At 39.8% G+C, this 72,089-nt stretch overlaps 1 protein-coding gene across 1 annotated transcript; it reads left to right on the forward strand.

Moving 5' to 3' along the window:
- The first annotated feature begins 19,432 nt into the window (after positions 1 to 19,432).
- On the forward strand, positions 19,433 to 48,825 carry LOC110925270 (anthranilate N-benzoyltransferase protein 1). The gene is made up of 3 exons (XM_035986369.1): positions 19,433 to 19,855; positions 47,267 to 47,818; positions 48,192 to 48,825. Exons 1-3 carry the CDS (start codon positions 19,433 to 19,435, stop codon positions 48,597 to 48,599), a joined length of 1,383 nt encoding a protein of 460 aa, XP_035842262.1. The 3' UTR covers positions 48,600 to 48,825.
- The last annotated feature ends 23,264 nt before the right edge of the window (positions 48,826 to 72,089 follow it).

Raw genomic sequence — 72,089 nt, forward strand, 5'->3', positions numbered from 1 at the left:
GTTTGTTAAGACATGTAACACTTTTAATCAATAAAACAACATTTCAGTTTTCCATGTGTTATGAAACAATGATTCTGTTACAACACTCCCCGACGTTTCCGCCACGTTTTGTTGTTTTACGTGGTCGGGATGTGACATCATATCAGCTTCCGACAAGACACAGATACCGTTAAGCTTAGATTTCATTTTCAGCATTAAACAATTTGCTTAGATTGTCGATATACTGATCCTCTTAAATTTTCACACAATTTTCAATCTGTTCAGGATACGGATTAAGTGTTTTAAGATCATGACTTTTATGCGTGTACCACCTCAGAATATACTCACGTATCTAGATCACTATATTCAGTCTTACATGTGAGTGCACACTAATGATATCTGTAATTGGGTGAATGCGAGACCGTGAGAGCTCAGGCTAGAACTTCCGTTCGTACAGAGATGACGGCTCGACTTTCGGTGGGTTCCCTTTAGGGAATCATTTTTACAACAGCACATGATTAGCATTTTGCAATGTTTCATCATTTTTTATGTTGAGGGGAGGCTTTACGAATAAAGCTGTGCAGAGTATTATACGAGGATTAGGCTATTGCTTCCGCAAAATCAGAAGTCCTGGTATAATACCCCAGATATCATCATGTACAAAGACCTAGTATGTCAGAAATAGGATCTTTCAAACGAGATTTCAGGGGTTACCTATATATCCTGGAGATGTTCCCCACGTAAAAGCAAGTTGTTATTTTTGTTTATATCCCAAACAAATCTACTAAATGTGTAAAAACCTATCGACACATCATTTGCAAGATTGCTTAACACATTTTAACTTTACAATTCTTTAGCTTACTACATCTGTCTAGTTGATGTACTATCATTTCCCCTTTTTACACAAACTCTTTTTCAGTTTTTCAATGTTTTTGGATTTTTTAGATTTTCTAATGTTTTTGTATTTCTCTGCAACCCTAAAAACAAAAACATATTTTTGTGTTTTTGGTTTTATCAAAAGCAGAAAATAAACTGTGCAAAAACTTTGACAACATGACGCGGATCATATCAGATCGCCGTCCTCTTCGGCTTCACATTTAACAACCCTCCTAGAAAGCAAATTTTTCAACCCATTTAATTTCAAAAGATAGTTAAATCTCTTTTTGTCAAACGGTTTGGTGTAAAAATCAGCCCTCTGTTCATCGGTGTGTATATGATCAATGCGAATCAATTTCTTCTCGTGACAATCACAGATGAAATGATGTCGTATTTCAATATGCTTTGTTTTAGAATGGTGAACCGGGTTTTTCGTTATGTTTATCGCTGCCTCATTGTCCACGAATATAGGCGTGTCCAAGAACTGCAAACCAAAGTCTCGCATCTGCTGTTGGATCCAAAGGATATGAGAGCAACAGCTCGAGGCCGAAACGTATTCAGCCTCGCACGTAGAGAGCGCTACTGAGGATTGTTTCTTGCACTGCCAAGTGACTAGTCGAGTTCCGAAGAACTGACAGCCTGCAGTGGTGGACTTAGCATTTTGCTTGCAGCTACCAAAGTCCGAATCAGCATAACCTGTGAGAGAGAAGTCACCCGATCTAGGATACCACAAGCCGGTGCTTGGGCAGCCTTTCAAATACCGTAAAATGCGTTTCACGATTGTCAGGTGTGACTGTTTTAGGCTTGACTAATAACGGGCGCGTAAACACGTCTGTTGGTGCATCCGTCTGTCGCCTAAGTCTTGTATCGAGTCTAACGTAGAATAGGCTAGAACAGGGCCCGGAATCCTAGATTTTGTATTTAGGAGTGATTCCGCTCCAAATGACATCTTGTACCCCTTACAATCCTGATTCCGCCCGTAATGTATGTAGCTGATTTTGCCTGAAATGTCTAGGTTCTGATTCCGCCCGAGAGTGCTTAAGTTTCTGATTTAGCTCGAGTCTATCATTGTGATTCCGCTCGTAATGATCTTGCGTGTTGGAGCGGAATCAGACCATCTATATATAGGGGTGTCATTTGGAGCGAAATCATAGTTCTAGGTGTGTGTTGTCTTCCGGTGAGCCACGAAGTGCTGCCGAAGTGTTGTCAGGACTTGTAATCAGTTTATTGATCAATAAAACAACAGTTAAAAGTGAATACGGCTGAGATTGCACCAAAACATTAGTTTCCGCCTCTTGTTTTGGATAAGAAATCTTCTGATCGACTCGTTCGGGTCAGAAAGCGATCCTACAAGTGGTATCAGAGCTCAGGAGGAAGAGTTCTTGCCATTTCAGATGTGTTTTCTGATTTTCTACTCCTTCTTCTTCAAATTTGAAAATTTTTCACGGTAAAACAAGCTAAAATTTTCACAGAACACGTGTAATCATGATTTGATAAACCCTTGAAAGTTTCAGAATTAAAATCAAAGTAAAATTTGAAATTTTTGAGGTTCCGCTCTAAATTGATCGTACACATGATGATGTCAGCAACACTTTGGTGTTAATTCCGCTCCAAAGTTCAACCTGTTTCCGCTCAGAATCTGGATTCCGATCCAAAGGTTCAACTTGATTCTGCTCGAAATAGGGATTTCGCTCCAGTTGACCATCAGATCTAATTCCGCTCGAAAACCAAACAGCGTGATTCCGCTTCAAAATTCAACTAGATTGTTGATTCCGCTCGAATCAACTAGATTGTTGATTCCACTCGAACTGTAATTGTAGATTTCGCTCCAAACCTGATTTCGCCTAAACTTGAAATTTGTGAACTTTTGGACCATTGAACAATGGACAACGAATTTTATAACGCCTTTGCTGGACCAATGAACATCACTCAGAGTGCATTGCTTGAGAATGAAACGGGGACTTCACAAAAACCGCCTAAGCTCTTGGATATTGATGATTACAATGCATGGTCCGAACGTTTTGGCAATTGGGTTGAAGCTTATCACCTGGATGCATGAGATCACACTGGAGAACCATATGTAAGGCCCATAAAAAATGGTGTCCAGACAACAATTAGAGAAATGAGTGTTGATGAGAAAAAGAAGTATAGCGATGAAAAATTGATGGTGAGTCTGCTTCAGCAAGCAATCAAAGACGACATTTTGATCTTGCTTCAACATGATGGAAGTGCTTATCGATCTGGATTGAATTGAAAGCAAAATTTGTAGGAAGTGATGATATGCATAAAAACAAGATGTCTCTCATGAAGAAAGAATTTGATCTTTTTCGGGGTTTGAAATCTGAAAACACCAAGCAAATTATTGAGAGATATTGTAACTTGGTGAGAAATATGTCGAAACTTGGTATTAAAAAGGATACTGATTAATTAATTGAAAAACTTGCAGATGCGCTACCACATGAAATCTGGGGAACTTTTCTGAAGATGCTAAGAAACAACAGAAAAGAATATAAAAAGCTAACACTGGGAGAGTTCATCAAACATCTGGAAGCTCAAGAGATGGAGCAGCGAAAGATTGCCAGGATGAAGAACTATGATGGAGACAAGACATCAGTCTGTATTTTAAGAGTGGTGTTAGTGAAAAGACAAATCTTTCTCCAAAGGTTGAAACAGCTTATAATGCTAAAGGTTCTTCTCAAAAACAATCTCAGGGATCAAGCAGCACAACAGGATTCTCTTCATTTCCAACATATTATCCACAGTTCACTACAACAAAGAGTGGCAAAGTTCTTCAATGTAATATTGCCTTAAAGCTTGAGAATGATCAGAATTGAGGAAATTGCTAAAAGCAACATGTCTTTGTTGGTGACCGTGCTTGAATCCTATGGAGGTTTAGTTGCAAGGAGGATCGGAAATCCAATGCTCACAAAAGAGGATTACGATCAAATTGATGCCGAGGAAATGGAATTGATGGATATTAAATGGTGCATGGCTAGTGTGTTGAGACGGGCTGAAAAGTTCAAACAAATTACAGGCAGAGATGATTTTCACGAGGCACATGTTTCAACTTTAGGTTTTGATAAGTCTAAAGTTACTTGTTTTCGTTGCAGGGAAAAGGGGCATTTCAAGAGAGAGTGCACAAATCGTGAAGCGAGTGGAGCTCAAAATCCTTTCGGAAACAACGACTATCACAAGAAGGCGATTTATCATCAAGTCTCACCACGCCATATCAACAACAACAGACATCGCATCAGGCACAAACTGCACATGGCAGACATGTGATTGAAGATTCAAAGAGAGCATGTCTAGTTAATCAGGACAATGATGGTGGATTCAGTTGGGATAAGTATATTCCAATGGAAAGCAAAGTGTGTTTGGCAGATCCAGAAGATGAAAAGTTGGCTGAAGGTTTCAATTGGGATAATTTTTGCCCAGACAAAGAATTCATGGCCAAAGAGATGTCAAATGTAAAAGCTTTTACTGCTAATGCTTACGATCTGAAATGGGCAGAAAAATGCAGAAAAGTCAGAGAAGCTGAAGAAGAAAAATGGAGAAAAATTGAAGAAGAAGAAGAAGAAGAAGAAGAAAGACTAAAAGCTGAAGCTGAAGCTGAGAAAAAGAGAAGAGCTGAGATGTTTCAATTGAGCAGAACAGTCAAAGAAGTTCCGAAATTTGAAATCAAAGTTGATATTGAAGCAGTCAAAGTTCCTGAAAAGTGCTTAAATTGTGATTCTTTGATCAAGCAAAACAATGAATTGCTACACAATATTAACAGACTGAAAGAATCATATGATACCTTGAACAGGGAGATCAACAAGTACACTGAGTCGAACAGTGAACAAGCTGTAGCATTGAACACACTCAAAGGAGCTTACATGAGACAGCTTGATGATGTCAATTTCTACACAAAGAAGTGTGCTGAGTTGGAATTGAGATTGGCAAAACAAAAAAATGAAACTGAATGTGTTAACAGTTTATTACAAAGTTACTCATGTTCTACTTATGTTGTTGACAGGATTTATCCAATTGTGGAGGATTTGAAGACATTTGAAGAAGTAAAGACTTCGGAAGAAAAGAAACCCGTGACAAAAGACGAGGATGAAGTGAAAATTTCTGGTAAGAAACCAAGTGTGGTCTATAATAGATGTCCGCCCCCGATCGAAAATGAATATTCGCCTCGAAATCCAAATTCTGAAAGAGTCAAAAAGGCAATTAACTTACAATGGGAGTCTGGGCCATCAGATAACTTGCCAGAAAATATTGATGTCACGTACACATCGTCTGACACTGATCATGAGTCCAAATTGATAAAAAGTGTGGTCGATCAGGTGTTAGATAAAGATGACAGTGAGGAGTCAAAAATGGAGTCCAAACCCGAGTCAAAGTCTGAGTCCGATACGTCAAAACCATCATTCAAAAGGGACAAACGGGTTTATGATATGAAATTTTTGCTAACAAAATCTAATTTGAATGACGAACCGGTCAAAGTTGCATATACTTTGAAAGATTCTGACAAATTATATTCTGATGAGATTTTTCCAATAAGAAGTGTTAAACTTGAAATGATTAACAAGGTTTTCAAAATCACAGAAATTAATATTTCTGAAATAAAAGATTTAAATCTTTCTGGAAAACCTAACAATACACTTCAAGAGACCAACAAAGAATTAACAAGAAAATGGGTTACAATTGTGGTTATAGTTTCCAAAAGAAACCAAACCATAATTGTAATTTCAAAAAGAAAGGTCTTGGATTTAATCAAACGAAAAATTATAAAAATGAAAAAGTCTATAAACCAAAACTATTTCAGGAAAAACGACAGAGGCTGAGAAAGAGCAAGCATTCAGAAAGCAGTCGAATCAGGAATTCCTTGCAAAGAAGCAAGAAGAAGTGAAGAAGAATGTGTTCAGAAGAAGATAGAAACAAGAACCTGTTTTCAGTGCAAAACTACTGGGCACATTGCTAGAAACTGTCCTAAAACATTCAAACCAAAACAGGAAGTCTCTGGTAAACTTAAAGAGAAAATTGTTGAGAAAACTGAACTTACAACCAAAAATTTTACAGGCTTTGAAAATTCAACCTTTGAAGTGGGAGAATGTTCAAAGAATGCCTTAAAAAGAAAAGATAATTTGAAAAATCAAAAATGGGTTGTTAAGGGTTCAGGAAACAGTTCTGGTGATGAATCTGTCTCCACAAAGACAGAGGAGCCGCAGGTGTTGTGAAAAAAGAAAAGAAAGTTCTGATAGTGGATGATGTGATTTTTCAACCACTGAGTGCTAAAAACTTCAAATCTAAAATCGGAAAAGTTGAAATTTCAAATCGATTCTTTCCTAAAAAGAAAGAATTAGATGTTGAAAAAGCCTTTAACCCTGCCGTGAAAAACATTTTTGGTAAAATGATTGAGGGGAGGGCTAAAGGGGTAAAAGAGTTTTATCAAGCTAAAAGGAAAAATACAACCCCTAATGAGACTGAAAAGGTTACACCCAAGGCTGGTCAGGCTTGGGTGGATATATTCTTTGTTGAATAGAAACCTGACTTGCCGGAGCTCCCAAGTTGGTAAACGCGGATCATGAATCGGCATCATTCTTGTAAATGTTTTTAAAATTTTAATTGAGAAGTGTGAATTGCCGGAACTCCCAGGTTGGTAAGTGTGGAGTAGGAATCGGCACCTTGAGAATTCAACCATCAGATGGTAATAGGTTGAAAATGTTTGATAGTTGATTTTACAAGTGGTTCAATCATCGATTCTACAAGTGGTTAATCAAGGTCATTAAGTTGAACTTGATTTAACTATCATTCAAAAGATTGGTAAACAATGTGATGAAATGAACCCATAACCTACAAGTGGTTGATAAACGAACTTATTTTCCGGAAAAAACATTCTGATTAAAACAAACTTAAGTGTTTTGAAATCTTAATGGGAAAATAGTTTGTTGTGAGGGAGAGTTCTGATTGTTTATGCCAAGTGGATGGAGAATTGAGGCGATTCTTATCAGTTGTCATGTTATTGTACAGTTGGTTTTCATAATTTCTTTAAATGTTTTTGAATTTTAGGGGGAGTAAGAAATTTTCAGAAAATCCAAAAAAGTTAGAAAATCTGAAAAAGTCAAAAACATGATAAAATGAAAAACGAGTTTTTGTTGCATAAAAGAGGAAATGATAGTACATCAGTGGACTATCACAACATGCTAAAGAAATGTAAAGTTAAAAATGTGATAAACAATCTCACCGTGAATGTGTCAGTAGGTTTTTACACATTTAGTAAATTGTGACGAGATAAAAATCTAAAAATTCAAACTTGCTTATTCTGTGGGTAACAACTTCTTGGATATATAGGTAACCCCTGAAATCTTGTTTGAAAGGTCCCTTATTCTGAGATACTAGGTCTTTATGCTCAGTGATATCTGGGGTATTATACCGGGACTTCTGCTGAATGGAAATTCTGGCCTAGTCCCCGTATAATGCTTTCTGCAAAATGCTTGAAATACAGCAAAAGCCCTCAGCAAACATGATTAAACAATAAAATTGATAATCATTGCTGTTGAAGAAAAGATCCTCTAAAGGGGACACACCAAAAGTCGAAGCTGTCATCTCTTTGCGTATACGGAAGTATCGACCTGAGCTCTCACGGCCCTCGCAATTTAACCCCTTTACAGATATCATCTGTGGTATACTCACCTATAAGACTGAATATTGGGATCTGGATACAGGAGTATATTCAAGTGGTGGGACACGCGAATAAGCTTAAGTAATTAAGACACTAATAGCGTATCTCGAAACAGTTGAACTTTGTGTGAAAATTTAAGTGGACAAACATACTGACAATCTAGGTGAATTGTTTAGAACTTAAAATGAAATCAAGCTTAACGATGTTGGTGATGTGTCTTAAAAACTGATATAATCTTCTTGCACGAACTCACAAAAAATAATGTCTGTAAATAGTTTCATTTCTGCATTTCATTTTATTCAAAAATCCAAAAAAAGAGTTTTAGTGTGTTTTAGCATAAGTTTTGAAAAATTCAAAAAGATTTTTGACAATTGGTGTAGAAAAGCTGATTTTCGAAAACTCCAAGTGCTAAACATAAAGAACAGGTTTGGGAGAGAGAGAGTGTATAAAGAAATGTTGTTTACAAATGTTCATTAAAGTTTAAATCATTGTAAATATTTCTTGCATATAGTTTCAAAATTGTAAAGTTTTAATCTTTGAGAAACTTATGTGTTGGGTAGAGATTGTGCAGATAACCTGAGCTGGAAGAGAGCCAGGTCACGATCTAGGAAATGATCATGAATGTGTGAATTCCAGACTACGATCCAAGCAGATTGAGAGGGGGAGTCTGAAGACAAAGATGAGGAAGCAGTTAGAGCCAGTGCTGATTCTGGAACTGCATTTGAGCTAAAGAGATTAAAGAGAGAAGATAGAGTTAGCTGATTCTAATGAATTATTTAAAGTTTCAACATTCGAGGGAGAGGAGTTTGTTGGTGATAAAGACTGATAAAGACTGAAGGTTCGACAATCGAAGAATCGACAGTGAAGACTCCGCCAACATCCGAGGGAGAGTTTGTTGGTGCATCCGTCTGTCGCCTACTTCTTGTATCGAGTCTAGCGTAGAATAGGCTAGAACAGGGCCCGGAATCCTAGATTTTGTATTTAGGAGTGATTCCGCTCCAAATGACATCTTGTCATTTGGAGCAAAACCCCTTATAATCCTGATTCCGCCCGTAATGTATGTAGCTGATTTCGCCTGAAATGTTTAGGTTCTGATTCCGCCCGAGAGTGCTTAAGTTTCTGATTTCGCTCGAGTCTATCATTGTGATTCCGCTCGTAATGATCTTGCGTGTTGGAGCGGAATCAGACCATCTATATATAGGGGTGTCATTTGGAGCGAAATCATAGTTCTAGGTGTGTGTTGTCTTCCGGTGAGCCACGAAGTGCTGCCGAAGTGTTGTCAGGACTTGTAATCAGTTTATTGATCAATAAAACAACAGTTAAAAGTGAATACGGCTGAGATTGCACCAAAACATTAGTTTCCGCCTCTTGTTTTGGATAAGAAATATTCTGATCGACTCGTTCGGGTCAGAAAGCGATCCTACAACGTCGGTTACATGATGTCTGGGCGGGAAGCAGTAAGATACATCAAAGATCTGATTATCGATCGGTAATACGTCTTGTCCACTTTCTCTCCACTCTCATCCGGACAGATCACGTGATTCTGAGCTAGGGGGTTGATGTTGGAGTAGATTCTGACATGTTAAACTTCTCCAGAACATCGTTCACGTATTTGGTTTGACGAATGAAGATTCCTTCGGGCATCTGCTCCACCTGTAGCCCTAGGAAGAACTTCATCTCCCCCATCGAACTCATTTCAAATTTCCTTTTCATCACTTTCTCAAACTCTTTTACACTAATTATCATTTGGCGATCCAAAGATGATATCGTCGACGTAAATCTGCACGATCAATAGATGCCCTGCAACCTCTTTTGTAAACAATGTACTGTTAATTGTCCCTCTGATGAACCCGTTGTCCAGCAGGTATTGGGAAAGCGTCTCGTACCAGGCTCTCGGGGCCTAGTGTAAACCGTAAAGCGCTTTATCTAGAAGATAGACTTTGTTTTTGTGTACTGGATCTGTGAACCCCGGCGGTTATCCAACGTACACTTCTTCCTTGATTTTGCCATATAGGAATGCAGACTTGACATCTAGTTGGTATACTTTGAATCCTTTCCAGGACGCGAATGCCAGGAAGATTCTTATCGCCTCGAGTAGCAACTGGTGCATACACTTCTTTGAAGTCAATGCCTTCCTGCTGACTGAAACCCTGTACTACCAATCGTGCTTTGTTCCTTACGATCACTCCTCTATCATCCCTCTTACATTTAAAAACCCACTTTGTCTTTATCAGCTTTTGATTCTCAGGGAGATCTACCAATTTCCATACTCCCAGCTTCTCAAATTGCTGCAGCTCTTCCTGCATAGCGTTCACCCAGCTTTCTTCCGTTAATGCTTCCTTATACGTTCGAGGTTCGACCTGCGAGATGAAACACTTTAGTGAAAATCCAACTTGCAAAGGAGCAACAGATGTATAAAAACAAGTAAGTGCTCTGTTGATCTGATCCCGTGTCTTTACTCCGCCCTGAAGATCACTGATTATCTGCTCTGAAGGATGATAAGACAAAGTTCTTGGCATTGCAGTGTCAGGCACGTTAACTTCCGATTGCAAGTTCGTGATGTCTTGATCACCGGTGTGATCCACAGCTTCTGTTGTTGCAACATTTGGTTCCTCGTCAAAAATTGGACCGTCTTCCGATTCTGAGTCGTCAGAAATATCAAATGTTGGAGCTGGTTCCTCTGGGGCTTCGTGTGTCGTTCCACTTGGACCTGCCTCGTGATCGTTTGTACCCATGTCGGGCTGAGAAACTACCAAAGGTCTTGGTACCTGATCTTGTGCCAAATATTGTTGCTGTTGGTATAATAGAACAAGTTCCTCTACACTCGGCTCGGTCGGCAGTTGGAAAGACTCCCAGAGTTTGTCATAATCGAAAAGCAATCTTTGTCCGGGAAGTTGTGGTGGAGTTGTAAATCTCTGACAATCTACATGCTGAACTTGAATTACCTTCCCCAGGCACGGAACAAACACCCTCTTCAGCGGGCTCGCGTAACCTACAAAGAAACCCTCATTAGATTTTGCACCAAATTTGCCATCAGGATCTATAAAAGTACACGGAGATCGATGAAGAAGTTCAAAACACGTTTTCTTGTATTTCTTCACTGTGAGAACTCTATTCAGTGTATAACACGCTGCTGCCACTGCTTCACTCCAGAAAAATATTGGCAACTTGGAATCGGCAAGCATTGTTCGAGCTGTTTCAATTAAGGTGCGATTCTTTCTTTCAGCTACACCATTTTGCTGTGGAGTGTATGGTGCACTAAATTCATGAAGAATCCCTTTTTCATTACAGAACTCGAGCATGCGATTATTCTTGAACTTCGTTCCATTATCACTTCTTATTCTTCTGATCGGTAGCTTATACAGCGTTTCCATCTTCTTGAATAAGATCATCAGTGATTCAAATGTTTGATCTTTCCTCTCCAGACACATCACCCAAGAAAATCTAGTGAAGTCATCAGTGACTACCAGACAGTATAAGTCTCCACTGATACTTTTCACATTAACCGGCCCAAAGAGATCCATGTGGAGTCTCTCGAGTGGTACTCTGATTGAATTCAGCAACTTCTGTGGGTGTGTCTTCTTTGTCTGTTTTCCCTTCTTGCACTCTACACAGTCATCATTCAAATGAAAATTTTTCAAATTTACACCTTTGACTAAATCATTGTGTACAAGAAAATTCATTTTCCTAACATGAATGTGGCCCATCTTTCGATGCCACATTTTTGTTTCCTTTTCTGTTGCCTTTGTTTTTTTCACAAAACATTGTTTTTTATGATCAGTTGTTGTTGCGACGCTCATATCGAGTACATATAAGTCATTTTCTCGAGGAGCTCGCATCAACACCATGTCCTCAGGAGTTTTAAAACCAGGTTTTATGATTAGACATTCATTTTTAGTAAAGTGTACTGTAAAAGACTTGTCATATATTTGTGAGATGCTCAGCAAATTGTTTTCAAGTTCGATTATATAGTTCACTTTATCAAACGTTACGAATCCATTTGTTAGAGTCCCTTCACCAACTATCCTGCCACCCTGATTCCCAGCAAATCCCACATATCCTCTGTTGATAGATTTGACGTCATAAAGCAATGCTAGCATTCCGGTCATGTGCCTTGAAGCTCCGTTGTCCATGATCCACTTCGAGATTATTGACCTCGGAAGCCCCTGCACACATTGAAGAAATTCATTCAAACAATGAGGCCCATGATTTCTTTACAGTGGAAACACTACCAAACACAATATCAGATGTCACATCAACTTTCGGAATGTTAAAAATGACATTTGGAACATCAGTTTTGACTTTTGGTTTTAAATCTTCCTTCTTAATCGGTGGAAATTCCTCAAGAAGCTTATCAAGTTCAAATTCTAGTTTATCAACATCATTTTCAAAAACTTTTGATTCAGTTTTCAAAACATTCTCCATCTTTTTCTCTTCAACTGATGATTTTGGTTTTGCCACCCATGATTGATTTTCAAAAATTTTCATCTTTGGATAAACCTTTGAAGTCTTTCGGACTTTCGAAGATTCACCAATCTCAAAAGTTGATTTTGGTTTTTCTTCGGACTTCAGAGATTCACCTCTTTTCAAGATACGAACAGATGAAATCATTGGTTTTTTACCCTTGTCATCAGTTTGAGTTTTAGGTCTGGGTTTTTGCAAAACAGGTTTGTCAAACTTTTTCATGCATTGCTTGGCCATATGACCAATTTCATTGCAGCGGTAACAAATTCTTTTGTCATATTCAACAAAAGTTGATTTGTAGGTCTCTTCTCTCAACTTCTTCGCTGCATTGAAATCATCAATGGCTTTTTGACTGAAAATGTACTCCTTTTCAGCATCAACACTAGGACCAACAACAAAAACATCACTGATCTTTTCTTTTGGCTTCACATTCTTCTTAGCCATTTTCTTTTCAAATCCAACACCTTTGTTTTTGAAAATGTTTCCATTTCTCTTGTTATTACCACCATCGCCCACCCACTCTTTCTTTCCCGAGTTGTTTGGTTGTGATTTAACAAAAGACCTTTTAGGTTTTGAAAGAAACTCATTGTTGTTCACCTCAGAAATGTCAATCTCGACCAATTTAAACACCTTCTCAACATTCTCAATTTTGGCATTTTGAAGTGGATACTCAAAATCAGAATAAAGTTTGTCAGTTCCGGTCATTTTGTAAACCACAATGATCGGATCATCATTCACAACTGTACCTGATTTTGGTATAAACTTGTCTAAGAAGTTACCATCTTCTTCAGATTCAGAAATAGAGTTCTCAAAGTGAGTTTTCACAGTCTCAAACTCCGAGTTATCACTTTCTTCATCTAACACTTGGTCAACAACGGTTTTGATCACCTGTGACTCATTATCAGTGTCGGATGGAGAAAATGTAACATCAATACTCTCAGGCAACTCATTCTCAACGGTTCTCAATTTGAGGTTCAAAGCAGCTTCCACCCCATCTGGATACTTCTGATTGTAATGATTCCACATTGGGGGTGGAACACTGTTAAAGACAGGTGTTGCATCAGGTTGTTGCGGGACGATTTGATCAATCACATATGATGATGCAACATAACTCATCAACTTCTTATCAATTCTTTCATTTTCAATTTTCATTAACTCTAATTCCTTTTTCAATGAAGCAATTGTATCCAAGTGAATGTTAATTTCCATTTGTTTGTCCATAACTGTTGATTTTAGCAAACTTGTAGCTTTATCATTTTCAAAACTCTCTTTTTGAATTATTTTGATAGATCTAGCCAACGCGTCATATGCTTCTTTTACTTCACTTAGATCATATTTGACTTCATCAGTGTATTGCTTCAATTCCTGAAACTTTTTGTCTTTTTCAAGACATTCCATGCATGGTTTTGAACAGTTTTTGCATGAAGTTTCAGAAATTGAATCAATCTTTTCAACAATCTTTTCCTCTTGATCAATTTTAACATCCTGTTTACCAACACCATTAGACTCTGACTCAGACACTCCTTCTGATTTGATCTCCTCACTTTCTGATTGCCTGGCAGACTCCTTTTAACTTGACTCTGTTTTTACCGACACGTTTTCAACTGACTCAGTATCAACAGACTCCGATTCTACAGATTCTGTGTCTACCTCTTTCAGTTTGCCCATCAAAGCTTTGTCAGCAATTTCCTTCAGTGTCTCTTCATTCATTTCTTTAGACACGTCAATTATCTCTTCAACAGGAGCTTTCTCAACGTCGTACTGTGGACAGAATCCTGTGGTTGGCTCACTGAAAAAACCTACAAAAGATTCAAATGTATTAGGAGGCATTATTGATTTGAAAGAACTAGCAATAACCTCATGTTCAGATTGATAATAGTAGACTTCTGCAGCAACTTCTTCAAGATCAGCCAAACTCTCTTCAGACACGACTTCACTCACAACCTCAGTTTCAACACTGCTTTCTGGTTCTTCCACAATTTCTGCCATCATTGCCATTCCCTCACTACCAGGGATATACTTATCCCAGCTAAAACCTTCAGCAACTTTTTCATCATCCTGATTCACTAGAAGGGCTTTTTCAGGCTTGTTTTCGATCTGAGGTCTTTGAGTGAATGATTGTTGACTTGGCTTGTGATAGATGGCTTGTTTGTAGTAGTCGTTTGAGAACGGATTTTGATGGTTGTTGACCTCTTGGTTTGGACACTCTCGCTTGAAATGTCCCCTCTCTTTGCATTTGAAACGTGTGACTTTAGATTTGTCAAAACCGAGCTTTTGATCTAGTCCTGAAAGACTGTTCCGACCAGTTATTTCCATAAATCGTTGAGCTCTCCTCACCAAGCTCACCATTCCCCATTTGATATCAATCGATTCCAGCTCTTCTGGATCTATTTGATCGTAATCCTCCTTTGTCATGTCTGGATTACCGATCCTTCCAGCTACTAAACTCTCATATGACTCAAGAACAGAAGCTAACAGTGAAATGTGTTGCTTTGCAGCTACTTCTGTAAACTCTTGTCCATTTTTGATGTTTACAGCAATGTTACACTGTATCCCAGAAACATAACCCTGACTGTTTGAACTTGAGGAGCTTTGTGGAGTCACTTGTTCTGGAGCTTTGGGATTTGGCTCATAACTTGCAAATGGTGAATGATTATTGTTGCTTGATGTACTTGATGAAGCACTGGATGTTGAATCGGCACTGAAAGCAGTCTGGATCTTTGGGCTTAGATTCGTTGTTGCCGAGGGACTTCCTTTGTAATATAATGAAACGTCTTGTTGAACATTGGAAGCATTCATCTTTCTGATCTTCATCAGCTCAAGTTCATGTGCTTCGATCTTCTCAATGAATGAACTAAGGTTGAACCCAACATACTCTAAATTGTTTTTCAACACCAACAGATAAGTACCCCATTCATCGTATGGTAACGCATCTGCTAGTTTATCAACCCAGTCTTCATCCTTTTTCTCAATACCCAACCGCTTCATCTCAACAACTAGGTGACAATATCTCTCGATCAATTGTTTTGTTGTCTCACCCTTAATTCCTGTGAAGATATCAAACTCTTTCTTCAGCAAAGCAGTCTTGCTTTTTATCATTGCCACACTTCCCTGAAACTTTACTTTTAGTGAATTCCAGACTGACTGTGAATTATCCTCATGTTGCAGTAACACTAAGATATCCTCTTTGATTGTCTGTTGTAGAATACTCATCATCTTCTTTTCTGCCTTGAAATCATCTTGTTCAAGTGGAGTCAAACTACCAATTGATTTCTCAAGTCCGGAACCATTCTTTGGAGGAACATATTTTGATTCGATTTTCATCCAACACTCGAAATAGTTAGCTAGCACCCATGTCTTAAACCTTCCAGACCACCCAGCATACTCATCAATATTCATCAATTTTGGCGGTTTCTGCATCGTACCGAGTTCATTCTCCATGTTCACATTTTGTACGATCCTAGCTGGGGTTTGTACTGCTGTCATTCCCCCACCGGCAAACAAGTTGTAGAACTCTTGGTTATCCATTTTACGAAAACGGTTTACGAAAAAAAATTTCAAGTTTTGAAAATGTTACTTTCAAGCGAAATCACTTTCTACACGAACTAGACTTCAAACGGAATTACAGACAATATGGATTTTCACACGAAATCAAGTTTCGTGCGAAATCATATTCTCAAACGGAAACAACTTTTATGTGAAATCAATTTTCACGCGAAATCAAACTTTCAAACGAAATCAGGTGTAATTTCGTACGAAATCAACACAACACCTGTTTTCGTGCGAAATAGCCAAACGGAATGCTCTTTTCAAACGAAATTAGTAATTTCGTGCGAAATTACCTCAACTTTTCAAGCGAAATATATGTTCGTTTAAACGAAATCAACTGTTTGGCCCATTTTTGTCACTTTTAGTTCGAATTTTGATCTGATTCTCTCAAGGGTTTGTTAAAACTGTATTTTACACGTTATATCAAAAAATCAGTCCATTTTGTCCGTGAATTTGTCCAGAAGTCCAAAAAATGAGTAGAAAAAGGCACTGATTCAAGTGTATTGACTCATCACTGGCTCTGATACCACCTGTAGGATCGTTTTGCGATAAAATGAGTCGATCAGAATCAATACACAACTGTTTGAGAGCGGAAACAAACAAACAGCCTAGAATCAGTGAAAGAAATGAGTAGAAACAGAGTATATCACTTAAAACAAGCTTCTCATTGATAATTGACTTGAATACACAGTGGAAATCCGACAGCACTTCGTTACACTTCACCTAATTTCGTACCAAATGAGAAGCACACTGCTCATATATATAGGCCACTGATTTCGCACGAAATAGCATTATGCTATTTCGTACGAAATTACAAAACCTAATTTCGTGCGAAATAGCAACATGCTATTTTGTGCGAAATTACTTCAAAACATTATAAAATTACATTTTGACCCTGTAAACCCTACTACAAGCTACCGACATGACCTAGACTTTAGACGTAGGCTATAGACATTATGCACCAACACATCTCATCCCTCTTCTTCGAAAAGACTTCATATTCTTGCATCCTTTTGCGAAATCGGGATACACCCCCAGGAAACAAGGTAGCAAGGTTGCAAGTACCCATCATCATCTTCGAAATCATCAGTTCATCGATGAGCAAGAACCTCGAACGGTAGGAGGAGCAAAATGGGTAAGAACATCCTCATAAACGAAAGAATACTTCAAGCGGTGACCAACTGTGACCTTGCAATCTGGCACATAAACCTCTTTGAGATTAACATTGGTAGAACCTTCACCACCTTTCCTGAAACCCTTCAAGCTCACAACCTTCTTACCCGCTAATTTACTCCCCTTACCAATTACCAAGGACAAATCCTTGTCTTTTTTTCCTCAACCCCAACGTCCAAACATTTTAAGCCTCTATGACATCACTCAGTTGCACTGGCTCAGAGACCGATGGTGGATGGTCAGCTACCTTTAACATACATCAGGTTAAACATTGGGTAGAAGCTTTGGAAGCACCGGCCCTAGTAAAGCATTTGACGTTTGGGACATTCACGTGGGCTGAACCCTCGAACCTATGTTTAGTGTTCCTGGCAACAACATATTCACCGGGCGTGGCCTCAGCGTCCCCAAACACAACATCAGAGGTACCATCACTCTTGATAAAGCAAAACATCATACCCTGATCATCCCTCATGAGCACAGGGTCACGATCTGGCTTGTCCCACAAGGTGCTCACACCCATCAACACTAAAAGGTGTTCAGGAAAGGGACGAAGCCTCGAAGAACATTTCCTAATGGCTTTTAACAACCAACTATCTAGTTCAGACTCAAATGGCTCAAGCTTGTTTAACATAGCATCAGGGTGCCTCCAAACAAGCTTGAAGGGAACAATGGACTCAGAAATCCAGAAAAATCGGTCCTTCCAAGAACCAAAGGTAGTAACCATTGAGGAAATCAAATAAACATCAACTGGGGATGTCCCAAACGTGAATCGTCGTTCTTGGTCAACCGGAAGAAACATCGGAACAACAACGATGGGCCATACCCTATCACAAAACCTCAAAGTGTAAAGTTCCAGCAAGACCTTGAGGACGCAACTGACCAAGAGACACACGATAATACTCTAAAATATTCAGAACAAAGACCGAAAACGAATGACACAAGTTGGAAAACTCGAAATGACAGCAATAAAGAGCAATCGAACCAGCGGGACACTGATCGATCGATTTATCTAAAACCCGGAGCCACCGGATTAAAGCTTTAGATCGATCCCCCATTCTTTACAAAAAGCCTCAACTTCCTCTCTAGTGAGACAAGAATAACTCACATACAGATCTTTGCTAGCACCCAGACGCGATCGAAAGAAAAAAGAAAGTGAAGTCTAGGCAGATATTATTACACAAAAGGCAAAAAACTGCCATCCATCACATTAATTGTCATTTCAAAATTCAAATCCAAAAAACTTAGACGCCTGATAACTTTTCAAGCCTTGAAGCCTTTAAGCAATAAAAATCGTGTACAAAAGTCAGAAGAATTTGAGCTTACACCCCAAATACCTCTGACTTGGGGGGGCTGATGACGGGGGTAGCTCAAACCTTAATAAACTGATTAGAGACACAACAGCTTAAAAGGTTAAAAGGTTAAAGGTTCGGAAATGGTCCAACGGTCATGAACAGTAAAAAAGACAAGTCAGAGCCTTGTCACGTCACCCTTTGCGTGTGAAACCTCCTGCCCAGCCGCAACCAGACCATGTGGAAGAGCACACCCTTTTGTCCGTAGGTCCAAACCCTTCAACCCCTAAAAGGGTAAGTCCCTCACTGCAAGCCAGGTTCACTAGTAAAAGGTTTCTCCTTTGAGAAACCTCTTCCCCTATAAATTGCAACCCATGGCAAACATGCAACACACTCCAGAATCAGTAGGAATCATCCTAACTCTCTGATTCTTCCTCTCCATCTCGAGAACCAGCTTCATGCTTGCTTCTCTTCTTCTTCTCCCATGAGAACTAGCTTCATGCTTGCTTCTCTTCTTCACACTAAATAATTCATCTTCTCCAACGATTGCTTTCTAGGCTGATCCCTAATCAGTTCAGGATCTAAGGAGAATAACAACAATACTAGTGAACCTCTCTCCACGTCTTGAAAACGTGGGGGGACCCCACGACCTGCGTTAGGCTAATCGAAACATTGAACCCTTTTACCCGGAGATATCGCTACAGGCCTTGGTCTTGTATTTGTTGTAGCAACAACTATTGTGTAAATGAATTTTTATTATGAAAAAAGCATGCGAAAGGGTCCTATTCATGTTATCAGTTTAGGAAGTTTGAGTTGAGAATAAGTAATACTCCTAAATGAAATCTAATCATAGTAACAGCTATGTACCATCAGGTTATATCACTTGAGTTGAGAATAAGTAATACTCCTAAATGAAATCTAACCATAGTAACAGCTATGTACCATCAGGTTATATATATCACAGCGCATTTATTGTTGCTTATTAAAATGACTATGGTTAAAATGAAGACTGTTTTGGGAAAATTACTAAAATTAACATTTCGAGTAACATTAAAATAGTGCGCAATAGACATATCTAAAACCATCCGATCACGATTCGAAAAATTAGCATTGCGGGCTAGGGTGGCTAGAATTTAGCCGGCACAAAAAAAAAAAAAAAAAAAAAAAAAAAAAAAAAAAACCTTGAAAGGTATGCACGTGTCCATAAAAACAGTAAATTAAAATAATACACATGTAAAGCATATAGGCTAATTAGTATTAGCTGGCGGTTAAAAAGGTCTATTTAAAAAAAAAGGCTAAAAGTCGCTATTTTAGTAAAAAGGTTGGTAAAACGTTTATTCTAGTGATTTTCCCGATCTTGTCCTATAAATATCACTGATAAATTGCTAGCGTCGTGAGTTCAAAGCCTCGCTAGCTCTAAATCGCTCTTGCTGATATGGACATTGGGGGTGACAGTTTCTCGGTGAAGGTGATTCAAAAGGAAGTGGTTCATGCTGAAGAAGCATGGAATGAGCACTGGTTACCCTTTACAAACTTTGATTTGCTTCTGCCACCTTTGGAGGTTGGCTCAATCTTCTTTTACAAGAAACCCGCCCATGCGGCGAGTTTCTTCACCATTGTAAACACGCTTAAAGCTTCTCTATCCCGAGCTCTCGCACTCTACCCTCCCCTCGCAGGCGAGATAGCGTGGAATGGAGCTGCTGGAGAGAATCAAATTCACTGCAACAACCGAGGGGTTTACTTCATTGAAGCTGTTGCTGACGTGGTTCTCAAGGAACTGAATTTGTACAATCCTGATGAGTGCATAGAGGGTAAACTAATGCCCAAGAAACTACTACATGGGGTTCTTGCTATCCAGGTAATCAATAACTATTAACCCTGGATTCAAAAGTCTCAATAGATATTAACGTAGTACATGTATTTATTTTTTCATTTATCTGTTTTCGTGTGAACTAAAAGTTTAATTAAACTTAATGATGCATGCATGCATTAAAGGGGTGTTTGGCCTAGCTTTTTTATCTAAGCTTATAGTTTTTTTAGCTTATTTTTACAAAATAAACACTATTGGATGTTTGGTTGATCTTTTTAACCTTATGCTTATTAGCTTATATAAGCTAATTTCAAGAAGCTTATGGGTTGATGATTTTTTTAGCTTATTTGAATAAGATGGTTTTTACTCATTTGCCCTCAATGGTGGATTAACTCATTTGAATATGATACACATAATGGTATTATACCTCTTCTCATAATACACAATGAATTAATCTGATAAAGGAAAAAAGAATATCTAAGAAATCAGTTGAACTTAGATTATAAAGGAAAAAAAGAATATCTAAGAAATCAGTTGAACTTAGATTATAAAAGTAAGTTGGTGATAGTTACCAGAATTCGTGTGTGCATTGCGGCTTGATATGTCGAAAAGGATATTGAACATAAAAAAGAATGTTGGTATCGGTTCTAATAATAATGATACTGGTACTAGTGTTGTTCGGTCATTGTGGCAGCGGGTGTTCGATCTATATCGGTCCGGTTCCTTACGGTACCGGTATGATACAAGCATTCGGTATAGCAACCGAAAGAGATACATAGATCGAAAATTATAGAAACGAATATCAGTTCCGGTTTGGATAATATCGATACCGGTACCGATGTTATTCGGACGGAACCGGTTCGTTTTGTCATGACACCTGTAGAAATGTAAAAAAACATTAAAATGAGTACCGGTAGAGGTATGGATGTTTTTTGAACAATATTTGTTTGGTTCGTCACAATAAAGGACAAAAAAATAGTACCCGCTTGTTTTTTAATGTAACTTTTATTGAAACGTAAATAATATAAGCATGTCGTATCAATTATTATGATAAAGGAAAAGGGTAAGCAACGGCAGCAATGAGGCAGCTTAGATAACATGTACATTTATGCATGTTTCAGTTACTTGTATCTTACTTTTCCCAACTCGGTTTTAGCAAAACTTATGTCGAGAGGTGGATAAAAATAAGCACATCGTAATAGTGTACTCGGAATTATATAAAACAATGTATTTTAAAAGTCATAAGAGAAAAATTAATACAATATTTTAGGTACTTTTGGTAACATGAACGTTGTGTTTCAATTAGATGTACATTAGCACTCACAACTCGATTTAATAAAAAGGCTACATGGAGACATTGATAAAAATGAGTATAAATGCTCAGATTTTTATAAAATATAGTATCTTAAAAGTAATAATAGAAAAATAAAATATGTTTAAAATATAGTTATAATATAGTAAATTAATAAAAGTAAATTAACAGTATGCCCATACTGATTTTTTATAGATAGTGAATTCAAATGCATGTAACGGGAATATCTAAATTCACTAGTGAGAAATTAAATTTAGTGAAAAGTATGGTTCCTTATGCTACTAGTATGATACTAGATTTGGTATTGAAACAGAAAGAGATACACAGATCAAAAATAATAAAACGAAAATCAGTGTCGGTTTGGATAATATTGATACCGGTACAAATATTATTTGGATGGAACCGGTTTGTTTCGTCATGACACCAGTAGAAATGTAAAAAAAACATTAAAACGAGCATCGGTAGAGGTATGAATGTTTTTCCGGACAATATTTGTTTGGTTTGTCACAGTAAAGGACAAAAAAATAGTACCCGTTTGTTTTTTAATACAACTTTTATTGAAACGTAGATAATATAAGCATGTCGCATCAAATTGTTATGATAAAGAAAATGGATAAGCAACAACAATTTATATATAAGAAAATTAAGCAATAAGGCAGCTTGGATAACAAGTACATTTATGCATGCTTCAGTTACTTGTATCTTACTTTTCCCCACTCGGTTTTGAGCAAAACTTCTGTTGAGAGGTAGACAAAAATAAGCACATTGTAATAGAGTATCCGGAATTACATAAAATATCATATATTAAAAGTTATAAGAGAAAAACAAATACAATATTTTTGTTAGTTATGATAACATAAATATTGTGTTTCAATTAGTTGTACATTAACACTCGCAACTCGGTTTAAGAAAAAGGCTACATGGAGACGTAGATAAAAGTGAGTACGTCATATTGACATACTCAGATTTTTATAAAAAAAAATAAGTATTTTTACAAAAATTTTTCATCATCATCATACTTAATAAATCCCACCAATAGCGAACCTAAGTTAGGGTCTGAGGATGGTAAGATGCAAACAATCTTACCCTTACCTCGTAGGAATATAAAGTCTGCTTCAAGTGAGACCACCGGCTCGATAGTAGTTTTGCATCAAGCCTTGGACATAAGGCACATAACTGTAGGTCCCTCGGAGGTTGAGGTTAAACCTTATCCTTGTTATGTTTAACACTCTAGCAAGTGCGGAATCCAAGCTAGAATGCAAACCGATAGTTTAGATGAAAGCACAAGCAACAAAGAGAAAGAGTAGACACGCAATATATCAAAGTTTTCTCTTGTATTTCAGTGGACACGGTTACAGCCCTTGACCAAACTGAAAATGCTCTCTACAAGACTTGGTTCACTCACACACATGTAACTCACTGATGTCTACTGTGAAATGAACCATACATGGGATATATATACCCACAACAGATTACATGCTCGAAGGATAAGATAGTCTGGTCGAAGGATCATCTATCGACCAGAAATCTACCGAAGGATCCATACATACCTCGAAGGATGATATATCCTTCGAGGTCCATCTGTATCCATCGAAGGTTGTCTTTCGAGGTCATCGAAGGATATAAACCATCCTTCGATGACATCCTTCGAAGCAAAACAAACTTACATACTTAGTGTTGACTGTTTGGCCAAGTCAAACCAGGAGGATGGTTGACTTGGTCAAACTTACAATCAAACACATATACAAATCAACACAAGACGTAAACAAGACTAACAAAGACATCGTTTTATAACATTACAAAATACAGACAAAGTACAGATACAAATGCACCAACAAACTCCCCCTTGGCTGTAGCTTTGTCTCGATCTTCGTGTCTTTAAGTCTCGGACGTCCTTTCAACTGTCAAATGATGCGATGACCATGCACTTCCCGCATTAACCAGATTGAAGCAGTACAAGGCCATCTTCTGAAACTTCATTGCTTGTTCCCGATCCCGAACCAAGTAGTTGATCTCGTGATCCTTAAGAACAATAATATCCGACCTGGACATGTTAGTAATCCACATCGGATCTATTATTCGAAAGTTCTCTTGACTATCTCGGAATAAGATCACGGCTTCTCCAGTATCCGCATCATAGACCCAACAACGAAAGTTTCCTAGAAAGTCAGTCTTCATTTTCAACAAAGGTATCTTCTTCATCACTTTTGGAGGATCATAAACCAAACGATATCGAGCAGTGTTTGTCTCTGGATCAAGTGTAAATCTGATCTGCTCGTATCGAGGAAACTGCGGCTTGTATAACGGATCCTTCCAACCCCTTCTTCTTTCCAACCTGATCTTCTTTGCAAACAGATCCACCATCTTGTCTTCGACTCGATTGATAACATCTAGTTGAGCTAAAACTGCAACATCATAGTACGGAAGTGACAGAATGCTTAGAAGAGTCCTAAAATACTGAAGACCACTTTCTCGTTTCACGACCATGCAGTGAAGTTCCTTAACGAACATCCAACTAATGATACGACCCCGAGCCTGATTCTTTTCCAGACTCATGTAATTAACCAGATCCAACGGAGCGAGCGGAGGAGGATTCCTAGCTAGGAAATCCGCTCGCCATTCATTCACAGTCTTCTCACGGTTTTCTTGAGCTGTCGGAGAATCTGAAGAAAGATTGGCAAATTCTGCTGTCTTTTCTGCCACATACTCATCATCAAGAGCATTAACCTTCGCATTATCTTGCCCAACATAGACAGGACGTTCAGGATCCGAACCGATGAAGATTTCATCAATTGTAGAGAAATCAGTTTGGTCCTGAACCAACGGAGTAGCATCAATCATGCTCACATCAACTTCATCCAATTCTGTCAGAGCCAGTACCTGTTCATCTGACATTTCGGTAACATGTTCTCCCTCTTCTAACAGTTCACCTGTGACTGGATGATACTGAAGAACACCTGAGGATTCAGGGAGATCTGCAAACGTTTCTGGTTCCAGACTAACATGCTCATGCCCTGTAGAAGTTTCTAGCGTTTCTGTCTGCTCAGATGGGCCAGTGGTAGCTGTTGAAGGAGCAGTAGGAGCATCTTGAGATGTACCAGACCCACCTGCAGCCCCGGATGCAGTTGCACCGGAACCTGAGGCAGCTGGTTGATCCGGATTTGCTACATCATCATCCCTGTCATCCTCACGCCTTGAGGGTACAATGCCTAATGCATTGCATCTTTCATTCCACAGCGTACCCACTTTCTGATTAATCTTCTTGAAGTTTGCGTACACAGGCTTGAAGCCTTCTATTAATTGATCATCGCGATTTTTATAGCGCTCTGACAGCTCTTCATGCTTCTGCCTTAGTGCTTTTGCCTCATTCTCCAACACAGTACTATGCCTTTTCATTATCTCGACCTCCCTATCACGAGCCCTGTTGGCTTCTTTTAACCTTTCGATCTCTATAGCCTGTGCATTTATCTTAAGATTCTGGGCATCAACAATTGAGACTAACTTGTTGTGTGCCTCCACATCCCGTGTTCGTTGCACACGATACTCTTCAATCGTTCTTGTATGCCGACCGACTATAGAACCCAATTCACTGACTTGTTCAATCAGGAACTGAATCTTTTCAGCTTCAGATAAAACAGACAACGTCTCTACCAGAGTCGGTCGCGAAGGCTCAGGTCCTGAGGAGCCAGACTGACCAGCCTGACCAGAAGCACCTGTGGGACCAGTAATAACAAGAGGAGGTCGGACATGTGTACCTGAGGCGGGAGTTGCAGGCGGCTGTTGATCAACAGACACCGTGCGCGTCCCAGAAGACCTCTGAGGAGAAGACATCAGGTCCAGCGTCTCTGATGCAGTCAGTTGATCACTAACAGGAGGCAGCTGTTGCTCTGGAGCAGTTGAAAGCTGAATAGAAACAGGGATAGAGGAATCACCAGCCGTTTTCTTTGACGCACGAGTACCCTGTCTTTTTGCTTTCCTCTTTCTAATAAAACCTGGAGCAGCAGGGATATAATCCTCATCTTTGTCAGATTCTCCAGTTCTAACCGTCTTCTCTATTCGTTCAAAACGGAGATTCCCGCGATTATCATAGACCTTTCGCATCCCTGGAGGAGGAGGATTATCATCCTCAGAAGACGAACCATCGTCACAAGAACCTCCTTCATCTTCAGAAGATGAACTGCTTTCATCTATCAACTTCCTCGGCTTGTCCGCCTTTCCTTTGCCTTTGTCAGTCGCAACATTACCTGACTGACTAGCAGGACCACCAGCTCCACCTTCACTACCGCCTGTCTCACCAACTATAGTACCACCATCACCACCTGCACCAACACGAGCATCAGGATCGACAAACACTCCCTGAACTTCTTCTGCAGCAACATTCACATCGACTTCAACATGTGCTGCAGCACTGGAACTGCCAGCAGACTTTCTGCTCGATGCTTTAATACCATGCTTAGCCCCGAGCTGCGTATTAGCCAAAGCGATTAACCTTGGCTCTTCATCATCAGAATCACTCGCAGCTCGACGCCATTTGTTGTTCTGCGGTGCCTCATAGTTCGGAACATCGAGATGACCAATAAGCTTTCTAATTGGATCCGATTCCGTATAGGCGGACATGGACTTGAAGATCAGTAGAGTACGCTCATTCATCGGATTGACAGGTAGAACATCTGCTTCAGCTTTAGGAAGATCAGGAATCTGATCATCAATCATCATCTGCAGGAATCTAGGATATAGCCAGAACTTGGTAGATGTTCGTTGAGTAGCTGACGGGAGTGGCCTTCGAGCATTTTCCTTCAGATTGTCGAAAATATAACGAGATATGTTGAACGGCTTATTCAGAATCAAAGCCGTAAACAATCCCGTTAAATCAATCGGTGACAGATCATATCCAGATCTTTTGTTGCTCAGGCAGTGAATAAGGATATGCAACAAGAACTTGTATCGAAGCGGCATAAACTTCTTGTTGATCTGATTTGCAAGAACGTTGTCGCTGTACCGTAGCCTCATCAGTAATCCCCGCTGACATTGTAAATCAATAAAAGTAGAATCTTCTGGTTGATCGCCTAGTTGCAAGCGTGCTCTGATGGTGTTCTCTGTAATCACCACGGGTCTCCCAGCAACTGATCCATTAATCACTTCCTTGTTCTCCACTGTTTCAACCACAGCCGAATTCCAGAACTCCTTGATATGAGATTGATAAGCAGTATGCTGTGTAGTGATTGCATAGTTGATACGAGCGCGATGAAGATACTCCATAATTCCCGTGAATTCCGGACTGATTTTGCCCTCCGGTTGAAGATAAGCTGCCATGTTATGTCTAGGTTCAGACATAGATTCAACCTCAGATTTCTCCTTCTTTGTTGGCTTTGCCCGTTCCTTTCTCACTTTCGGTGCCATTTCTGTACATCAAAACATCGACACGTAATGAGAAAAGTCAAACAGTCAACAAGGATTTCACACTTTAGAAAAATTTCAATTTCTTGAAAAATTTCTAAGTGTTGAACCCTCGAAAGATGTCATTTAGCCATCGAAGGATTGAAACATGGCTCGAAGGATGACTGACTGTTCGAAGGATGTTACTTTCCTCGAAGGATGAAATTCCTTATCGAAGGATCATCTTTCGAAGAATCAAGAATTTGAAAGATGTCTTGATCATTCGAAAGGTCTGATCAATCGAAGGATGAATCCTTCGAGAAATCTAACATCTTTCGATTTCCAATTCGAAAGATATTTTACATCTCATCTTTCGAGGTTATGAGTCATCATCTTTCGTTTTGTTTTCCGGCAACACAGATCATCGGAAAATTTTCCGGTGGGGTTTTTAGTGATTTCCGGTGACAGTTTTTAAGTGGGTTTCAAGTGTGTTTTAGACCAGATAACAACAACACTAAAAACCATTTAAACATCAACATTTTATAATCAAACCGGACACTAATCTAACCACATTCACTGATTTAGACCAAAAACCAAACAATCTCTGTTTAACCCAACCCAAACCCTTTGACATCAAGAAACTACCATGTTTCATCCAAATAAAACTGATGATCAACAAACCTAACACTAATCATTTTACAACACATTGTATATAAAACCCATTTTATTCATGATTTTCATAAACTGAGAATAAGAACAATAAGGGTATTATAACAAGATCAAATGAAAATTTCATAATGTTGTTTGTTAAAGGATTCCGGATCATCCTACCAGAATGTTATATAAAAATCCTGATATTTTTAACTTCTTGAAAATTTTGGCAGAGTTTTGGGGTGATCAGAGGTTTTGAGAGATAAAGTTGAAACTGTTATGTTCAAATGAAGAAGATGACACCTTTATATAGTCTGACCTCGAAAGTCGAACCGTCTCGAAGGATACATGACCTTTCGAAAGATGTAAAGGTGTCTCGAAAGATCACCTTTGGGTCGAAGGATCCATATTTGGATCGAAAGATACCAGATATTTGAAAGATCTGGATCGAAGGATACCAGATATTTGTGAGGATCCTCGAAGGATATCTTTCGATCTTATCCATCTTTCAAAAGATCTAATTAGCTCGAAAGATCAAATTGGTCAAATCCTTCGTTGACCAATTCATCTTTCGACTGAGATGATTGACTTTCCTTGACTTTCATTGACCATCTGATCTTTCGAGGGCCATTGCTTCCTCGAAGGATCAGATTTCCACCAACACTTTGGATTTTTGGGAATTTCCAATTTAAACCCTTCAAATTTTTGAGGTTTTCAGAAATGACCATTTTGAAAAATTGTCCGTTATGAAGTTTTGCAAAGGTTAGTTTTATGAAGTATCTCGGCTTGCCAGGTATCGGATCGAGCACCAACATCAGTTAATCAAAAATAATATTAAATTGAAAATCTTTTTGGATTTTTGATAAAATAAAAGACAAAAATTTTAATATCCTTTGAATGTTATCAAACGACATCACCGCTAATGTCGTGCTGATATGCACCAAACGACAAAACTGTTTAAAAATAAGACAAAAAAATTAAAATAAGTATGTACAAACACAACAATATTTTTACGAGTTTCTGGCGAAGAGAATCATATCAGCTTGCGGTCTTTTGTCAAAACACATTTCCTTTTAAAATTCTTTTACAGACGCGGATAAGTATTCTACCACAATTACCGATATTGTTGTCCACTTAAACTCAGCGATCAAGTGTAATCATAATACAATGAGATACATTTAAGGTATGATTTATACTTACCGACCGGTGTTCATCCACTCACGACACATTCCCGTATCAAGGTATGCACGAGAGTTCATCTTACTGGGGAGTATACCATTTATCATCCGTTTTTAACGTATATAAAATGTGAACAAGTCACTTATTTGAGTTGAAAACAAGCCCTATGTGATAGAATCACTTATTGATGAGGAACTTGATTTTCGATGCATGAGGGCACAGGAGCAAGTCCGTGAACAGGTCAGTACTTCCGTACAGCAGAGAGACGAACTTGACTCCCGGATAAATGTGATATTTTATCACTTATTTTGTATGGACATGTGATTGTTTATCACTTATTGAGGTCGAATGCAGTATGAATTATGTACACGTATATATGGTATCATGGAAGAACTTAGACTTTGTCTTTTATAGAAACAACCATGATACCCAGATGATAAACAGCATAAACCCTGAATATCTCAGAACCTCGGCAATCTATCAAACGAAATTTCGGTACCAAGACCATATGCCAATGAGCGGTTCCCACGCGGTTTTCAGTTCGTTATGTTTATATCTCCTGCATACTTTAAAATGATCGTGAGTCTACCGGTACATCATTAGTAGAGCTACTTATCATTTTCTTTTCTTTTGATTTCTAGAAGCATGTTTCAACCGACCTCTGACGTAATATCACTTTCTCTTATATTACCAAGAAACTCATTTTTGTTTTTCTATTGTTTTTGTGTTTTTCTGAATTTTCTCCCCCTTAAATGCAGAAAGTAAATAAATTAAAGACATATTTTTGTATTTTTGTGGTTTTTCAATGTTTTTGTATTTTTCTTGAAACTTTCTCCCCCTAAAATTCAAAAATAAAATACAGTAAAAACATATTTTTAGATTTTTGGTTTTAGAAAAATATTTACAAAAACGATTTCCCGATGTCGGTTACTCTTGCTTCACCTTTATGCCGTTTACCAAAAGTAAATAATCAAATCTTGATTCATCAAATGCTTTGGTAAAAAGGTCGGCACGTTGGTGATCGGTATGAATGTGAACCACATCGATAAGTCTCTTTTCAAAGCAATCACGTATGAAGTGATATTTAATATCGATGTGCTTCGTTTTTGAGTGCTGTACAGGATTTCTAGTGATCTGTAAAGCAGCTTCATTATCAACATAAATAGGAGTAGTTAGGAATTCAAAACCGTAGTCCCGCATCTGTTGTTGGATCCATAGAACCTGGGAGCAGCAACTAGACGCAGCAATGTATTCCGCTTCACATGTAGATGTAGCCACACATGTCTGCTTCTTGCACTGCCAAGTGACTAGGCGATTGCCTAAGAACTGACATCCTGCTATAGTTGATTTGCCATCTTTCTTGCAGCCGCCGAAATCAGAATCATTGTAAGCCTTGAGATCAAAGTTATCATCCTTAGGGTACCATAACCCGGTGTCAGGGCAACCCTTCAGATAACGAAAAATCCTTTTGACAGCAGCATAGTGAGAGACCTTCGGATTCGCTTGGTACCTAGCGAGAAGACAAGTTGGATACATAATGTCGGGTCTTGATGCGGTGAGATACATTAAGGATCCAATCATAGCACGATAAAGTGAAGAATCCACAGCATCCCCTTTTTCATCCGGAGTAATCCCGTGATTCTGCGGAAGAGGAGTAGAAATTGGCTTCGAATCGGACATCTGGAACCGGCTCAAGATGTCTCCGACGTACTTGGTTTGATGGATAAAAATTCCAGATTCGGACTGATTAACTTGCAAACCCAAGAAGAACGTCATTTCACCCATCGCACTCATCTCGAATCGATCTTGCATCACCTTTTCAAATTCCTTGCATAACTTATCATCGGTAGAACCAAAGATAATGTCATCGACATACACTTGTACCAACAGAAGATCTTCACCTTTTTCCTTGATGAAGAGGGTACAATCGATCAAACCCCGTCTAAACCCATTGTTCAGCAGGTAGGTAGACAGTGTCTCATACCAGGCTCGAGGCGCTTGTTGAAGACCATATAACGCCTTGTTAAGCAGTAAAACTCTGTCAGGATGTAATGGATCTTCAAACCCCGGTGGTTGCTCGACATATACTTCCTCTTCGACTACTCCGTGAAGAAAAGCATTGTTAACATCCATCTGGTACACCTTGAATTTCTTGAAGGATGCGTAGGCTAGAAAGATTCTAATAGCCTCCAGATGTGCAACAGGTGCATACACTTCATTGTAGTCAATACCTTCGATCTGACTGAAGCCTTGAACAACTAACCTTGCTTTGTTTCGGACAACAATCCCACGGTCGTCCTTCTTGCACTTAAACACCCAACGAGTTCCGATCTTCTTGTAGTTGTCGGGCCTATCAACCAATTTCCATACGCCCAACTTCTCGAACTGTTGAAGTTCTTCTTGCATGGCTTCCACCCAGGAATCATCTTTCAATGCCTCCTTCCAAGATCTAGGTTCTTCTTGGCTAACATAGCAGGCGAAAGACCAATCATTTTGTTGTCCCGATTCTCGTATCTCAGCATACAAGCCAGCATTTTCGTTATTTCTGATTTGATTCCTTGTCCTTACACCACTGAGAACATCACCTATAATATTCTGCTGAGGATGAATGTTATGAATTCGGGTTTCAGAAACTGGAGGAATTTCAACATTTGACCTCAAGTTATTGATATTTAAATTCCCGATATCATTCTGAAGCTGTTGAGTTGTAGAAGATGATGCATTTTCTTCTTGGATAATTGGCGCAGACACTGGATCCGTTGCTTCTGAAGTACCTTGAACCGGACGCGGTGCTTCACCATCATTTGCATCAACATACTCCTCATCTTCCGATGACAAATTGTAATCGACAGCATCATTAAACACCTCATTTGAAACGAGATTGTTGACAGAAGAAGATGCTTGTGAGTCAACAATGATTGGACGAGCTAACTGAGAACCAGTCGCATTCTCGCTTTCAGACAACATTTGAGCAATTGCATTGTCATCATCAAATGTCGGCAGATTAAATGAGTCGAAAAGACCATCATAATCGAACATCCATGGATCTCCAGAAGGCTTCGGAGGATTAGAATATCTTTGAACTCTTACTTCACCCCATTCTTCAATCCTTTTGGTAGTCAGATTCCATACTCGCAGATTAGGAGTAGCATACCCAAGGAAGTAACCTTCGATAGCTTTGGCACCAAACTTCCCGTCAGGATCAATCATGGTACATGGTGCACCAAAAGGTTCTAGATATTCCAAGTCAGGAGTCTTCTTGTGTAGGAGTTCGAAGCACGTTTTGCCATGTCTTTTCACTATGAGAACCCTGTTTAACGTATAGCAGGCCGAGGCAACAGCTTCAGTCCAGAATCGAACTGGAAGCTGAGACTCAACCAACATGGTTCTTGCAGTCTCAATTAAGGTTCTGTTCTTTCTTTCAGCGACTCCGTTTTGTTGTGGCGTGTACCGAGAGCTGTATTCATGAAGGATTCCTTTTGCAGTACAAAATTCATCCATAACCCTGTTTTTGAACTCGGTTCCGTTGTCGCTTCGAATTCGCCTCACCTTTAGATTATAAAGATTTTCCAACAAGGTGATCAAATTCTTTAGAATTTCTGGAGTCTCACTCTTGTGAACCATGAAGTCAACCCATGAAAATCTTGAATAGTCATCAGTAACTACCAAGCAGAAAACCTCCCCGTGCACACTCTTGTGTTTGACTGGGCCGAAAAGGTCCATATGCAGACGTTCGAGTGGCATGTTTACAGTGTTAACCTTTTTCAATGGATGTGATTTCTTGATTTGCTTCCCTTTCTGACACGGCACACAGACATCTTGAAGTTGAAAATTCTTCACATTGACACCTCTCACCAAATTGTTTTTGACAAGGTGATTCATTTTTCTGAGGTGAATATGACCCATCCGTCTGTGCCAAGAGATCGTCTCCTTTTCAGTGGCTTTTGAAATAAAGCAAGTAACTTGTTTGGACTGAGTTATTGCTTGGCTCATATCAAGGACATACAAATCATTAACTCTTGGTGCTGATAAGAGAATCCATTCTGCGGGAATCTTGAATCCTGGCTTCAGCACATAACAACCGGCATCATCAAAATGCACGGTGAACTTCTTGTCGCAGATCTGAGAAACACTCAGGAGATTGTGATCCAACTGTTGCACATAATTGATTTTTTCGAAACTCACAATTCCATTTGAGATCATTCCCTCGCCGGTGATATACCCTCCTTTGTCTCCAGCAAACGCAACATATCCTCCTCTTATACTTCGCACATCGAAAAGAAGACGATAGTCGCCCATCATGTGCCTGGAAGCCCCACTATCAACAATCCAAAGACTATTAATAGTTCCTCCTGGAGCCGCCTGCACATGCAACTAACTTATCAGTTTGAGAGGGGGACCCAAGCCTTTGTGGACTTGGGTCGTCCTTGATCATCAAGGAAAGTGATTTCAATCACTTGATGATTAGGAAAAAGAACCTGTGGTGCTCCCCCTGATTGAATTACCTGTTTTTGTTTCCAAGCTATTTGTCCTTTACCAGTATTTGTATTAATTGTTTTAGCATTTACTGGTTTTACAGTTGTAGATTTTGCTTGTACAGGTTTTTCTTCTTTGACCTCTGATTTTAAGGCCTTTTCAATTACCTTTTGGTTCTTTTGTTTTAACTTCTTTTCCCTTTCTTTCAAGACACGTGGGTCTTGTTTCGGGGAAACAGGTCGTTTTTGGTAATTGGTTTCTTGGGGAGCACTCGTTTTTTACTTCAACTTTTGCAGGTATGGGCAGTATCTTACAATATGCCCAACTGTGCCACATTCAAAACATGTTCTCCGCTCTACAAACCTCGGAGAAACATGTTGATGACCAGACAGAGAACCAGACAATGAACTTTGTGATCTAGACGTACTAGGACCCAAATCACATCCGTTGGTGTGTTGGGTGTAATTGTTCAGATCATTTCGTTTTAAAATTCTAACTTGTTTTACAAAATCAACGTTAGATTTATCCTGAAATGTTTCAAGTTTGTCTTGTCACACCCTCAAAATACCACCTAGGGAGTGTCCCTGATAGGCGTGTGACGTACCAATAACGAGCCACCAATTACATTGAACCCATACAAGTTATAATTAAAATCCCCATTATTAATAAAAAACATCTTCAATAAGTTTAAACGAAAACCAATAAGTTCAGCGGAAGCAAATAGTAAACGAAGTTAAACTGTTTCAAAACCAAAGTATAATATCAAGAAATCAGTCACATAAATCCTTCCTGTCGACCCATGACCACTCCAGCTACTCCAGACAGCAAGTTCTCCAAATCCAAGATACCTAACGACCTGCGAGCATGCAACAAGTGTATCAGACAACGCTGGTGAGTTCATAGTTTTACAAAAACGTTGGTTACCAAGTGTTTAGTTAATCCATTGAATTTAATTCCGAAAGTAATGTTGAAAACAATGTTGATAATACCCCAATACAAGACGGCTTCTGATTATTTTGCTCTTTCTCCAATGCTCCTATCAAAGCATTGGTCATGACTAGGTCATTAGTTCAACACCCGTCCTCCCAGGAACGGGGTGAGGTTGCCAAACCTAAGTAGCGCTACTAACTAATACCATGTTACCTCCTCGGTAACCAAACAACACGGAGGGACTTTAAAGGTGATAGGAAGAGTATATTATCCAACATTCCCGTTTTTACCCAAAAGACTTATCCCTCCCAGGAATACCCACTGACTGTCCCAACCACCGGGACGCATGCTCAAAAGTAGTGAACTCACCTTTGGTTTGCTCGGTAAGACTAGTTACTCGTTTTATCGTTGTACACCCCAAACCCTAATATAGTTCCATTGATAGTCAGTTTCACATTCCCACAATTCACATATTCTTTGCACATATTCCACAAGTGTAAGCAAGTATAACACATCTCAAATAATTCGGTTTGTACTTAAGTAACATGCAAATACAATTAATACCCAACAAGCATTTGAGTTTCCAGCTCCTTCGTATTACAAGTATATTAGGCCACCAACAATTTGACGATTCATTACAGTGTTCATCACAGTGTGCGGCCCAGACAACATATATTTAGTCCAAAAACAATGTGTATAATGTAACAATTCTAGCATCATTAATCTTAACATCATCACATTAATACACTATTCAGTTGGGTCACATATGACTTCCTATTTCAATCATACAAGATAAACAATAACCTACAACACATTTAATAACCACACAGTGGGTCGGCCCGACATGAAGGGAGCCTTCCGCCCATACACGGTTTAGTCCACTTGAAGCCCAGTCAAGTAAACTTTTGGGCCCGTTGTGCAGCCCGTTTCTATAAGACCCGCTAAGTGGAATGTGTAAGCCCAAGTACGGCTGGCCCTTACCAAGGTGTGCGCATGTGTGAGTAACCCATGAGAGCCCGGCCCACTCTAAGGGTGCCACTGTCCCAGGCAGCATGCGGCCCAAGTAAGCTGGGTGCCTTTGCTGTTTGCACAGCCCAGTAATCATACGAAGCCTAATCCCAGGCAAGTACCCAGAACCCTCAACAATTGATTATTATATTAATTATGATACTTTACTAATGCTCGGCCCACTAACAATTAGGAAATTCCAACTATAAACTTAATAGATAAACACCAAACAGTTTCTAAAAGATGATTAATCATGCTCTCTTTCACATCAAGGCTCAACAGTTTAACAATTAAGTCTTACATAAATACATCAGTTCTTATAATTAATCATCACATGCCCTTTTACTTATCATTAATTCACTAACCTAATCTAAGCATAACAACCCAGATTCATCTTTAATACACGTAACATAAACAAAGAACCTATCCAATGGATCAAAGCTATCTCCCTAACACGTGATCCTAATATCATCTAGCATGGCAATACAAGATTAATATAACACAGGTCCTTCACGTTTGTAACATACCAATATCTTCTTAACCAAAATCATACAAAACTCAATCATAAAATAATAATTAATATAAACAGAGATGTACTAACCAATGATCTTGATTAAATAAAGTGATGTATCGAGAGGGGAGGGGGTTTCTCCTGCTGCCGTATGTAGATTTGAGAGAAAGATAGGGAGTAGAGTTTGTTATGGTTTTTAAACTAAACAGAATTCGATTTCGAGTATAATACGTATTCATGTTCCTATAGGGATAAGGGTTGTTGGGCTGATTACTCAATCTAGGCGAATAGTAGGGAAGTTGGGCCTGCTCCCTCTTCTACATAACCGAGTAAGGATGCTGGGCCGGTTCTCTTCCTTGGCCGATATGGGCCTAAGCCCAGTTAACTACCTATTTCTTTTACGCAGGCTTTATGCATTAAGATGGGCCAAGGCCCAATGGTACATGCCACCAATACGGCCCACATTCACAAATATATTATTCGAGGTGTCGATCGATAAAATTCTAGCTTAACGGAGTTAGATCATCTAGCGCATTGAAGAAGGAATAGATAACGGAACGTTAGAATCGTAAGATTAAACATTACTAACCTTGGAATTTCGAATTGTCACATGTCTGAACCAGTGGATCCAACAAAGTTCATTTTTGGTTCTTGTCTCTTAACAGGAGCTCTTTTGTTTTGCACCTTTTGTTGTTGTACCTTAGGTTGCTCAACCCTTGATTGTTGAATTTTAGGTTGTGCAGCCTTAGGTTGAGTAGCCTTAGACTGTTCAACTTTAGGTTGTTGAACCTTTGGTTGTTCAGTCTTAGGCTGCTGAACTTTAGGTGCTTGAACATTCTTGTTCTGAGCCTTCTTTCCCTGTACCTTACCCTTTCCGGAGTTGACTTGTTGTTTTCGCTCAATTGGTAGTTTTTGGTTTCCGTATTGTTTTCTAATTTGTTCACACGGAATTGGATCACATTGAGTTACTGTAACTTTGCCACTTTTGTTCCCCAAAAACTTATCAGTGCATCCTTCAAAAATTTGCTCAATTAAATCTTGATTTACATTTTTAATTGGAAAATCTTTGTTAGAGTAGATTTTGCTATCTCCTTTGAGCGTATACAACAAGTTATTCCCTTCAGAGCTAACTACAAGGGATTCCATTGCTTTTGACATTTCAGTCTTACTCGGTTTCACTGGTGGATCACACAGAATGTGATTCTCGATAGGAATATCTGTTGTAACCGAGTTAGACTGTTGTTTCACAATTTCTTCAGATTCATCGTCCGAAGAATCAGCATCCTCAATAATGGGAGAACTCTGTTCCTTAACACACGATGATTCTGTCACTTTCTCAGATTCTGATTGACCCGAGGATGATGTACCAGTTGTGAACCCGAGGCCTGCTGCAAAGTCATCTAGACCGAGTGGCACAGTAGGTTCAAAACGGGGCATATCCTCGTCATCAGGCAACTTGGAGTAATTGTGATTCATCAGGGGAGGACATGATTTGTAACCAATACATTTTGCATCCCCCTTTTTCTTTTGAACATCAATAATGTGATCCAAAACATAGCGGGAATTGGAATAGCTTTCCAATTTCTGCTTAATTGTCTCACATTCACATCGAGCTGTTGCTAACTCTACCATTTGCTTTTCAATTGTGTCAATTAGATTATTGTTAGCATGTTGTTTTCTCAAAACAACCTTTTGTAATTCAGAAACATCATGTTTTAATGACGCAATTGTTGCTTTAAACTCCTTTTCATTTCTGGTTAAAAACAAGTTAGCTTCTGTTGCCTTAGAAAGATCTACAATCAATTCTTGATTGTGTTTGTGTGTGATCTCAAACTGAATTTCCTTTTCTGCATATTCTAAACACTTTGCACATTCAATAGAAGCAGAAATAGAGTCAGAGTTAGTATCACATACCTGAGAGGTTTGACCTTCTACATGAGCCATAAAGGCTGTATGAAAAGAAAAAGATCCATCTTCAGAGAAAAACTGAGCAAGCTTCTCGGAAGTTCCAGCAGATTTCTGGCAAAGAATAGATCTCCTTTTGCATAATGCTTCAGCTTCAGCCAAAAGCTCATCAACCTCCAAATCTAAAGCATCACTTAATAAATCACCAGCATCAAGTGATTCCCCATCCATGCTCCCACTATAACCCGAACTATCTTCATCTTCCGAAGATTCACCAGCAGATACGGGTTCAACTACCTTTTCAACCACATTAGCATAACATGCTGTTCCACCATTTCCTCCTTCTCCGAGCTGAAGATTCCAGTTGCATATTTCATCAGCTTGAACAACTAATCCTCTGTGGGGATTGGTGTTTGTGGAACCAGATGTATTTCCTCCAACGGGAACTATTGATCTGTCAGAATTGTTGTTCTGTTGCTGTTGTGGCTGTCTTTGATTCCTGAAGGGATTCTGATTGCCTTGCTTAGGTGGCTTCTGACACTCCCGCTTGAAATGACCCTTTTCACCACAATTGAAGCAAGTGACAGCATTCTTATCAAAACCATACTTGGTGTTGTTGTTGCTTTCCAAGTTGGTTCTTCCAGTCCTTTCCATAAACTCCTTTGCTCTTCGAATTGCACTAGCAAGAGCCCATTTGATATCCATCATCTCAAACTCTTCTTTATCCACTTGCTGATAATCTTCATTAGTTAGATTGATATTCCCAATCTGACCTTCAACTAATCCACAATAAGCACTAACCAAGGTATTCAACATCTCCATATGCTCCTTGGCTATTTCGACAGTGACTTTGGAAAAGTTGGAAGTGTCTAATCTGACTGTGTTCGGATTGGAAGTGGCTTGAAAGTTTGAAGAGTTTCCATAAAACCCTTGCTGTTGCGGTTGTTGCTGCTGAGCTCTGCTTGGGTCTAAGAAAGGCGGTGGTGTGAATTGCTGAGTTGTCTGTTGTTGTTGAGAAGAAGAATCTGGTCTTGAATACATCATCGTGTATGCTGAAGGATCAAACTGATTTGTTGTGGAAGGTCCGGTGTTTGAGATGAAAGCTGTTTGAAGCTTCGCATGTTGAGAGGCTGGTTTTTCTCCACTAATACCACCTGCAATCCCATAGTACATCTCTGGATTCTGAGGAGTTATTGTTCTTTTTGCCTTTAGCTTTTCTTGTACATCTTTGTTCTCCAATTTTTGAATTAACTCATAAACGGTGATTGTGTCCAGAACACCATTTTCCTTGAGAATTTCAAGATAACCGCTCCATTTTGCTGGTAAGCTATCAGCAAATCTCTTCACCATTTCTTGTGGAGTGGCAGTGACTCTAAAAGCAAACATTTCACTCAACAGATGATGGAACCTTGTAGACAACTCTGCCAAACCCTCGTTCTCCATACACGTGAAACCTTCAAACTCTTTCTTCAGCAATTCTTGCTTGATCTTCCTAGACTGAGCATTTCCTTCACATCGTAACGTGAGCATATCCCACAAGCTTTTAGTAGTCGTGCAGTAAACAAACTGGTGGTATATGTCTCTGTGAAGAGCTTGCGTGAGAATCATGAATGCTTTCTTTTCCAACTCAAATTTCTTCTTATCATCATCAGACATAGTGCTGTAAGTTTCTGGATTCGATCCTGCAACTTCCAACTCATTTTCAAATGGAGTGAAGAAACACATCCATAGATCTTGACCTTGCCCCTGAACATAAGTTCTCAGCCTTTCTTTCCACCATCCCCAATCATTGATGTGATTTAGCTTTGGCGGTTTTGTGCTTGTACCAGTTTCACTGTCGTTCTGCATCATTGATTGAATGCTGCTGCTTTGATTTGTGACCAATGCCCATTGATTTGCAGTTATCATTGCAGCTTGAGGTGGGGCAATAGCCTGCATCCATGCAGTTTTGTTGAACTCTGACGCAGATTGCGTGGCTGATGATTGCGTAGCTGATGATTGTGGAGTCAAAGTTGTTGTAGTCCACGCGGATGGATCCCACTGACCGTTTGTTCCCATTTTATAAAAATTAATATATTAAGTGAAAATTGATTTAAAATTTGAAAAAAAAAACAAGTTTTTCCTTTTTGAAAATTCAATGTTCACAAACTATGTTAATATGTTGAAAATGAACAAACAGCCGAAGGATACTGGATCGAAAGACCTGAAAATCACAACTGTTAACTTAAACAGATAAGAATCGAAAGATAACACCTGTTCGAAGGATCAACAGTGTTCGAAAGATCACTGTTGAATTTCGAACAATGACTTCGAAAGATTCTCCAAGACGAAGGATCCTTATCTTTCGAAAAGAAACAGTAGCTCGAACGATATATCCTTCGAAAAGATTCATTGGCTCGAAAGATAACTCACAGACTTCGAAAGATGTTCGAAGGATGGGTATCTGTCGAACCTCCTTAATCGAAAGATGATCTTTCGACTTCGAAGGATATCTTTCGAACACAACTGACACACTGACACAAAGTAGACAGGTTGGTGAAAAGGTGATGGGGTTGGTAGACAACTTTCGGCAGAAGGTATGTTCAGACCTCAACTTTCTACCAACTCAGATTTGACTTTTAAAATATTGCCCAAAAAGGAAGCTTCTTATCTAGAAACCGGTCACCGGAGTAAGCCGGAATTTTGGCCGGAAATTACCAAACCTTTTAGAACAAGATTTTAAGTTACCCAAACCTTCCCTTAACACACCCCGTTAGTTTAGAACACGTTTTTAAGTTTATAAATGCAAGAAAAACACCAAAAACGGGTGCTAAACCAAGTGAGTTTTGTCCAAACACTCCAAAGTCTTGTACAAACCCGGTTTTTAACAAGGAAAAGAGCCACGGCTCTGATACCACTTGTAGGTCCCTCGGAGGTTGAGGTTAAACCTTATCCTTGTTCTGTTTAACACTCTAGCAAGTGCGGAATCCAAGCTAGAATGCAAACCGATAGTTTAGATGAAAGCACAAGCAACAAAGAGAAAGAGTAGACACGCAATATATCAAAGTTTTCTCTTGTATTTCAGTGGACACGGTTACAGCCCTTGACCAAACTGAAAATGCTCTCTACAAGACTTGGTTCACTCACACACATGTAACTCACTGATGTCTACTGTGAAATGAACCATACATGGGATATATATACCCACAACAGATTACATGCTCGAAGGATAAGATAGTCTGGTCGAAGGATCATCTATCGACCAGAAATCTACCGAAGGATCCATACATACCTCGAAGGATGATATATCCTTCGAGGTCCATCTGTATCCATCGAAGGTTGTCTTTCGAGGTCATCGAAGGATATAAACCATCCTTCGATGACATCCTTCGAAGCAAAACAAACTTACATACTTAGTGTTGACTGTTTGGCCAAGTCAAACCAGGAGGATGGTTGACTTGGTCAAACTTACAATCAAACACATATACAAATCAACACAAGACGTAAACAAGACTAACAAAGACATCGTTTTATAACATTACAAAATACAGACAAAGTACAGACACAAATGCACCAACAATAACACTCAACAATTGGGACAAAGACCTATTAGTGCATGTACCTTTTTGTCTTTCGGATGTTAACGCCACCACATGATGCATGATTAACCGTCCGCCGCTTTTAACGTTATTTTCACGAAATTAGTAGAATAATGTTAAAATTAGTGCAATTTCACTTTTGCCCCCCAGGGCCCACACATATTTACATTATATGTGCACACCACAAGTAGAACGCATTTTACAAACATTTTTATACAATAGTAATCATTTTTATGCGATACTACACCGATTGTATAGTATAGGTGTAGTATAGGTCTCGAATTGGCCTCGTATAAACCTATAAGTGTAGTATTGTATCTTATAGGTTCCGTATAGGTCTGTAGGTGTAGTATCGTATCGTATCAAAGAGAAAATCAAGTCCATCACATTAATCAGTCAAAATCGTTTGAGTGATTGTCTCCCACATTATAGCCATGCATATATTTGTAATTAAATGTATTCCTTAGAATTAGCTTTCTCTTCTTGTATTTATATGTCTTATTGTAATAGACAAAGTATGGTTGATCAATTTATTATATGGTATCAGAGCACTTATCTCCACCGAGAAGTTCTTGATCTTGCAACCATCAATTATTTAGCAAACACTCCTAAACAAGTCTACCAGGAGCATTCCCACTTCAACATCCCGACCCTTCTCTTCTTCCGTAGATTTCAAAATCTCCTTTCTTCTTTCTATATTCAAGTAATATCTCTTACAATCACAATATTACTCCTCTCCACCACACACGACCATAACCATCAGAAAAGAATACCTAACACTACCTTCACTCTCGTTGTCGCCATAACTGTCTGTTCTCCTCAAACTCCACCACCCTCTGTCACCTACAATCCATTTTCCATCCATATGTTTCTCCAAAAAAAAAAACAAAACAAACAAAACAAAACAAAAAAAAAGGTTAAAAAAAACCACCGACCTACATCACCATTACACGTGGTTACATCTTCAAACACAACTTCTCCGTCAATATCAGTTAGGTTTTGCAAAACCTATAATCCTATCACTGCCGCAACCATCATTCTATCTTCTATCTTTTATTGCATTCACCCTATAAAAAAACCACAAAATACATCTTCTTTTGCTTCATCTACTTCATCTCCGTTTACATCTTCAGCTTCATCAACTTCTTCTCTTTCTTAAATACCACACTCATCCACTGTTAACCAAGATTGGACTTATCCTACGGTCGTTCATCTTGTGGGAGCATATTAAGGAAAATGACTAACTCAAGATGATCAAAGAGAAAATCAAGTCCATCACTTTAATCAGTCAAAACCGTTTGAGTGATTGTCTCCCACATTATAGCCTTGCATATATTTGTAATTAAATGTATTCCTTAGAATTAGCTTTCTCTTCTTGTATTTATATGTCTTATTGTAATAGACAAAGTATGGTTGATCAATTTCTTATATCGTATAGGTGTAGTATGGTATCGTATAGGTGTAGTATAGTAAGATATCTTATCGTTATCATATAGGTATAGTATAGGTCCCCTATTGGCCTCGTATAAAAACTATAAGTGTAGTATAGGTTCATATAGTCCTATAGGTGTCGTATCATATCGTATAGGTGTAGCATAGTATAGTATAGTATACGATAAGATAAGATAAGATACTATACAATACTACACCTATAGCTCTATACGAGGCATATACGGGGGACCTATACAACACTACGATACAATAAAAAACAATGTTTTTATTTATTAAAAAAAGTACATATTCTTATAAAACTTTGCTAAAATGATTAATATTTTATAAAAACAACCTTATATATGTCTCATATATACCTATACGAGTGTGGTAAAAAAGACCATATTTAACACTAGGGTCCACATCTCACAAAATTACTAATCAAAATATTATGTGTAAAGTGTCGGCATTTTTTTTGTCAAAGTATCTTGGAATCAGTTTTATAACAAATATTTCTCAACCAACTTTACATTTTTATGAATCTTGTATCTTGAAATCAGGTTCTACAAACATTTCTGAAATGCTTTTCGGCAGCGTTGCCTAGCATGTCAATCATGCAACCACAATGATCTATTGCGCCAAACTCTATCGAATATTTATTGAAATAATAAGAATGGATCCATTGAGTGTTAAGTGTGTTTGATCTGAAACAACCACAAGCTAAGACGGCCATTCTCGCCATGAGGGTTAAGTCTTGAGATCAATACCCGACACGATAGTATTTGTGGTATTCTATAGAGAGACAAAGTACGAATGGTAGTTTTTACATCTAACTCACCACTATTCATCATTTCGTGTGTGCCCTGGGTGCACCCATCACATACTATGTTCTGTCAGGTGTGAGACGGCTCAAGGTATTATGTGTTTAATTATGACATAGAATGGTAAGTGTTGTGTGTAAAACCTTTTTTTAATTATGACATAGAATGGTAACTCACACATTCACCACTTATTAAGTTAAGTTTTATTATTGATCTTATTAAGTTTTAATGTAATAATTTAATACCATATTAAGAGTAGAGTTTAGGGTCATAGCCAAATTAATGACTAGTTACGATTCTTTAATTAACTAGTGTTAGTGTCTAAGATTATTCTAGTCTTGATCAGGAAACGAAGCTCAGAGTGATTGTAGTAAAACATCTATATAGCAAAGGTGAGTTTTATGAATGTTTTTCAAACGTGAACATGCTTGTCATAAACTAGCATTGCCACGCGCTAGGTGTCGCCGCTACAAGCCTTGTTCGTCGCCGCTAAAGGGTCGCCTGTATAGATCGGCCTGTAGTGCCCGTTTTGTCGCCGCTAATGACACCCTCGCTTCAACTTTTGGGCACATTTTTCCCCACAAAAAAATTACACTTAGATTCACATCTCACCAAATAACCAATCAAAAAATTAAATGTGGTGCCGACACTTCTTTTGCCTACGGGCTCAAGGAGCCCAAGGAGTAGGCACCATTTTTGCCCAAATTGAACACGTGGGCCTACACTATCAAAAAATTACAAGTGTAAAAGTGAATACACTATTTTTGTTAGCGAGCTAATATTATGGGTTATGGACCTTGGGTTGGGGCGTGGGTCAGCTGAAAACGCCCAAGCCACCACCCCGGGGGCTTGGGTTTGGGCGTGGCCCTTGGGGCTTGGGTTTGAAGCCGGGCGTGGGGCGGGCTAGCAAGGTGACATGGCGGACTCTCAATGGCCAAACCAAACTAGTCATTTCACATGCCCCCATGTGTCAACTCATGCCCCCAACCCAAGCCCCACCATACCCCATGGGCGTGGGTTTGGGTTTGTTTTCCACGTGTCAACTCATGCCCTAAAGGAATAGATACCAATTTGTCGGTACAGAAAAAGGGTGTCCACCTAATAGCTCTAGTCAATATTTGTAAATATAGATATGATAGCAATTGCGTGTATTATGGAAATTAGTTGTATCTCTCCCAAAATAGAGGAGATCTATATCTTTATATTGGAATGAGAATTGAGGGAAAGAATCATCGATCCTATTGCATATCACGAGACCTATCCTAACCTCCCTCCTTCTTCTTCCTTTTCAGCCGATCTCCTCCTCTGTTTTTACCCATCTTCCTCGCCTGCTTTATCACCTTCTCAATGGAGCCAAAGATTCATCCCGCTGCCACCGTAACTAACCTTAAAAGCATGATTCCGGTTGTTCTCGAGATGGAATCTGGGCATTATGCCTCATGGTCCGAACTTTTCAAAATACAGTTCCGTGCATCCCTCGTCATCGATCATCTTTCACCTCGACCCTCCTCCTCTTCCTCTTCTGGTAAAAACAAGGACGCCAATAAAGACAAAGCCGACAAAGACTCTCCGGCCGATGATTCCTAGGATCGTTTGGATGCCATTGTACTCCAATGGATTTGTGCAACAATATCCAATGATCTTCTTCATACTATTCTGAAGCTGAACACAACTGCGTTGACGCTTGGAAGACACTTGAACGAATTTTTCAAGATAACAAAAGTTCTCGCTCCATTCATCTTCTACACAAATTCTCGAACACATGTCTCGACGGGTTCCCCAACGTCTCGGCACATTGCCAGCAACTCAAAGTGCTGGCCGATCAACTCGCCAACGTTGGCAGTCCGGTTGATAATGATCGCCTAGTTCTTCAACTTATCATAGGCCTCAACGAACAGTACAAGGGCATCGCTACCATCCTCCAGCAACAGGACCCCCTTCAGACTTTCTATGAGGCTCGGTCAAAAGTTATGCTAGTCGAATCGCGTAAGGCAGAACATGCACTTATTTTAGCCCAAACTGCGGGCACCGCCTTGAATGCAAATTCCAACAAAGCGCAACCACCGGTGAATACCAACGAATATCGTCAAGATTCTGAACGTTCTCGGGGTCGCGGACGCTCCCGTGGCAGAGGCAGAGGACGGGGCAGCTGGGGTCGAAGCCGCAACAAAAACTCTCCCAATTTCAACTCAAGTTGGCCCACTCAGCAGCCTTTCTGGCCCAACTCAGCCCAACAACAGTGGACTGGGCCCGGTTATCCTCAGCCTACCTCCTCCCAGCCGTGGGCCGCAGTGCAGAATCAGTCTTGGGCCTCTCCTCCTTGCCCATACCCCACAGCTCCTCGGCCCAATTCAGCAAACACTCATGGCGGCAATGGACTTCTCGGCCCCAGGCCCACTCAAGCTCACAATGCTTATGCCCCGACCGACATTGAACAGGCGCTTTACACTATGTCTCTCAATCAACCGGATCCTAACCTGTACATGGACACGGGAGCAACAGGTAATATGTCTAATTCGGCAGCTAATTTTCGATCTTATTTTGATAATAACGTGAATCAAAATATCGTTGTTGGAAATGGATCAACCAATGGGCTTTCGGCATCGCGATTTTCCAAACCATGTTTGTCGCCTCAAAAAGTCGTTATATGGGTTAAAGCAAGCACCACGGGCGTGGTATCAACGTTTTACTGATTATGTTCTCACTGTGGGATTTATCCAAAGCAGGTGCGACGCATCCTTATTTATTTTCCATCACGGAACGGACATTGCCTTCTTGCTTCTCTATGTTGATGACATTGTCCTTGTCACTTCTTCTGACCGTCTTCGGCAACGCCTTATGGCACATCTTGCTAACGAGTTCGCAATGAAAGACCTTGGCCCTCTAAGTTTCTTCCTCGGCATCTCAGTTTCAAGAACTCAAGACTCCATGTTCCTGTCACAACAAGCTTATGCACTTGATATTATCAAACGGGCCAACATGACATAGTGTAATCCAGTATCTACTCCCGTTGACACTAATGCCAAGCTCAGTGCCTCGTCTGGTGATGATTATTCCGACCCAACTCTTTACCGCAGCTTGGCGGGTGCGTTACAATATCTCACATTTACACGTCAAGACATCAGTTACGCGGTCCAACAAATATGCATGCATATGCACGCCCCTAAAACGGGCCATTGGCTAGCTCTGAAACGGACCATCCGGTATATTAAAGGTACAACCTCATTCGGCTTAACACTCGGCCCCACTGGCTCCAAGTCACTTGTTGCCTACACGGACGCCGACTGGGCCGGCTGCCCTGACACCCGTCGGTCGACTAGTGGCTATTGTGTTTATTATGGCGACAATCTTATTTCGTGGTCCTCGAAATGGCAACCAACTATATCTCGATCGAGAGTGCTGAAGCCGAATACCGGGCGGTTGCTAACGTAGTATCAGAAATATGTTGGCTTCGTAATCTCCTATTGGAACTTCGCCGACCACCGTTACTCGCCACACTCGTCTATTGTGACAACATTAGTGCGATTTATTTATCGGGAAATCCGGTTCAGCATCAACGCACGAAACATATCGAGCTTGATATACATTTTGTTCATGAACAAGTTCAACGCGGACAGGTGCGTGTGTTACATGTTCCCTCTAGATACCAGGTTGCTGACATTTTCACCAAAGGCCTTCCGCGGATTCTCTTTGAAGATTTTCGGTCCAGTCTCAGCATCCGGTCCCCTCCCGCTTCGACTGCGGGGGTGTAATAGCTCTAGTCAATATTTGTAAAAATAGATATGATAGCAATCGTGTATTATGGAAATTAGTTGTATCTCTCCCAAAATAGAGGAGATCTATATCTTTATATTGGAATGAGAATTGAGGGAAAGGATCATCGATTCTATTGCATACCATCGGCCGCTTACACCACCAATAGAAAATTTATAAGCGTAAAAGCTGACCCCTTTAGCCCTTAATTTGCCGGCTAAAACACCATTTATACTTGTAATTTTTGTATTGCTTATTTGGGTGAAATGTGAACCCAAGTGTATTTTTTTGTTGGCAAAAAAGTGCCCGACAGTTGTTGTTGGAGCATGGTCTAAAAAGGTGTCAGGTATGCTTTTAGTTTGTTTATTTTACAAATCTCAAAAGTCTACTTTGCTGAAAATGATGGTTAACATGCCTATTTTCATGATTTTCCATTCTTTGTGTCTATATATACCCTATAGCTCTCTACCATTTGGCTATCATTATTAATGAACTTATTGCAATATGATTTACCTTAATAAAATGCAGGTTACAAAGTTAAAATGTGATGGAATTGTGATAGGGGTCATGTTTGATCATCGTATAGCAGATGGTTACTCAGCTAACATGTTTATTTCATCATGGGCAGACATAACTCGATCTAAAACTCCATCTATGATCCCCTCCTTTGAGAGGTCATACCTAAAACCAAGGTCCCCAACAGTTTATTCACAATTAATAGACAATGTGTTTGCTCCATTTTCACCACCATCCTCCAACCCTGATATAAATTACCTAGGTAAAGAAGAGGGTGACGAGTATCTACATGTTAATCGCGTATACTACATCGAGGGTGAGCAACTTAAAGGTTTACAACTGTTGGTGAACGAAAACGGGGCCAGGAGGTCTAAGCTAGTGGCATTCACCTCTTTCTTGTGGAAGCAAGTGGCTTTGAGCATGGAAAACTCAGGAAAACAAAATGAAGCATGTAATGTGATTGTTGCTGTAGATGGAAGAAGAAGGTTGAGTGAGAAAGAAAAAATGATGATGTCACACTTTGGCAATGTCCTATCGATGCCATTCGGGTCGAAAAAACCACAGGTAATAAATTTCACAAGGAAAAACATCTGTTGAAACCAATTTTTTTTTAACTTTTCGGGATGACATATCATTTTAAACCTATAGGGACGACATATGGTATCCACATCTATTGTTCCTATAGGCCCGTCCCTACAGGTTGTCAAGGTGGTGCCTATTGGTGTTGTTCTAATAGCTAGATCAACTTTTAGAGACTAAAAGTCGTCCCTATAAACTTAAAATAAACCCTATTGGTGTTGTTCCAAAACTTTATTCAACTTTACATATGGTTCAAAACATATATACCACTTGTTCTTTTATTTTCAAAACGTGAAATTTAGTAACTACACTCTTGAAATGATAAAACTATGATTATTCACATGAGTAACATGATTAGGAGTTAAAGGAGATGTCACTAAGCAATGTCGCTACAACGGTTCAAGAGTTCTTGCAGCCTGCCACTACGAAAGAACATTTCTTGGACATAATAGATTGGGTGGAAGAACAAAAGCCACGACCACTAATATCAAAGGCTGTGGTCAATGTAAGGATGTCATTCACAGTGTCAGCAGGACAAAAATTTGAGATCATGGACAAGATAGATTTCGGGTGGGGCAAGGTGACATTTGGATCATGTCATGTCCCAGAATCAAGGAAGGACTGTTTTGTGATGACAATGGGTAGTCCAACAAACGACGAGGATTGGGTTGTTTACATGCATATGCCGTTGATGCACATGAGCTTCATCGAGGCACATGCTAGTCATGTGTTCAAGCCCTTGAATACTGATTACATCCCGATTTAACACATGTCGTCTTATTCAATTCCTTGGTCATATAGAAGTGTGATTGGGTGTTTGCATTTGAATAACTATGTTCGCCGTGTTACTAAATAAGTGTGTGGTTCTTTGTTACAAAGAACACTGTTGCGGTTTACAATTTGTGCTATCTTTGCTTGGCTTGTATCGTGTGATATTTCAAATTGTCTTTTAACGAATGTATAAAGTTTACGGTATCATGTTTTATGATAAAAGATGCTACTTAAGCTTTTGTTTTTAATGATAAATGGGTGCTTGTTAATCACTTGTAATTTTATGGAACACAACGGGGTTCTTAAACCACACAGATGTTTAAAAAACAGTTACAAATTTCATAAATTTATAACAAATCTAGTTTAATATACTAATCAAAGTGCATGTATGTATATTGATGGCCAAGTAGGTTGCGCTAATATTCTCACACCATAGAGTAGATGGAGCAGGAAAAGACAGGCGTAACTCGTGGAGAAATGACATAGTTCAATGGTGATCAGTGTCGTATGAGCAAAGTTCAATGGTGATCAGTGTCGTATGAGCAAAGGTAAAATACTCAGACCCGGTACGGTATCACGAAAAGTGTGTTGTTTTTTGGAACTCTAAGTGATGAGGTTGGGTATCCAAGGAACAAGCAATAGTCGTTAGTAGAACAACGTTCATTAATGTGGGACATCGGGTTACGGATCGACCAATAGCGGCGACATATGGCCTGTCTGTCGCCGCTATTGCTCAACATTCTTGTAGTGCGATCTACCCAAAGAGCAAAGCATAAGCATGGAGAGGAAAAACGGTACAACAACGAAGAGTGAGTGGTGAACACAAGAGTTATCTTCATGGTTGTCACTAATTTTAGGTGCTCGAATATCAATTAACTTGATTACATATATATTTTTCAATTTGGGTCGGGTCAAACTATTTTGGAAACTCAAAACCTAGCATTATTCAAATTCAAGATCCTTAACGACGATTTCATGACTTCACTTAAGTAAATTAGTTTAGTCCATAGTTTTATAACAGCCACCTAGAATTATGGAAAGGATCCACTGGAGTGTTAAAGTAATAAGTGTGTTTGATCTGGAACTACAGGTCGGTCTCGCTCATCATCTTTGCTTGCAGTGTAGGCGTTGTTGTAACTTGCGTCAGGTGATCTGGGGACCTCAAAACCGGCAACAACAGGTGTTTCCTACAACACGGTTTGGTAACCGATCAAAATGGGTTCAAGTGAAAAGGGGTCACATTTTCTAGTGATGACCAAACAATGATATTAAAAGTAATAATCAAAATCTTTCAATAACAACAGAAAATAAAGGATGAACAACTTTCAACCCGAATTAGTTAAAGAAAACCATTCGACCTATTTTTAAACGGTGGAGGTATCCACACCTCCCCCAACCCCCACCCCCCAAAGTATTTACAAAAACTTCATATTTTTATGAAATGAATTTTGTATATTTTTAATAAAAAAAATGTGTATATGTTTTTTTATTAAGTATTATTATTAAAAACTTCATTTTTTTTATGAAATGAATTGTGTATATTATAAAATGCCAATTTTTATAAGTATTATTAAATGTCAATTTTTTTTTAAAAAACAAATTGTATATATCATAACAAAGTTTTTTATTTATGAATTAGTATTATTTCTTTAATTATCAAATACGAACGTAGATCGGCGTTCTAGTTCATGAATCTGAAATACGAACGTAGTTTCTCCATAACTATTACGCTATCACCACCGTCAAAACACCGACTTTCGATATCCTGTTAATAAAAAATACAATTTTGCATTAGACTCGGCATTCGAAAATAAATGGTAAAAAAAACAAAACACCACCACAGCTGACCCACCACCACGGCCGACCCACCACCATCACCACCACCACCACCACCACCACAGCCGACACACCACCACCACCACCACCACAGCCGACCCACCACCACCACCGCCACCAACATAGCCGACCTACCACCACCACCACCCTAGCCGACCCACCACCACCACAACCACCCCAGCCGGCCCACCACCACCAACCACAGTCGACCCACCACCACCACAGCAGACCCACCACCACCACCACCACAGCCGACCCACCACCACCATAACAGCCGACCCACCACCACCACAACCACCCCAGCCGACCCACCACCACCACCATAGCCGACCCACCACCATCACCACCACTGTAACACCCCGTGTTTCAGAAGTCAAAGTCAAAGTCAAGATTGAAGTCAAAGGGAGAAAAGATTGCTAATTGCAATCTATCTCTCCTTGGTTAATCCCTTTTTTGACTTCTTTGACTGTAGATAGTCTATTGTATGCTTTACGTTAGTTGTATTATGTGGAGTAATCAGTTAAAATCGCATTAATCGAATATTTATCGCTACAAATCGCTTTACGACTGTGAATAATAGGAAGTAACAATACGATAAAGTAAACTAAACACTAATCGAACTAATCTAATCAACATCACGCTCGCAACTCGAAACTTTGCATTTTGGTGATTGTTATACGTGTGTGTGTACCTTACGTGTTACTTGTGCATGTTTATTTATGTTATGTGTGGTAATCAATCGAATCGCAATCGAACTCATCGCAATCGAATCTCAATCGCAAAACGAATACGAAATAAGGATGATTGTATGTAGATATAGTATGATAATTAGTGGAGAAGAGACAGCGCAAGATATGAATAGTTGGGATTAAAAGTAATTTGAAAAGAAAACTCGATCGCATTCGCATCGCCGCAATCGAAATCGAAATATCAAAAATCGTCATGCCGCACACTCGAACCAGATGCCAGCCGGCCGGATTGCCATCCGACCGGGCTGCCATCCGGTCGGTGTGCCATCCGACCGACCCAACATCCGGGGTGTGGTGTCATCCGACCGACCCACCCTTTCCTCTTTTGGAATACTATAAATACCCATGTCACTTTCAAACTTTCTACTTTTGGAAACCCTTTGTCCGAGCAGCACACTCTCCTCACCTTTTCTTCGATTTCTCTCAAACCAGGTAAGATCTCATCCTAAATCTTGTACTTTCTTGATCTACACGCACTCCTACACCTTTCTACCTTTTGGTTTTTAACTTTTAACCGTGAAATCATCAAGATTCGAGTGTTCTATGATGATGTCATCATGGTGTTCTTCAAGAACTTCATGTTTTGGCCTCAATCCTTCAAGAACAACTTGAATCTAACCGATTTCCACATAAATAAACAAAGATCTACCATAGATCTAGACATTTTCACTAAGAAAAGGATTGAAAGATGGTTTTCCTACCTTCTTTCAACTCTTTTACATTCGATACACTCAAAACTGATAGAATCAGGCCTTGTGTCAGCGTATAACTCATGCTATGGTTACGATAGCTCAAGATCCGACCCTATCCACGAGGTTCACTGGTTTCGGGTTAAATAAGAACTCCGTCTCGAACAGTTCACTAGTCGGGCTTGGGTGATTCCTGTCCGATCCGGAGAACCAAGCATTGACAAGTTCCGATGTTTGACTCGTTATTAAATAACTCGATAAAACGACAAAACCATCAAAAACCACCAAGTGTAAGACGAACGGAACGACCAGGACGGGGTGCCGTCCGATCGGACTGCTGTCCGAACGGACAGCCACCCGAACGACCAGCCACCCGATCGGCTTGCACTATGGGTCCCACACTTAACCACCTTTTGAAGTTGAGTATTGAACGAACGGCTATCCGATCGGGCTACCATCCGACCGGATTACTCTTCGGATCATGAGATACTTGACTTTAACACTTAATCGATTTTCAACATGTTCAATGCACTAATGGTGCCACCCGACCGGACTGCTGTCCGATCGAGTGACAACCTGCGGTGAACTTGTTCTCACTGAAGTGTCAACCTATCGGATTGCCATCCGATCGGACGACCGTCCGATCGACCGACCCGAAGGGTAGAAATACTTCAATGTTTTCAAATGCTGCAACAAAAACTTCAAAAGTTATATCATCATACACAAACACGTCCCCCTCATAGGAAGAAACAATCCACTCGAATAGTCATCCGACCGGACTACCGCCCGACCGGATGACCATCCGAACGGATTGTCATCCGCATGAATTGGCCGTCTGATCGGATTATCATCCGACCGAACTGCCATTCGACACATCAGCACTTGCTCTCGTTTTGCGAGTCACTTATCGTTATTCTATCGAACTATTCAGGCTAACATTACTCTCAAGCGCTCCCTTCAATCCATCCAACCGTTGTGAGTATACTCGATCCCTTTTTGCTTTAAGCACTTTTGGGTGTTACATACATTACCACACACTACGCAATATTTTAAACGCTAACCGTTACCGCATGTATTACATGACTTAATGAATGCTTGCTTGTTATGTTTACACATGGAATGCTGTCTACCTGCCTTAAAGACGATAGTACTATAGTTTGGACTCAGCACCCGCTCATGCGGGGGTTGTTAAGAACAATTACTTGCATGGATTATAGTGGTGATCATGTATTGCGAACTGCCTTGGGCAGTCAACCCGCAGTCACTGGTATCCATAGATCCGTGTCGATAATTAACATGCTTCGTTTTCCTCTGTGTACGTGCTGGTTATGCGTAAACTATTTCGAACTCTGTATGTTATTATCAAACTTGTATGCTCACCTTTACACTAGGTGTATTGACTTTTATTTTAACGTATGTGACAGGTAATTAGGATGCTTAGCTGCTAGGAAAGCGAGGCTAGAATAAGCTTCTAGAGCCCAACAAATAGTTGTCTGTAGATCTGAAAACAGGAGTCTCTAGAAGCCGATAAACAATTGGGCAATTTTGTAAAATCTGAGTTGTCGAAATAGAACTATTTGCCTGGATTTTGTCTGTAATAATTTGTTTACCTTTTGAGGCATGGTATGGGACATGTTAATTTAAATTAATCGGTAATGATAAATGTTATGGAAATTTCTGGACAATCTGTTTCACTCAGTGTCGCGCTCCGATGATTCCGCCATCGGTTGGGGTGTGACAACCACCACCCCAGCTGACCCACCACCACCACCCCAGCCGGCACACCACCACCACCAACACCATAGCCGACCCACCACCACCACCACAACCTACCCACCACAACCACAACCCCAACACCACCACAAACGGCAAAAATAAAACCACAAAAAGAAAAGAAACTGAAGTTCAATGAGACCCGAATAGGTCGATGAGACGCGTATGAAAGTTGTATGTCATAAATGTCATGTCAACTTTTCAGAAAAAGTAGATGTATATGGGTCTCATCGGGCTATACGAGGCATATCGGCTGTAAAGTTTTCATAAATGTCATGTCAACTAATAATAATAATAATAATAATAATAATAATAATAATAATAATAATAATAATAATAATAAAGCATAACACACATTGAGTTGCTCATTGACCAACACTAATAATAATAATAATAATAATAATAATAATAATAATAATAATAATAATAATAATAATAATAATAATAAAGCATAACACATATTGAGTTGCTCATTGACCAATAATAATAATAATAATAATAAAGCATATCACATCTTGAGTTGCTCATTGATCAATAATAATAATAATAATAATAATAATAATAATAATAATAATAATAATAATAATAAAAAAGCATATCACATATTGAGTTGCTCATTGACCAATAATAATAATAATAATAATAATAATAATAATAATAAATAATAATAATAATAATAATAATAATAATAATAATAAAACATATGCACATATTGAGTTACTCATTGACCAATAAACCTCCTCTGGTTGACACATTATGAGTGTCTCATTGACCAATAAGCCTCCCCTGGTTGAACTATTCCAACTTTGATAAAAGTGGAAACCACCAGATGAGGCTTATTGGTCAATGAGACACTCATAATGTGTCCACCAGGGGAGGCTTATTGGTCAGTGAGCACCTTTTAGGAGTTGTATATGTGTCTCATTGCCATATACGACTCATATGATATTAATTTTTAAAGGGTTTGTATTTGTGGTAATTAAGGGTTTTTATGTTATAAAATATCCTAACTAATATTATTTTTATAAAAAAATTGTTGCGTACACTATATTTCTCGGATGTTACACCTTTGCCAAGTTAACAAATTCTTTTTCGTGAAGTTCTATTACTACCTAGTAACGCCCTACCCTGTGTAATACGAGACATGTACATTGTCACCTATTCCATAGCTTCTATACTTCGGTGAAGTATTTCAAAGTCCATTTCGTACCGGCATCGGGCAATCATGCCGTTAACTTAGCCATGATGAAATAGACACCTTCGACATAAGCGATCGATAAAATGAAATGGTTTGGGTAAACCTCTGGACCATCGAACAAACGAGAAGTAAGTTTGATAAATAAAAAATTTGACATTTTATAATACACACAATTCATTTCATAACATATGAAGTTTTAAATAATAATAATAATAATAATAATAATAATAATAATAATAATAAAAAAGCATATCACATATTGAGGTGCTTATTGACCAATAATAACAATAATAATAATAATAATAATAATAATAATAATAATAATAATAATAATAATAATAAAGCATATAACCAATAATAATAATAATATTAATAATAATAATAAATAATAATAATAATAATAGTAATAATAATAATAAAGTATATCACATATTGAGTTGCACATTGACCAATAATAATAATAATAATAATAATAATAATAATAATAATAATAATAATAATAATAATAATAAAAACAAAGCATATACACATATTGAGTTGTTCATTGACCAATAATAATGTAACAACCCGCACCTTCGTGCGTTGTTACCAGTTGCTATACTTGTTATGCCTAGCACCAGAGATTCAGATCATAATGTAGCAATGTCAGGTACATCGCTATGTCGAAGTATAATCGAATAATTACGCATACTCTATCGCTCTTACAAGCTATTTTTCGTAAATAATAACACTCACGATGATATTGAGTGAGGACCTATTCTGCCCTCCTCGATAGCCGTAAGGTGTCGAAACGTAAACAATCAACGCTAACAAGGAATTTCGGGTGAGTACCATGCCTCCAGCCATCATGACGATGATGGCAATACGAGCAAGTAGTGCCCCGATAATCCTTGTGGCACATCACATCGAAGAACGCACTCGAAGGCACGCGTAACTCGATCATCGCACCGAATATGGTGATAGGCTCGAAACGATCCGGTTTCAGTTTCGATTCGGTAAATAATACGAGACGGGTGATTTTGAGCCTTAAACTAACAAGAATAAACAAGAAAGATAGGAACTTTAAGGATTGTAAAAGGATAATTTCATTGAAAGTGATGAACAAAATACAAAAGATAATGATCCACCCCGGGTGAGCTCCCCCAGGGTGGTGGCTCCCAAATGCACACCCTCCAAGTGAGGTGTAGTATCCTATTTATAGCCCCTAAGCCTTGTCCTCCAAGCAAGCTGCCTCTTGCTTGGAAATCCTACTAAATTCACTAAAATATCTGACTATTACAAATAAAAATGCCACATAATATAAAAACTAAAATTGCTAAACTAAAGCCGTCATAATTGATAACATCATTCTCCAATTTGACCCAACAATATTCCCCCGAGAATAATGCTATCAATTCTTCATTTGATCTTCAAAAATAAATCTGACGTCGTCTTCGAATCTTCACAAATCAGCTAAATACCCAAAATCTTCATTGTCGTTTTCCCCCGCAAATGTAGACTCTCCTATATCTTGTCAATCAAAGCTCCATATCTTATTAAAGATAAAATTGTAATAGGCATGTGATAGGGTTCAAACTTAAATGATTAAAATTAAATAATTAGCTTCCTTGTGAAGATCTTCAATTTTGTCAGATCGTTCCTGATCCACCGCTTCCCACTTTAAGTAGACCCACACCAACTTCTGTCACAATCTCCTGGCACAGTCCAATTACCTTAGCCCATCATACAAAGGCCCCAGAAAAAATTGACAATTAACGTCGCCAAGAGTCTGGTGCTTTCAAGTTGGCCCAACAAACTTGATATCCATTCCAATACCCATCACCAACATATTTGTCCGTTAAAAAAATGTAGGGAAATTTGGTCTTGCCAATCAAAAAAATATACCTAGTCATGCCTTATGTCAGCCCCCACCATTTTTTTAATGCATGCGTGAGTCTCAAACAAAACATGAGGCCAAAAATAATCATCAAAGAATTCGAATTCTGATCAATAGTGGAGCCCACCCATACTTGCAAGGCCCAACAAATTTTAGCCTATGTGATAGATCATAAACCCTAGCCGCAAACTTATCCCAGCCGACAAAAACTTTCAGCCGACATGACCTTACATCAGCCGTTCACCGGAAATTATTCACTGGGCGGAAAAATTAATCTCCGACGAACTTAAACTAAATGACACCCAGCCGACATCATCGGAAAAAAAACTTCCGATCATCACCCTCCATCATCGTTCAAGCACAACCACTGTGCTTCATCGTCAATAACCTTTTGTCGCCACCATTGAAACCCAGCCGGCAACAACTTTATCGCAGCCGACAACTTTTCTTTCTCTCTCACTCTTATCTCCAACAACATAATAGCCTACCATTTAAAAAGATCAGATAAAGATTCACGGGACTGGGCTTACCTGCTTCTTCTCATCTGCTTCAACATGCCATGATTTCAAAGTTCCGGTGCCGTAGGAGGAGTTATCGCCAGAGAAGGTTTCAGGTTTATCGTGACCCGGTTCTTCTCATCTGATCATCGCATCACACCACCTTCGCTGCCATCATGTAGAACCGGCTTTCTTACTGATAAAAACCATATCCGCCATACACATTTACATTCAACAACCAGTACCACAAACCCAGATTGATTTTAAGAGCACAGTGGCTAGATAAAGATGACATAAAGTCGCAAGCTCCGAGCGACAAAAAAAAAAAAACAACAACAAAATAACCTCAGATCTGCCTCGTTTACGTCTCCGGCGGTTTTCCGGTGAAGAGCCGACCAAACCGAAACTGAAACGAGCCACCGAGGCTCTGATACCAAATGATAGGCCCGAAACGATCCGGTTTCAGTTTCGATTCGGTAAATAATACGAGACGGGTGATTTTGAGCCATAAACTAACAAGAATAAACAAGAAAGATAGGAACTTTAAGGATTGTAAAAGGATAATTTCATTGAAAGTGATGAACAAAATACAAAAGATAATGATTCACCCCGGGTGAGCTCCCCCGGGGTGGTGGCTCCTAAATGCACACCCTCCAACTGAGGTGTAGTATCCTATTTATAGCCCCTGAGCCTTGTCCTCCAAGCAAGCCGCCTCTTGCTTGGAAAACCTACTAAATTCACTAAAATATCTGACTATTACAAATAAAAATGCCACATAATATAAAAACTAAAATTGCTAAACTAAAGCCGTCATAATTGATAACATCATTCTCCAATTTGACCCAACATATGGAACATATATATACGTATATACGACCCTTTTTGTGATTAATTATAACAAATAAATAAATAATATAAATATACGGAAATGTGGCCCAAACTTTCGCAACGCACCAAAAACGAGGATCGAAAGGCCTCCGTACGGACAGGCCAGCCGAACGGCTGGGCTAACCGATCGGACAGGCCAGCCGAACGGCTGGACCAACCGATCGGACAGGCCAGCCTGCCCTCCCTTCCTTCCTCCTTCCCTATAAATACCCCTCATTCACCTCCAACACACTTGTTTTCACTGTTGTTGCTCGACCAGAGGTTCCAACCCTATTATCTCTCGATTTCTCGCGATTATTGTAAGTTTTCAACTCAAATCTTGTACTTCCTTGATCTTTATGCTTTCCTCCACCCTTCTACCTTTTAAATCTCCACTTTTAACCGTGAAATCGCAGGATTTTGGGCATTCTAGGGTGATGTCATCCCATGCAAGAACGAATCAGATCTGAGTAATTTCCATACGTTTTCACATAATTCTCGTCAGAATCCATGTTTTCTAATCAAGAAGTTGGGTGATTCCTATGGATTTGAGATGTTTCTAGGATGATGTCATCATAAGTCTTCATGAACTTCAAGTGTGACCTCATTCTTACCATAAACAACTCGGGTCTAAGAAATTTCACCTGTTTTATAACAAATCTCACCTAAATCTATGTATTCTAGCCAAAGTGTGTGTGTGTGTTTTCGGGTTAAACACGTGGAAAACCATCAAGAACGGCCAGATCTGATGGAATGGGGTGGTTCCCGGCCGTTAGGACGGGTCGGATTTGATGGGGCTTCAGTTGTTTAGCATAATAACACCCTATCTCCGTCAAATCATCTGAAATCCTTCCAAAACCCATCAGGTGTGACACGATCTGGACAATGGAACGAATTGCCGTCCGATCGAACTGCTGTCCGATCGAACAGCAAACAAGCTTTAACCGCCCGGGCAAAGTGTTCACCGATCGGACAGAATGTTAACCGATCAGCTAGCATGTTAACCGATCGGCTAGCATCTAACCGATCGAACAACATGTTAACCGATCGGCTAGCATCTAACTAGTCGAACAACATGTTAACCGATCGGCTAGCATGTTGACCGATCGGCTAGCATGATTAACCGATCGGATAGCATGTTGATCGATCGGAGCACATGATAACCGAACGAATAGCATGGTAACCGAACGGACCACATGTCCAGCCGACCGAACAAGCCCAAGCATCAATGTCCGAACCAATTTTGGTCCTTTCACCACCATTCAACACGCTATTCACCGCTTAACGATCTGTAACCAGGATAACTCAGACGTACCCCCAATCAATCCAAATCAAGTTGTGTCTACTCGTCAAATACGCACTGTGAGTATACTTGACCCCTTTTTATCGAATTTTGGGTGTAACGTATGTTCCTTATAAATCGAATTCATCAACGAACCATTTAGTCAATCAATTTATCACTTGCGAATAACTGTTTGCATAGATATACGTGATGCTAGTTACATATGTGCTAGGACTTATACTCGTGACGTCCCACCACGACTAGTATAATACTATTGCGCCCGACGGGGTCTAGTTATGCCATCGAAGGATCGAGCATCGAGGACTTAGCTGGTAGTTTCAGTTATGTGAGTATGTATGTCGTGTATTACGTCTATGCATGTGGAAATTCGCAGCACTTTCAATCTATTATACTAGTGAATATCAAACCTGTATACTCGCCAATACTTTTGTATTGACAATATTTTAACGTATGTTGCAGGTTTAGTTGAAGTCTTCATCAAATCAAGCTAGGAAGTCTAGACACTCACCTAAAATCTAGGTTGCCGGATTTGTATTGTTCGGGAGGACAAGAAATCTGTGATGACTTATGTGATTGTATTATTTGTTAGTATGGGATAACGAGTTTAATAAATATTATCGCAATATAGTTGTTATGGATTCTCTTGAGCAATCTGATTCGCCTAGTGACGCGCCCCGATGATTCCGCCATCGGTTGGGGTGTGACAGATTGGTATCAGAGCCACAACGATAGGGAATTAGGTAAGACTCGACCTAGTCCGGGTCGATGTCTTAGAAATTGGCCTAGCCTATAGTCTAAGCACCCACAGGCCGACTCGTACGAACCCGGTAGGGTTTGTATTGCGCCTACCTAATACTTTCGATCAAAATTGCTAAATCTACAACTTTGTGTGAACCCCGCGCACTACAGCTTCACACGAAGAAGCCTTTCCTAAGGCTGAAATACTACTTAGCCTTTCCTAAGGCTGATACAATGCACATGTTTTCAAAAATACTCGCATCTCACAACCGAGTGATCCAGTCGAGATCAGGTGTGAAAACCAATAACTCTCGATAGGATTGTCCACTCAGCGCATTTTCCAGCACGAGGATCTTTCGTCGAGTTAGGAGTGACATCCATACCTCGACAAAAGCCTCCATTTCGACATTCTAGTGGAGCTCTCGGATTCATTCGATGAGCACAACCACAATTGGGAATGAAACTGTTAAGTCAGGGGTGAAACCCGTACCTTAATGAATCGTTTCACTCTCTAAAATGGTTTTGAAAAGCTCTCACCAAGGACTCGACCACCACAATGACTCGAGCCACGCGAGGACTAAGAGGACGAATGCCGTAAGCTGCATCCCAGTGGAAGCATAAGTCTCCAAAGTCAACACGCGCGCACGAACTTGTTGGGTGTGATTGCGTTACCTTGGGTAGTCGACGCCTAAACACCCGAGGCACTCCGAGTACTTTGCTAAGCCCACGAGTCGCCGGTCTTACGTTATATGTGCTTATTTCCCGATTGTCAATTTTCGCCCCCTGTTTTACGAAATGCACAACTCGCACAGCCATCGCAATCCAAAACAAAGACCGAATGTCCGCAACAAAACTAATGTCTAATTGCCCACTTTTCCCTCGCATTCTCTCCCTCTCTCAACGCGCCCTCGCGCATTCTAAGTCGTATCATATGTGTATAAGTATAAACTACAACTATCTATATCTAGGTACAACCAAATCCTTGTGTGAGAATCTAGGAAGTTTCGTGTCTCCTATGTGGCTCCTATGTGAATCTATTTATGTTGCGCGTTACAAGTTTCGATCGCGCTCAATCGCATCGTAAACTCAAAATCATTATGATCGAATCTCATTCTCAAATCTCTCTCTGTCTAGATGCCTTCCAACAACTCCACCTCGAGACGAACAGCTAGGAGGAGAGTCAAACGAAGCGCCGATAAGAGGATTGCCTCGCTTGTGACCAAGGAAGTGGTCAAGCTCATTCCTCAAATTATCGCTCAAGTGCACTCTCTCAACAACTCTCGAGCCTCGAAGGACTCTAAGACGGAAGCGCCGCAATCTACGTTTCTCTACAAACACTTCAAAGCCGGTGACCCGATAGAGTTCACAGGTGAAGGAGGTGTGACCTAACTACTCCGGTGGTTCGATTTTATCGAAGTTAGCCTTCGTCAAAGTGGGTGTCCCGATAGTTTCCGTACTACTTGCGCTACCGGAGCATTTCAATCGCGAGCACTCGACTGGTGGACCGCCGAACGCAACAAACGTGGGATCTCCGCAGCTTACGCCCTCTCTTGGGATGAGCTGGAGGAACTCATGAAGGAAGAATACTGTCCTCCTCACGAAGTCCAGACGCTAGAAAACGAATTTTGGGAGATCAAGCAAACCGAAGGTGACAATGCTGGCTATACCGCAAGGTTCAAGCAGCTTAGTACAATCTGCCCAAGTCAAGTCAACACTACAGAAAAAGCCATTTCAAAGTACATCCGCGGCTTGCCTGAGTGTGTGGGTGATTTCGTCGAAGCTGCAAGACCTGCTACCATCGAAGAAGCCTACCGTTTAGCCGCAGAGATCAACAATAAACGAGTCCTGGACGGATTTTTCTCCAAGAAGCCTGTCAAACAAGCTCATCAGGCAATCATCATCAACTCATCCGACGATTCCTCTGGCGAATCGGCCGATGGTGTATCTGACGACTCCTCTGAAGGTTCTTCTAAGGATCGCTCCGACAATGTCTCCGTCGAATCGCTAGACGAATCCGCCGACGACACTGCATCATCTCAAGAAGCACAACCTAGCCGCAAGCGAAAGACAGTGAGCCCAGACTCTGCAACAACTGGACTGTCACAACCAAAACCCCTCCGAGCAGTCCCAGTTCAACTGAAACGTGCTTACAATGGGCCCCATCCCCTGTGCTTCACGTGTACGTATCATCACCCGCCAGAAGCGAATTGTCGCTATTGCACAAATTGCCACTGGTATGGTCATCATACACAGCACTGCCGCGCAGGATCGCAGTTTTGAGGAATTTTAGCAATGACCGCAGCCTCCACAACAACGTTATTTTGCTTCTAATGTTGTTGTAATAATACGACTTATCGCCGTCAATTTCTTTTATGTGTGAAACTTGTTTCGCCTATCGTCGCAGGTGGACTCTATTTCTCTGCACAAGGTAAGAAGATCCCTGTATTAAAGAAAGACTTTAATAAAGTCGCTGTTTCAATCTGTGATGTTGATGAAGGTCGCTGTTTCAAAGAAAGACCTTAATAAGGTTGCTGTTTCATAGAGCTTTCTTCCTCAAAATCGCTGTTTGATAATCGCTGTATGATAAAGCTTTCTTATAAAACGTCATTGTTTCATAAAGCTTTCTTCCTGAAAGTCGCTGTTTGATATAGCTTTATTAAAAAGATCGCTGTTTGATACAGCTTTCTTCCTGAAAATCGCAAAATGGTGCAACAATCTTGTGATTAGTCGACTGTGTTGTTTACAGGAGTCACATGTCTGTGTTGTTTGCAGGAGGAGTCACATGTGAGTTTTAATTTAAAATTGTTACCATTAAAGACTGCCATATGCAATACTATTACATGCAAAATCATACCTCTCACCTCTGCAAATGCATGCATTCTTATCTCACATGATATGACTACACCCTCCAAAGTTTAATTTCTTTGTAATTTTTAAATCAGGTAGTGTAAGAAGTCTACTGTTTTTCACTATGCATTCACAAATTAATCATGTGATGAGTGATACAGAGATAAAGGTGTGTAGTCAAATCTCTGAAGTTGTCATATATGCAGAGAAACGGTCTTTAAAGATGTACATAAACCAAAGCACAAGCACATTTCGTTTGAAACACCTAAAAAACCAACCTTCAAACCTTAGTTTACCAAAAAAAATTCTGTGAATTTTGATCTGCCGAAGATGAGTTTCGAATGTCATCCTGGTCCTCTTAATGCATCGGTCTTGTTTTTGAACAAGGATCACCGGGCGTTTGAGGTTTTCAAAAATCCCAAAAATTACAGTAACCCAATAAATATTAAACGATCAGATCGATCGTTCTAGAAGTATATGAAACAACATCCGGTTGGTTCCAGGGTAGAAGCTTTAATATGTGCAGCATGATTCAGTGGGATACTGGACATTGGGTACCGGTATATAGACCACACGTTAATAACTGTGTTGGTTGAGCGGTGGAGGCCAGAAACTCACACGTTTCACCTTCCTTTCGGCGAAACCACTTTGACATTACAGGATGTTAACGTGTTGTGGGGCTACCAATAGATGGGGAGCCTGTATCTGGGGCTGACACTGGTATAACAATGTATACTGCAAGAGAAAGGTGTCAAGATGTGTTGGGGTTTACCCCTGAGGAAACTGAAGTGAATGGCAAAAGGGTTAAGTCGACGCGAGTTTTACAATTAATAATGTCAGATTTTTTTTGAAAATCAAGCATCAGATCAAGACTGCCTTTTTTGTGCACGCTTAATAATATTTTATTTGATAGGGTGCACAGTCTTTCCTGATAATGCAAACAATCTGATTTCTCTAAATTTTTTGGAGTTTCTTCAAGACTTGCCCGCATGTTCGGGTTATAGTTGGGGCAGTGCTGTGTTATCTTACAGAAACCTTTGTAACGCTGCAACACCTAATGCTATAGCTGTTACTGGCCCAGTGTCGCTTCTACAAGTGTGGGCTTGGGAGAGGTTTCGTTATTTTGCTCCTGCTATTGCCGAGTTCCACTACAATGCCCCGTTAGCTGCTCGGTATACTAAATTGGAAAAAAATAAATTTATTTTTTCGGTATTTATATAACACTATGTTAATTTATTATTTATCTTTGTAGGTGGAAGGGAAACTTAACCTGTACAGAGGTTCCCACACATTGCCTGAGAACATATAGATCTCAGCTGCAATTTATCACCGAGGAAACGGTATAGTTGTTAGTTGTTGACATATAAAAGTTAAGTTTTTTTGAACACGTTTCTAAAGTTTGAATTTTTTTTGTTTCAGTTTAATTGGAGACCCTACGACGACATGTGGGTAGACTCCCCGATATATGTCGTAGTGGTATGGGAATTTGGCTGAGTTGTTGCCCTCTGATATACTACTCGTTTGTGGAGCATCACTATCCTCAACGAGTGATGAGACAGTTTGGCATGGTCCAGTTGCAGGGCAATGTTTACTTACAGCCTCTACGATAAGCAAGTGAATAGGGCCGGTGCGTGGCGAACGGAACATAGATCCAACTGAGCATGCCAGGCTTCATTCCATAAACCGGTGCGGGAAAACCAGGTGGAATTGGAGATCTCGTCACAATCAGTATGTTGGTGGGTGGGACACACGTCATGAAAACTTGGTCACCGGGGAATTCATCACAATTGTTTTCGTTGCCAATGATTACATGGCGTGGTACATGCAACATACCGTGTTATATCTGACGAACCCACGGTTGCCACCTGACCCTACGAGCGGTTTTCAAGACGAAGGAGCAAGGGTCCAAATGATGGTATATTTAAGTTTAAAATTCTTCAAAGTTACCTTTATTATTCTTAGTATAAAAATTACTGATTAATTTGTTTTTTTGCAGTCGGAGACGATGGGTCTAATTCACCGATCTCAAAATCTGGACTTTATTCAGGGTGCGGCGTATCGGGCCCTTGAGATGTCTAATGTTCCAGAATACACACAATATCCGACTCACCTGACACAGGAGCCGGTGGACCTTGTTTCATATCCTCGTACACAGAGGTTAGGGAGGCCACGGCGTCGTGGTCGTGGTGGTAGAAATGTTCAAGAGGCCGGGACATCAAATTGGGGCACAAGCTTCGAAACAGGGGGATCAGGATACAGTTTTAACGAAAATGAAAATTTTGCGGGAAACTTTGGTGGGTCACAAAACGTTGGAACTATGTTTGCGGACGCTAATCTAGCCGCAAACAATGATAATACTGAGTTATGGCATTCAATGTTGGCTACAGCATGCAACTCTGGCGGGTATGACGTCACCGACTTATTGGACCTCCAACAAAATGATATGGGTAACAACAATCAGTTTGTGGACCCAAACATAAGTCAGGCAGGGTTTCTTACCCCCTCGCCACAGATCATGGACCCCAACATAAGTCAGGCAGGGTTTGTTATCCCCTCGTCACAGATGATCAACTTTATGCCGGAAAGCCAAACAGACTATCAGTACTGGGCCCATAACCAAAGTAACGAAGATCACCGGACCCGTTATCAAAATCCTGAACCAAACCCCTTAGACTGGCGTCTCGACTTGAACCTGTGGCCACCGAATGACCCATAGTTAACTGGTTTAAGAGTGTAATACATTTTCGAATTAATATATTGTGTTTTTTGTTGTTGTTATTTGTGCAATATATTTTACTATTATTTTATTGTTCAAAGTAAACTGATACTGAACAAATTTCATAGCATTAAAAAGTCCATTACATTAACCAAAAAAAGACATCAATAACTAGTTCAAAGTAAAGTAAACTGATACTGAACTTCTAAAACTTAAACTAAAAATACACATAAACCACCACAATCATGAACCAAGTAAACAATAAACACATCTTCAAAAACATCACTTCCTTAGCTTACTTAATTGCCAAATCATCTTTGTTTTCCATGCTCCTTAACAGTGCTGGTATTACATTCTCACAACCAGGGCATGAATATGAAGTTGGAGATGAAGGTGGAGATGAAGGTGTATCAGCCCACCGTATAAAATCACAATCTTTCTTCTATAAAACACAACAATCAGGAAATAGCCATATAATTAACTTCAATCAACTATAATTTTAACTTACACAGCATAAGAAGTGGCGATTTGGATTAGCTTCAGTGTTTGAAATCTTGTAGCAAGTCGCTGCACCACATGAACAGAGGAATTGAGAAGCTTCCCCGCGCTGATATGATTTCTTGTTGGAGCTTGCAGCGGAAAATTGAGACATCTTCAGGTTGGATCGATTTGGGAATTAGGGTTCGTATGAAATCAGGGAGCCACAAAAGAAGAGAAGTAAATCAGTTGGATCAGTTTTTAACCAATATGCATTTTTCTCAAAAAGAAAAATGATTTTTAAATGAATTTCCACCCACTATAAATACCCCCACCAAGTATGAGAACTCCACAAAAACCACAACCACCTTTATGGCAAACCAAGGTGACAATCAAGTAGCTGATGAGCAACACAATTCGCATGTGGTCCAGAAAAACTCATTTTCGATTCTAAACAAACTAAGACGTCCAATCGGTCGTTCTAACACTTCGTCTTTTCCCAAGCCTACCCGAAATGTTATCCTAAATAACCCCGGGTCGTCCGCTCAGTCGAGTAAACCTGGTGGCAGCCCTCCAGAAAGAAAAAAATTTGCATTTCCAACCGATAAGTCCGAAAATTGGTCAAGGGATGCTGTTGATTTTTACCTAAAGGGGGATTCCCCTTTTTGTTATTCTCGCTTTTTAGGGGAAATACATCTACCTAGAAGCTTTTGGGGTAGCCTACTAGGCTACAAATCTAATGCATGCCTAAATGACATTGTAATTCCAATCTTACCATTATTAATTTTTATTATACAAATCACTGATTAGATATATTATTTTTATGGCAGCATGTTCAAGTGTGGACGTCAAGGCTGATGCGGCTACGACAGTCTAAACTTTTAAAAGACCCGTCAAGGAAATTGCGTTGGACGGTTTTACCTCCGCAATTTTTTGAAGACGTGTGTTATACGAAGGATTGTTTAAGAGCAGTAGACATGGCGGGAAGGAAGGAACCGTACCCTCCATTTTGGGAGGTTGATTATTTGTATATTCCGATATGGATTAAACAGGAGGACTGGTTACTATTTCGTGTTGATATGTTTAACATGGAAATAACACAATATTGGACTGATAAAAGATGGGGAAATGAAAAACGACAGCTGGTTGAAAACGTCATGGACATTTTTCCAATTTTCTTCAAGCATTTTCTTGACCAAATCCACCATTGGCGAAACTGGAAATACTGCACAAACAAAAAAAGTTTCATTTGGTTTTGTTCAAGATGGTGTGCCTCAGGACAATGGTAACATTGCAAATTCAGGGGTGCTTGTCTGTAAGATGATGAAGAACCTTGTAAGAGGCAAGTCGCTGATTGATGAAAGTGACGTAGAAGAGGCTTGTATCAACTACCGTCGCCACATGGCTAACGAGCTTTATAGATGGCGTTGTATGTAGCATGAATGTTGTTTTGGTTTATGAATTGTACTTTCGTACTATCTTTAAAATAAAAATTTAATGTTTCCTCATATTCTTGCATTTTTGCTTTTTGACAAAAAAGGGCCATCTTTGCCTTTTCTGAGTCTGTTTTCTAAACGGTGCGTCGCAGGTCACCGTCACCGGGTTTCTCCGTGTTTTATGCTAGGGAGAATAAGGACTTAGGCCAGTGGCTTCGTTTCGCCGGAGGTCGTTTCCCCTCGTTTTGGGGGGCCAAAACGGGCCTAAAAGCCATTTTTTGCTTTTTGACAAAAAGGGTCATCCTTGCCTTTTCTGGGTCTGTTTTCTCTCCGCTGCGTCGCAGGTCACCCTCACCGGGTTTCTCCGTGTTCCATGATAGGGTGAGTAAGGACTTAGGCCAGTGGCGTCGTCTCGCCGGAGGTCGTTTCCCCTCGTTTTGGGGGGCCAAACGGGCCTAAAAGCCATTTTTTGCTTTTTGACAAAAAGGGCCATCCTTGCCTTTTCTGGGCCTGTTTTCTCACCGGTGTGTCGCAGGTCACCGACACCGGGTTTCTCCGTGTTTTATGCTAGGGTGAATAAGGACTTAGGCCAGTGGCATCGTCTCGCCGGAGGTCATTTCCCCTCGTTTGGAGGGGCTAAAATGGGCCGAAAAGCCATTTTTTTGCTTTTCTATATAATAAAGTGCCAGATCACGATATTTAATAATTTAAACCTAATACAAATACGATAAAGCATTGCATGTTTTATTACACGATTGGGAGTGAAAAACGAGTTGCATAAAACTTATCTGCCATCTCTCGTCTGTATTTCACGCAAGCCTCGAGAAGATCTCCCCCAATCCCGAGCTCCTCGTCATTAACCAGTTTAGTTAACAACATACAAACTAACACCCCTGAAACAGGTCCTGGGTTTTCCTTCTGATGTTGGCAAACTTTAGTATGTGTCACCATTGTGTTTCCCACATATGGGCGTCCAGAATGTTCCCAGTAGGAGATTTGTTCCAAAAATGTTTTGAATAACGATTCAAATTTTATTAGGGTTGGGTATACCCTAACTTGAATCAAGCTTGACCCATCAGAAACACTTGAAGCACACGTCCCAGTAAAATACAAGGTAAGGTGAAGTGTCCGCATATCAACACGAACCATGAACCAGTCTTGAAGGTCAACACAGATTGGAATATAAATCTGAGACAAAAATATATAAGTTAAACATATTTGGTTTAAAATAAACAGTGGGGGATATAATGTTACCGTATCAATGTCCCAAAATAGAGGGTAATGTTCCTTTAATCTAATGGCAAAAGGTAACGCACGGTGGTTCGGATTCTCACCCAAAAGGTCCAGGAATTGCGGTGGGAGAATCGTCCATGGATACAGTTGTTCTGGTTTTCTAAAATCCATCTGAGCCTCATCATTGTCGTCACCCACCCACACACATGCTACAACAGGAAAAGTTTTATAACATAAGAATAAAACATAATTTTTGGAGAACCTATATTTATACTCCTTACCAGTGGCAACAAGTAACCGTAGTTCTCGTATCCAAGTATGGCACCCCAAAACTCGGACCCGAGTTGTCTCCTTCCAAGGAATCCGCTATAACAGAAAGAAGAATCGCCGTTATGATATAACGCCATTACATTTTTTGACCACGATCTAGACACTTCTATTGGGTAATAATACCAGCGTGTCTTTCTGGGGATCTTTTCAGGGGGGGGGGGGGTATCGGGAACTTCCTCCAGCTCCAAGAACGAGTCTTCCGGGTCCCCCATTTATTGTGTGTGGTTGGTGCAATTCGAGATGGGGGTATGAGTCAATATTTATGTTTGAACAATCAAAGTAGTAAAGTCGTTGTTTCATGCTGAAATGTTATACTAGGTCGCTGTTTCATCCAGAAATGTTATACTAGGTCGCTGTTTCATCCAGAGATGTTATACTAGGTCGCTGTTTCATCCAGAGATCTTATCCTAGGTCACTGTTTTATCCAGAGATGTTATACTAGGTCGCTGTTTCATTCAGAGATGTTATCCTAGGTCGCTGTTTCATTCAGAAATCTTCTACTAGGTCGCTGTTTCATCCAGAAATCTCCTACTAGGTCGCTGTTTCATCTATAAAAAGTCCCTTGGAAAACACCTCTCCATCGGTCCTCATCACTCTTCTTTGCAATACCATTTCTCAGTAATGGATAAGTGCAATGGTAAGAAACGGTTACCTCCTTTCTCCCACTTTCAAAACAATTGCATGAGTGAAGAAGACATCAAAGCTTGTTTGGAATGGGAACTACCCCCAAAGCTTCCTGATTTGGAGGAAGGAAAGAAATTGAAAAAATCTAAACCTGTCGAGGAAGGAGGATCGTCTTCCGGTGTTGTTATGAATCATCAACTGCCGAAACAGAAGGACGTTCTTGGAAAAAAGAAACAGCTTGAAGAAATCCCCGTTGTTAAAAAAGTTTAGACCTATGACAATCAACAGTTTGATTTCAACCCTAACCCGGAGGAGGATTACGACCCAAAAGTCCTGAAGGATGCTTGGAACTATGAGGAAGAAGAAGAAGATTGGTCCTGTGTTTGGCACAACCCATATTCTGGAGAAGAGTCAGACTCGGAACTATCATCTAGAGGAGACTGCCATTGGAAATAGGGTTGCTCATTTTGTTGCAGGATGTTTGTTGTAGTGGTCTTTAGTTGAATGTTTTTTGTCGTTTGTTGTATCAACACTTTATGTCCTCATCTGGATTGTCTTTAGTGGAAGGTTATTCTTTTTTATTGTATTAGTAGGTTATGTTTACTGGTATTCTAATAACTACCCACCCCTACACTTCTCCTGTCTATAAATACCACCTATCACACCAATATGTCTTCACATCTTCACCTCACCTCACAAGTCATTCGGATGGCAGATGGTGATAACGAATTTCACATTCATTTTCATTTGCGTATACATGAAGGGGAGCCAAACCCTGCACATGTTGAACCACAACCCAACCGTAACTTTGTTCAACCACAACCCAACCGTAACTTTCTTGAACCCCAAACCAACTGTAACCATATTGCTCGACAACCAAACCCTAACAGTGTGCTCCCCTCCACTGAACAGCTGCATGCCCCTCACAGACCTTCAACGGTAGACCAACTTCGTTACCGTCCAGATCATCATAGTCAGGAAAATCAAAATCAAACTTCCTTCATGGTAGCACCACAAAACCCTAGCAGCCCGTACATCTCAGTTGTCGAAAGGGGGGCAGCCTTACCTGGTCTTATCCGACCCATATGCAGGTATGGACACCACTACTACTGTAGGCATATTAAGCCATCCGATAGCGATCGAGACTCAAACGTGTTATCTGATGACGCAGTGGTTAGTGATGATCCATGGGAGCAGTATCAGAATTACGATAGCGATTCGGATTCATCTTTTTGAACCCCACCATATTCTACCTTAGCTGATGTCTTATGTATTTTCAATTCAATAATATTTGTGTTGTTGTGTTTAATGTTTGGTAGTGAATTTTGGAACAAATGTCTTAATTGTTAAATTACACCAATTGAGAATTCAAACAGAAATACCAAACACAAAACATAGGAGGATACACCTAACAGTTAACAGTAAAAACCACAACAAGATACTAACTTAACGTCGACCACAGGTCTTCCTGTTGTGCCCGGTTTCTCTGCATCTGCTGCATCGACGTGCCTGGGGTTCATCGTGGTAGTTAACATCCATCTCATTTTGAATTCTTCTTGAACGAACCCTGCCTCGATGTGTTGTGACCCTCGAAGGGTCCCCTTGAATTGTCCAGTCCGCTTCTTCCCACTCATCTTTGTGTCCCAGGGTGAAAAAATGACCGCTGTACTGTTCCTGATAGATGGTGGTGTTGAATATGGAATTGGTAACGTCATGTGGTTGCTCACCCCTCCAAGCGCAAACGGCGATAGCAAGGGAACAAGGGAATCAAAGCATTTGCCATTTCCCACATGAGCACCGCCCGCGTCTGTATTCAACGGTGTACTCGTTTCCACCGTCATCATTGGTTTCATCCCTTGAAACTACCGCGTAACGACCTTCTCTGACATCGTAGACAGACACTTCATGTTGCATGGCTGTAGATCCCAATATCAATCCGGATCACAGTGGTTAAGTGTTTGCACTAAGAAAAAGTTAAGAATGATCAAAGATGAAGGTGAAACTAATGGATTAATGAATACAACAAGTGTTGTATTGAATCCAAACAATGATATGAATCAATAGAGCACCTTGGATATCAGATTAGAGCACAAGAAAAATGATTGAATGTAAACAACACCAATATTCATTAAGAGAGCCAAAAGCTTGAAGTGGTTACAATACAAGGGCTATATATAGTGTTCCTGACTTGCCAGCAAATTTATAAATTTGCTGGAATCTTAACTACACTAAGTCAGGAATCCTAATTCTATATAATTACAAAATAAGCCCCAATACTATTAAATAAGCTACAAAC

Source organism: Helianthus annuus, chromosome 17, assembly GCF_002127325.2.
Source record: "Helianthus annuus cultivar XRQ/B chromosome 17, HanXRQr2.0-SUNRISE, whole genome shotgun sequence".
NCBI classification, from domain to species: domain Eukaryota; kingdom Viridiplantae; phylum Streptophyta; class Magnoliopsida; order Asterales; family Asteraceae; genus Helianthus; species Helianthus annuus.

Coding starts and splice junctions, on each gene's coding strand:
- LOC110925270 (XM_035986369.1), top strand. CDS start 19,433: ATGGACATTGGGGGTGACAGTTTCTCGGTGAAGGTGATTCAAAAGGAA. Junction 19,856..47,266: donor ATGGGGTTCTTGCTATCCAG/GTAATCAATAAC, acceptor AATAAAATGCAG/GTTACAAAGTTAAAATGTGA. Junction 47,819..48,191: donor TCGGGTCGAAAAAACCACAG/GTAATAAATTTC, acceptor TAACATGATTAG/GAGTTAAAGGAGATGTCACT.